We start from the raw sequence: 72089 nt of genomic DNA, 5'->3' as shown, positions 1-72089 counted from the left end.
CCCACCCACAATCCATCATGCATGGTTTTCCACATAAGCAAATTGGTGGACGACCAGGTTGAGCCATTTGTGAACTATTTGCTTATAATAAAAACCTTACTTACTTTTAATGAAATATTTCTTGGGGGAAATTTTTAGCACACAAAATAACTACAATGACCCCATTATTTATAGGCTATACAAGACATATATAGCGCCATATCTAATGGCGCTATATTAGATAGCGCCATATCTAATGGCGCCATATCATGATGTTGACGAGACGACTTTATGTCAGCCGGTCACACATATCTAATGGCGCCACATCATGATGTTTTCAGATTTTTCAGTTCGACAAGACAAGACACACATAGCGCCATATGTATATTTTGTGTATTAAATATCGTCATAGCGATATGACAACACACATAATAAATATACCGATAATTATATTAAATTATTATTTAAATAGGTAAAAAGGGAAAGTACAAATCATAATTAACAAACAAGAAAATATTATTTCATAAATACTTAAATCGTATACATAACAACTAATTATTACAACATGAACTCATGGGTAGTTAGGTACAATAGAAGAACACCCGCCCTGAGCTTGATTATTGTTGCCACCCAAAGGACATTTTCTACGGTCGTGGCCTGTTTGCGAGCATATACCACATTTGCGTGCATATACGATATCACTAACATCCATTTGGTTCCGTATACGCGTTCTCTTCTGCACCTGTCTTTTACGCAAATAGGACTTGTTACACACCATTTTAAATGGTTCTGGGGGCCAGTAATGCTCAGAACCCACTGGTTGCAACTGACCACTATATGTGTTTAGGTATTTGGAAACACTATATTGTTGATCAATATAGTTGGTCTCCGCATAACCAACACGTTGAAAACACTTGATGGCATGTGAACAAGGCATGTGGTAGATTGACCATTTCCCACATGAGCATAACCTTGTGGATTCATTTACAGTATGTACATTATTACCCCGATTATTATGGATAGCGGTGCGAACTTCAAAAATACCTCGTTCGTTATCATATTGCAAAAAGGAATGCCAATGTGCTCGCCGTCTGTATTTCTCTAATCTCTTCATAGGCACTGGCATAAATTCAACACCCCTTTCCATCAATTCCGTTGCAGCTGCAGACCGTTGTACAAACCTCTCCGCCATCTGCTTGAACGACATACGCACCATGGCTGTGACGGGCAATCCTCTTGCCGACTTTAATAACCCGTTGAAGGATTCTGACACGTTTGTAGTAAGAATTCCCCAGCGTCTGCCACCATCTGCATGCAACGTCCACTTTTCAGGATCATGTCGCATTAACCAACGATATGCTGCATCGTCTTCTTGCCTGATAGAATCCATATGCCTCCGGAATTTATGTTGTTGGTGGTCTGTTGCTGCCATCCACATCAAATCATGTAGATCTTTTTTGGGATGTGCCTTCTTGAAATTGGCCTTAAAGTGCCTCACACAGTAACGGTGGTATGCATAAGGTTCTTGCCAGGCAGGAAGGTTCTCCACAGAACTTAATATACCCCCGTGCCGATCAGATATTAGACAAATACCTGAACGATGTTTGACAACGTGCTCTTTCAAGTGGTTCAAAAACATTGTCCATGTCTCTGTGCTTTCATTTGCACAAATAGCAAAGGCTAGAGGAAATATCTGTCCATTAGCATCCACAACCACGGCTATCAATAGCTTGATATCGTACTTTCCATAGACATGAGTTTCGTCTATGGATATTACGGGCCGGCAATACAGAAAATCATCAATTGCTGGCTTAAACACCCAGAACACGTAATTGAATATATATTGTGGTTTACCCGGACTCCGCTCAAGCTTCCATTCAATAACTGTTCCGGGGTTAAAGTGCTGCAGTGCAGCCATGTAGCTAGGCAGATCTGCAAATGACTTATCCCAGTTACCATAGACTATTTCAAACGCTCTTTTGCGCCCAAGATATGCCTTTCTTTTAGTAATTGTGTGGCCATATTCCTGGTAGACTGCTGTAATGCACTCTTTGATTTTATACCTTATGGACGCTTCGATGTGCGGAATAAGTACAAGAGATATCAAGTCAATATCCAAGTTGAAGTGATTCCCGTTGAAAGTGTCCATTTCGCATGTGTGGGTGGGAATGTATTTACCCACTTTCCACATACCTGTTTTCTTCTTCGACGCACGCAACATCCAATTACATGGCCAAAACCACCTGCGGCAAATAGCCTTGTATACCGTCGGACTTGACTCCGATACCTGCATCTCACGACACTCTTTAACATTGTGCATTTTACAAGCCCTGCTTACGCGTGCTTTATCAGGAAAAAGCATCCCCTTTGCAAGCACCGTTGGTCTAGACTCATCCCACATTGCTGTCCGGATTTCATCAAAATCCCTTGTGAGAGCTTCCACATCCGGCACGGCTGGCAAGTTATCAATATAAGGAAAATCCCTTGAATGAAACGGCACTTCAGACTCGTTCACTTTTCGTCTATGGGGGGCTCTCTTCAAATCCGGTCCTTCATCCTCGTCCTCTTCATCACCATCCTCACGAGCAAATGGTGTCTCGTCTCCCGATTCATCGGCATTGTTATCGTAATCGCTGTTCTCTTCCTCACTCTGTTCATCTGCCAGATCCTGATGTAATACGTCGTTTTTGGGCAATTGAGTGAGTACGGGTAGTTCAACTTGCTCGTTTTCACTGCACATTTCAACAAAAATATAAGCTACTAAATTAATAAATGCTTTATATATGGCTGTAGCTTTTCACTTACAAGTTGTAATGTGATGACATTCCATGATGGACGTTTTCAGTTAGGTGATGACTACCGGATGGGTCACTTGTAAAATTCATATCCGGCCGGTACCCCCTATTAAATAAATGAGCGTTAAAATTAATTCAATACGCAAAAATATACATAATTAACACAAATGAAAATTGAAGTTTACCACTCTTCTTGTGAATTATGGAAAGCAGGGTATAAATTATTTTCTCGCTGCTCATTCGCCGACGGTGATAAATTTAAATCAAGAAAAATTCTTTCATCTGGAACATGTACGGCAAAAACTGATCCAGAATAACCACCCGATGACTGGGGGTTATCTCTACTACGCACAACCTCATTTTTTGGAACGTCTTCGACCTTCACGTACATCTCCAACATTGTGATTACAAGAAATTCCCGGCATTCGTCCGGAGTCCTCAAGAAATCACTCAAAGTGTCATCATCGTCGATGTTAAACTCTGAGTAAAAAGCAACCCCTTGCGGCGTAACGGAATACGGATATCTTCCGGTTACTTTGAGTATCACTGAACGTTTTCTCACACTCATTTTTTTGCATAACAACGATATCAATGTTTCGTACTCCATTGAAAGTGGCAATTTAACATTACACTTAGCAGGTAAACTGTAGCCCACAGAGTTATTCTCCATCACAACCTCACCCCCCAATATAATGATACTCTTATTCTACGTTCTTCAGACATAATGAAAAAATGCTGGAGAATTTAACAACAATAGAAACCAACAAGAGTTAAAAAATTTTTTTGAATGAAGTTGTGACGATTCTACGATGTTTATATAGAAAATGGCTAGCCGGGTTTTTTTTTTTTTGTATATAGCGCCACAAAAGTGGCTTTATACGCATTTAAATTACTGAACCCAGACATTATTGGTGGGGTCAGGTAATATACATATAGCGCCACTATTAATGGCGCTATGTAAGTTTGTCAGTATAATGCCACTAATAGTGGCGCTATACAGTAACGGTACAGTTAACGTTACTATATAGTGCCACTATTAGTGGCGTTATATATACTTTGGTAACTTTTTTTTTACACTTATTTGAGTATTTTGAGTAAAAATAAACCATATTTTGGTTCCGCACTCGAACTTCTAGTGGAGCGTGCAGTGACTTCTGTTCTTTTCCCACATAATACTATGATTTTATCTAACGGCCAGCAAATAAGTAGCCGTTGTACAGGTTGAAATGGCCAAGCTACCATTCTCATATTTGCCCTCACAAAAGGTCAAAAGACAATATTGTCCTTTTGTTTGACACATTGTTTTGAGCTTGGGTACGAGGAAACTTCGTGTCCGCTCTGGGTGTGTTTGGGTACGAGGAAAACCACTTATTTTCTCTTGTTTGGTTGATGAGTAAAATTCTTTTTCCGAAAATATTTTTTAGTATTTGATTAGATAGTAGAAAATATTTTTTTATGCTAATCTCTTGCCCTCTTCCCCCAAGTCCCTATGTTAGGGGTGAGCATCGGTCGCATCGGTTCGGTTGCGAATATTATAGGTTTAACATATCGGTTATCGGTTTACAAATATGATAAACCGATAACCGAAGCAATAGGATATCGGTTATCGGCTATCGATTAATCAGTTATCGACCATTATCGCTTCGGTTATCGATTTACCCGATAAGATAACTCAATCTAGAGTTATGTAAAAAAGAGAAGACAATTCATTGGAGATAAACAAAAAATAGAAGAATTCACATATAGTATATGTCACACCTCCTTTTTGCGCGCCCGCCCCGAAGGGTAAATGCGTGAGGGAGTTTTTCCAATATAAGTGACAATATTCGAAATGGGATTATTTATTTAATTCAGAGTCGCCACTTGGGAAAGGTTTGGCTTTTGGTGTCCCAAGTCACCGGTTTATCTTGAATCCAAATCGAGGAAAATATTAGACTTTCCAAATGAAGTCTGCGAACTAGAAATTCTAAGTAAGAAATTCTATTGACCCGAGGGAAGGTGTTAGGCACCCGCGAATCCCGTGGTTCTAGCACGGTCGCTTAAATTATTACAATGGCCAAATATCTGATTTTTAATACATGTTATAGATTGTGTGCTTTTATTAGGTTAAAACCGCTTTATTATTATTATTATTATTATTATTATTATTATTATTATTTATTTATTTATTTATTATGAAATTGCAACGTCGTGAAAATGCATTTCGAACCACGTCACAATCAATGCGCCCGTGGTTGTTAATACATTCCAACTCCGTTGAGATTTGGATTTGGGTCACATAAATGCGCACCCGAATTTAAGAAGGTAATTTAATTAAATCGAAAGAGTCTAACACGTAATTATCTTTAGGGAAAGCAGTGAAGTTCACTAAACAGTCCATCCCAAGAAATCTAAATATTTATTACGACCAATTATTGAGGGCCCCGCAATTTGCATTTTTTTTGTATTTGGCGAGGCTCGTCTCATTTTTTTTAAAGGATAAACTTACAGTGACTACATTTTCTATTATGTTTGTCTCTAAAAATGAAAGAAAGAAAATATACGCTAATTAAATTACATGCTTGGCCAGCTGCAACCTCTTATTAATTATGAGATTAATTATTTGTGAGACGGAGAATTATTTCATGCCTTATTCCATGAGCGAACATGCTTTTAATTTAATTAAAAAATTGCATACAAGATTGATAAAATGCTAAACTAACGCTAAACGTTCTCCAAGTTGAATTTAAACTAACTTATTTTTTATGAGATTAATGGAATTAACTACTAGAGGATGTTATTAATGGGATTCGAACACTGTCCTATAAACTGCCTAATGGAATCCAATTTTTTGATAGAGTTAACTCAAATGATTGAAAGATATATTGCATTTGGCAAGGTTGGAAACATTCTGCCTTATATGCGCAAAATACGACTAAAGGTGAAGCCTAGTTATCGATATACTAACTACTAGTGCATTCCACAGGTTACATAATCATATCATATATATAACTAAATAACTATAGATCACAATATTGAACAAATTAAGTTTCAGTAAGTTCAATCTACCTAATGTATTTTCCTATTGAGTTACAACCTAAAGAATTACACAAATCTACTAACACTTTATAAGACTATAGGTACAACACCAAATGATTGAAAATTCTTCGCGTCTTTCATTTCATACTCATTGATACTGTTACATCAGTAAGAAATTTAAGTGTGTACCTGGATATTGGACACAAGAAGGAAAAGAGGAGGATCAACAGATGAAGTATGCAACAACAACAACAACACAAACAGCCACTGCAGTAACCACCAACAGAATACAACCAGCAAATGGAAACAACATAAAACTCAATGCAAATAGCACTCAAAATCCGAGCCAAAACAGACTCCGGAGACTCAGTTGAGGCAGACAGAAATAGGTGTATCCGCAATGACAGTGGAACAACTGTTTCTGGTTTTTGGATACTTAAAGCAAGAAACCCAAGTTTCGAATAGAAAGAGGCAGTTAATGTTGATTTCAAAACAAAAGGCAAGAAAAGAAAAGCTTTCAACTTCTTTCTTTGTTCCCAAATCTCTTTTTGGTCCTAAACCTGCTCTCTCTTTCTGGTTTTTAGTTCTTTTTCTTCAGTTCTTGGGTTCTGTCTTTTTCTGGTTTTTTAAAGCTCTTGGTGTCCCAAAATGTTATGTCAAAAACTCTCTCTCTGTTTTGGTGTCTCCCCTTAGTTCTGAAAACCCTTCCCTTTTTATAGCCAAAAATGACTTCATTCCACAGCCTATTCAAGCCCATTAAAACTGACCCCCCATGTTCTCTTTTCTGTTTTTCCACTCACAATTCAAAAGAAAAGTATTCGCCATGAGATTCCCCCTGACAGCCCTCTTTTCCTTATTATAAAGGTTTATCCTTTATTAATTAAAGCAAGTATGGACAACATGAGTATGTCCTGACAGCACATGCTGTCCATTCTACTTTAATTCATTATAAACTACAATGCACATGTTGTCCAAGATCTAAAATGAGTAAACATGCCAGCAATCAATTCAAACTAAACTCTAGAATCTATATTAAAACTGCATCTATAACCAATCCTTAGATGATTTTGATTCAACTAACAAACTACAAATAGTTATAATCAATTCTCAGCTAATTCAAACAATGCCTCAGTAAACAAAATTAAACAGCACGAGTCAGATTACTACCATTCCAAACTGAAACTAATCGACGACATATATCAAATCGACTACGCAAATTACAACACATACACTCAGTAGCAAATGATCAGAATCGAACAGTATTAACAGGTGATTCAAGTTGTACTGTCAAAAACAAAGAGTTGCCCTGGAAACTAATTAATCGATCAAAACTCATTTCAATCGATTATATAGTTAAACACATACACTCATCAATGAATAGAGGAAAAAATTCGACCAAATAAAAGGTCCGGGCAAGGTGGACAGAATAGTCGACACAAAATGAAAATAACTCAACTGACATTTAAACACATAAACAAACATCAACAGAAAACAACATGGAACTGACAAGGAAAAGAAAAAAAATACCTTAAGAAATTGAAGATCAGACGAACCCGTCTTGGATTCTGACTCGGACTTCTTTTGGGGTTGAACAGACTTTAATCGAAGTGTTCTCAACTGAGAACACCTCGATTAAGGTCTATTAGACCCCAACCCTTTCGTATAATTGGACAAAACCCTCAGGTTCTGGATTTCCTAGGGTTCTTGGGGCTGATTTGGGACTTGGAGTTTTCTGGTTAGATTCGAACCAAACCAAGCTTGGTTTGGTCACGAGGAGGTCGGGAGTAACTGGTATGGATTTGGGGTGGTTTGGCATAGGTTGGGGTTTGGCTCGAATCTTCAAATGAAGATTCGAGACGATGGGGAAAGATTCGAGACCAACGGTTTGCAGATCCGTGTCCAGGGGGTCGAGGTGCACTAGGGGTGTTAGTCTGGTGGTCGCCGGCATCGTTGCCGCCGGGTTTACGGTGAGGGGGTGGAAGGGCGGCTCTAGGGTTCTTGGGGGTGTTTGGGTTCAGTCTCTGAAAGAGACGAAGATGAGGGAGGAGGGGTCTGGCTTAGGGCGCGGGGGTGAGAGGGGAAAGTTCATATACGGGACGGGGGTTGAATATTGACCGTTGGATCATTGATGATCAACGACCTTGATCTCTCAACTTAAAGAGACAACATCGTTTGGTTTAATGTTGGGAATGGGTCAATCCGGGTATCAGTGGGTCGGGTATCTGGGGAAAGCCTGGAGCCGTTGGATTGGATGGGATGAACGGCTCTGATTGGTCATGCCTAAACGACGTCGTTTGGATTAATGAGGGACCTGAACTGGACCGTTGGATCTGTTTGACTAACGGTTCAGATGGAGGGTGCCAAAATGGTGTCGTTCTTTATGGTGTCTGAGGGATGGACTGGGTCAGTGTGTTTTGGGCCTGATTTGTGGGTTTAAAACGAGCCCAGGTCCGAATCCTTTCCTCAATTTTGCACTCTTTTCTTTTTGCTTTTTTTTTTAATTTCTAATCTAAATACTAAATCTACCAAATATCCTAAAATAAGTTGCAAAATTACAATTATATTAAAAAGACATTAATTGATTTTTAGTAATAATTAACCACAATATCATATAACAAAAATCAACCTTTAAATGATAAAAATGACAAAATTACCAAAGGTAATATTTTTGTGATTTTTTATTCATTCAAAACCAAATACGATTTAATTAATTCCTAATAGTAGAACGAGATCCTAAACTTACATGCGACATATATTTTTGTATTTTTAATTGATAAAACTAAACAAATCACAGACAAAAACTACAAATAACTACCAAAAATGCCACGCAAATTCTAAAATTGTACAACAAGACGATTTGTTTTATTTTTCGATTTCTTTTGGAGTAATTGTCGTGTAAACAAAAATCACGTGCTCACAGTATACTACTCATTTCTGCGTTCTGGCCACAACTAATATTTGAAGCATGCTTCATTTTGACAAATACAAGACATGTGCAATCTCAAAAATTGATACTACAACTCCACAAGCATTCCATCTCCAATTCGCTAGAAATAGCAGTTAACAAGAACATAAATAACAATTTTTTGGTTTTCTGCCAAACCATAATCAAGAGATCAATGTCTTTTTTCAGAGTCCAATTCTAGCAAGAGCAACAAGAGTACTAGTAATTCAACAGTTGTCCAAACACAACTGACATAGTACTAATTCTTATTGGGTTATCGGTTAAACCGTTAAGAAATTGGGCAAATCCTGTCCCAAACCGATAACCCAATAGTGAAAAAAATACTAAACTATTACCGAATCGTTAACCCAATAATCCAATATCGATACCCCAATAAGCTTTTTTCGGTTCGAGCTATCGGTTATACCCGATATATGCCCAGCCCTACCCTATGTTTCCTGTACTCTCCCCCCCTCTCCTTCCAAATACCCAATATTTTCTTTACTCTGTTTTCTTCAAGAATTAATTATTCTTCTAAAAATTTCCACAAACTCAAAGTAACTAATGTGTTGCTTTACTTTTTTACGCAAAAACAACGTTAAAGTTAGTGCTCCATAACTTAAAAAAATATTTTTTTATTGAAAAATAAAGTAATATTTTTATAACATGAAAATAAAGTACTCATTTTGTTGAAATGAAAGAAAATATTTTTCTATATCATGAAAAGAAAGTACTTTTTTTGTTAAAATGAAAAAAAAACTTTTTTTATATCATGAAAAGAAAATACTCATTTGTTGAAATGAAAAGATTCTATCTATAACTTGAAAAGAAAGCACTATTAATAATATTTTTATTTAGGGTGGGGGAGAGGGTGGGGAGGGGTGTGGGGTGTGGGGGTGAGTTGGTGGGGATGGGGAATGGGAGGAAGGTTGGAAAAGAATTTTGAAAAATATTTTTCCTTCCCTTGATAGGGAAAATATTTTCCTCCAATTAGAGAAAAACGAGTTCATGAGAAAAATATTTTTCTCAAAACATTTAAGCCAACCAAATGTGAAAAAATTAAAAAATATTTTTCGAAAATATTTTCCTTCATACCAAATACACCCTCTATCTTTTCTTAGTTTTCCAATTGTTTCTCGACTTGCTTATACAAGGAGAAGAGAAAAAGCAAAACACATTGCAAGTAGAGCTGTCATAGCCCATAGGTTGAGGGTCATGACACAATTTGCTCAAATTTGTTTGATTGATTGGATAAAGATTAGTTACACTCACTGTTTGAGCAAATAAATACTAAATCAATTAATAAAAATTAATGGGGTGAATCCTAGTTGAACTTAATAAATTTCAGACCAAATAGAACGAGATTCTTGTGTAGAGGGATGAATGTAAAAGCACTAATTAGTGCGTTCAGTATACTATGATAGAAGAAAAATGCAATATCATAAATGTTCAAAGACTGCAAGAAATGATAATGGTTATAGCGTAAAGGAATTGTTACCCAACGATTGTGCGATTGGGTGTCTTTTCCTTCTGATGACGTGAAAAGGTATACCGATGATATGAATATGGAATCTCTGAGGTTTATGGATGAAGATCGAATAACATACGCTTGAATAAAGCGAATAAGATAATTCCTTCGTATCTCTCTCTCTTGACTTTACAATGTGTATTTTAGTTCTCAAAAGGCAGATCCCCCAATTATTCATTGTCTCTTCCTATTTATAAGGGACATTCCCCAAAAAACCCTAAAAAGTACAACACAGGAATATCCAAAGGAATATTCTTCATGTCTCTCTCTAAGTTCAAGTTACCGTTATTATTTCATCTCAGCTTCCCGCTTTTGGTCGTCGGCCTTTATCACAATGACCGCCGGTCGCTGTGTCGTGGTCGACCCTGTCCTATGTCTTGCTTGTCCATTACCAGGGTTGCCAAATTTGGACCTATACAATTAGTCCCTCCGCTTGTTGAGGTCGTAGCCCTGCACGTCCTTGATAAGCAGACAATGTTCATTTCCGTCGTGGGAGAATTGGCTACTAAATTACATGGGGTTGACCAGGATCGAGAGAGTGACGCATCCGGCAAAATCCTGATTAATGTGGTTATCAAGATGTGACGTCACTCCCACACGCGTCATCATTATGCATCTTCCCGAGATAACGTCTGAATGCTTGTCGCTTTGGTTTTAACGCTATTGGTGGTCTTCCGCTTTTATTCTCGCGCCATTTAGCCCTATAAATAGGTGAGGGTTTCATTTTTTTAGAAATTTTTTGCCATTTCCTTCCTTGTGTATACATTACTCTCCTTTGACCATCTTTCTCAATTCCCAGCTCTGTTCCTCTGATTGTTTTTCTTGTCCTCTCGTTCAGTCATCGTTCCTCCTTCCAAGTTTTACTAGTACACCCTCTATTATCAAGATGCCTCGAACCTCTCGTGCACAGGATGAAGTTTCCGACGTCACTCCGTTATCAGTGGCCCCTCCTTCCGGTGGCGAGGATATCGCGGCTGAGGAGGGTGACAGCTTCCCTACTGTAGAAGAAAAACTTCTCAGAAACCCTATGTCTCGAAACGATTTCCACAAGGAACCTGCTCCTTCTCCCATTTTGGTGATCTCTGAAACCGGGTCATCTCAGATAAATGAACTCCAGTCTACGTAAAATATTCCTCTTCATGTCGAGATGGTTTCGGCTGGGAGGGACATTGTGGAAGTCCACAGACTAGGGTATTGTGCTTTTTATGTGTATCCTTTCGTGATTGGTCATAACCTCCCTCTTCTTCCGCTGGCGGAGGAGTTATGTGGGTTTTACAAAGTTTGCCCGGCACAATTGTCTCCCTACTTGCATAAAATCTTTCTAGTACTGACGAAGTATGCGGAGTTGGCTGGGTGTGAGGTCAGCATTCACCACCTTTTACATTTATTTTCCCCGAGCTTTCTAGGGGTACCATAATACATTTGTGACATCATAGGACCAGGGGATTGGTGGTTGGAACGGATGACAGGGCGAGTCGGAATTATTTGCACAAGTAATTTTTTCATCAAAATCGAGCACATGGTGTCGGACCCCGTTGGATTTCCAGAGCAATGGAATCATAACCGTACGTGTTGGTGGTGTACGCTTGTTATCTACTTTTGCTCTCTCTGATTTTTATTCACCTGTGACTTTTCTGTACATCTGAGAGACATGCACCTTTTCTCGTCGTCGGTATTGAGGATTGGGTAGCTCGCTTACTACCTCACATAGTGAGGATTCGAGATTGGGCTGCTTTCCTCAAATGCTTTGGACCGAAGGTTCCTTCCGGTAAGTGTTTCTTTTGCCCCGGCCTTCGGCTGTATGTCATCGTTTATTGATATGATCTCTTTGTGGTGACAGGCCGACGGATTTCTAAAAAGAAGGCTCTAATCCCGGCATTTTGCTAGGACGTTGCATCGGTGGGGATGCAATTTACTTTAGTTGAGTCCGTCCGCGGAGGTCATACTCATACTAGACCAACAAGAGACCCTCCTCGGACGAGATCTCTTCTCGACATCCCTACCATCTCCTAGATGAATCTTCCAACGGGGATGAATCGCCGTCAAGAAAGAGGAGGAGGGTGGAGCTCGAGAAGGTCGTCGCCACCGATATTGAAAAGAGAAAAATTGTTGCTTCGAGAGTGGTATCCTTTCCTAGGTCATGCATGGGGGCCGTTTTTATGGCGGACACCATTTTGGCGGGGAGGTCCCCTAGGGCGGAAGAGGTATATCAAGGCAGGGGACCTGTACGATCTACTGAAGGTAGCGTGTCATCTACTACTGAAGGAGACGGAGCGTTGCACACGGAAGATGATTGTTCGGGCTCGAACATCGATCCCAAAGATGTGCGAGCTTTCTTTGAGCGACATACCTACGTGGAAGTGAGGAGGAAGGGTCTTAATAGACATGTGGTCATTCCTGTGGATTACGACCTTTTGGAAAACTCTGAGCAGGCAGCGTCGGCATTTTCCCCTTTGTGCGCTGCTTTCGAGAGCACGGCGTTTCAGACTATGAGTGACGTGGAGCTATCGTGAAGTATTTCCGGCATGGCTTTGCGGGTAAGCACATGCAGCCCGTGAGGCCTGCAGTTATGATCCTGGTACGCCCAGCGGGGATGACGTCGATGATGATGATGATGATGATGTGGACAGGCTCGCCTCCGATTCTTAGTATAACGAGGAGTATACTGTGGGGGATGACGCGGCGTAGGGCTGTTGTACTTACTTTGTTCTGCTTTGCTGTTTCTGTGAACTAACGCCATGATACCTATTGAGGTCGGAGAACCTAGCCTGAGATACTCCAACGAAAGCGGACCAAACAACGACGAGAACAGAAGACAAGACCTCGACGAGGTAGAAGAACGAAGAGACATGGCTTACGTAAGGATGGTAGTCCAATAACAACAAGCAGAAAGGTACTACAACAAGAAGGCCAAAATACAACCACTCAAAGTCGGAGACTATGTTCTCAAGGCCAAAACACAAGCAACCAAAGACCCAAAAGAAGGCAAACCGGGAACCAATTGGGACGGACCGTACAAAATCACAGCGGCAGCAAGAAAATGAGCATTCCAACTAGAAACAATGGAAGGAAAACTACTACAAAATAACTAGAATGTTGCCCACCTCAAATACTTCAACTTCTGAAAAAGGACGTCCCTCAAGTCGTACTCTTTTTCCCTCACTCAGATTTTGTCCCAATTGGGTTTTCCCGGGGAGGTTTTTAACGAGGCGACGGGGGGGACGTCTCAAAGTTCAAAGTATAATTCAGCGCCCCACCTACCGACGACCTCTCCAGGCCGAACGATGAAGGGACTAGATACATGGAAACTTCTCTAACATATGTATGAAATAGACATGTATAGTACTCCAACAAATGGAATAAAGCAGCATTTTGTACTCCATCAAGATATTCTCCAACAAAGTGAAATAAAGCAACATTTTATCCTCCATCGTTTTCTTTTGCATCTTAACATTTGACCTCGCTCGAATTACAACAAGTTAACTTTTCGATCCTAACTCGAAATAACACCTCTACGGTCAAAGGCCATCACAAAAAGAAAGCATTTGACCTTGCTCGAATTACAACAAGTTAACATTTTAACCCTACTCGAGATAACACATCTACGGACAAAGGACATTGCCAAAAGAAAACATTCAACCTCGCTCGAATTGCTTAACATTCGACCTCGCTCGAATGGCTTAACATTCAGCCTCGCTCGAATTGCTTAACATTCGACCTCGCTCGAATGGCTTAACATTTGACCTTGCTCGAATGGCTTGACATTCGACCTCACTCGAATTACTTAAACACTCGATCTCACCCGGATTATCAAGGACTACAATCGACCATGCCAAACCGACCATACACAAGCGGCGATAAAGCCAGCAACGAGCACGACCGAAGGGAAAGGCTAAGGGCGACTGTTTTTGGGAAGGTGGCCTCTAAGTACAAAGGGTACCGCACCAAGCATCACACATTGGCTTATGTCCTCACTCAAGACAACCGTTTTCAGCTATTTTGTGACAGGCTTAAGCAGAAGGAGAAAGAGTTAGCGTAGAAGGTTGAAGAGCTGAAAGAGCGGGATGAAGAGCTGATGACGTCTATTGGATGATGTAGTGAACTTGAGGCAGCCCTTAAGGCCAAAGAGGACAAGTTTGAAGTGAGCAAGGGGGTGATGGCCGAGAATGTCGACCTTCAGGCGTGGGTTGCCACCTTGACTGCTGAGCTTGGTCGAAGAGAGGTGGAGGTTGTCGATCTGAGGGGTGAACTGGGAGTTAAGGCTGATGAATTGGCTCGTGCTGAGAAGGGCAGGGTGACTGTTGTTTCTGAGGTAGTAGCTTTGGAAGATGCCCTTCGTGTTTGTAGGTCTAAGCATGACAATGAGGTAGAGACATCTGCGCTCAAGGTAGCAAGGTTGGAGGAACGGATCCAAGATCTAGAGGCAGAGTTGTCAGCGTTGAACAAACAGGTTGTTTCGCCGGTGCTTGTTTTTTGGAGTGGTGTGGTAGGCCCGTAATACATCTGGTAGCAACTCCGGCTATAGCCCTTTGGCTTCCTCAAGCTTTTTATTTAAGATATTCAATATGGTTTTGTTGGAGGATTCAACTTGACCGTTTACAGTGGGGTGATATGGCATGGAGAGCATTTGCTTGATGCACCATTTGTCGAAGAACTCAGTTGTATTTTTCCAGGTGAACTGGGGTCTGTTATCGCAACTGATCACTTTGGGGATGCCGAGGCGGCATATGATGTTCCTTCATATTAATGTGATGACTTCCTGTTCGCGTATTTGGGGAACGCACCTGCTTCCACCCATTTGGAAAAGTAGTCAGTTAAAACTAAAAGGAAATGTGTCTTACCTCACCCCACTGAGAGGGGTCCGACGATATCCATTCCCATTTGATGAACGGCCAAGGCGAGATGACAGAGTGGAGGTTTTCTCTCGCTTGATGTATCATAGGCACTTACTTTTGGCCCTGCGCATCTCTTGACATAATCTGCGGCTTCCTTTTTCATAGTGGGCCAGTAATATCCTGCCTGAATGAGGAATATGATAAGGGCTCGATTGCCTGCATAGGCACCACAGTGGCCTTCATGTACTTCTTCGAGCACACGCTTGGTCTGACTCGGCCCTAGACATTTGGCCAAGAGGCCCCTGAACGTTCTCTTGTATAGGTCGTGATTTATGATGTTGTACCTGACCGCTTGTATTCGAAGCTTTTTGGATTCCTTTTTGTCTTGCGGGAGTATTCCCTCCTGCAAATATGTCATGATGCTGTTGCGCTAGTCCCAAGTCAAATTTATGGAATGTACCTCGAGTTGGTCTATTGATGAGTGGAGGAGGGTGACCACATTTTCTTTAGTGATATTTTTGGTGGCAGCTGCTAGTTTGGTGAGACCGTCCGCCTCGATGTTTTGAGCTCGAGGTATCTGGTCGAGTCGGCATTCATCGAATTCCAGCAGTAGTTTGTGAATTTCTACCTGGTACTTTTGTAGGTTTTATTCTTTGATTTGGAAAGTCCTTGTGACTTGGTTGACGACGAGTTGTGAGTCACATCTGAGGACGTCGTGCTGCATACTTGAGAGCTAGCTTTAACCCTACAATTACGGCCTCATACTCGGCCTCAGTGTTAGTCATATCGGGGCATCGTATGGACTGGAGGATAACTTCCCCTATTGGGACCTCGAGTATGAGTCCCAGTCATGATCCTGACGCGTTGGATGCACCATCAATGTAAAGGAACCAGAGGTTGGATTGCCCAGGGGATGTACGAGAAGCTTCCTGCTCGACCTCGGGCATTATTTTGGCACTGAAATTGGTGACAAAGTCGGTGAGTACCTGCGATTTTATCGCTGTTCACGGCTGATATGTTATATCATGCTCACTTAGTTCGATGGCTCACTTGGCCAGTCTTCCCGACAATTCGGGTTTATGTAGGATGCTCCTTAGAGGGAAGGCCGTCACTACCGATATGGGGTGACATTGAAAATAGGTCTAAGCTTTCGTAAAGCTATAACCAATGCTAAGACCAACTTCTCGAGGTGGGGGTACCTCGTTTAGGCGTCGATCAATGTTTTGCTAATATAATAAATTGGAGATTGCATACCTTTGTTCTCGCAAACCAGCACCGCGCTTACCGTGACTTTCGAGATGGCCAAATATACTAGGAGGTGCTCGTCGGGCTCTGCTTTAGCGAGTAGTGGGGGCGAGGACAGGTACGTCTTTATTTCTCTCAAGGCATTGACACATTTTGAATTCCACTGGAGCCCGTTATCTATTTTTAGCATGTTGAAGAATTTGTGGCATCTGTCGAATGGCCGTGAGATGAATCTTGACAGAGCGGCTATGTGGCCAGCCAATTTTTGCACTTGTTTATTGCTGATCAATGTGAGCACGTGATTTTTGCTTCACGAAAACTACTCCCAAAGAAATCGAAAAATAAAACAAATTGCCTTTGGGTACAATTTTGAGAACTTTGCGTGATATTTTGGATAATTATTTTTGTCTGTGAATATTTAGTTTGTTTTAATTAATTAAAAATACAAAAATATATGTTGCATGCACATTTAAGATTTAATTGTGCACTTAGGAATTAATTGAACCATGTTTTGTTTTTAAGAGAAAGAAAATCACAAAATAATGTATTTTTTGCATTTTTAGCATTTCTTGTCCAAGTTATGTGATTTTATTTGATTGTGTGTGTTAATTGTTATTAAAAGTTAGTAGTACTTTTGTAAATTAATCTAGTCCTATAAGTTAATTTAGGATTTTTGGAATTTTAGTTTTATATTTAAGAAAAGAAAGGCAAAATAAAAGAGTGTTAAGTCATATTTGGGCCAAATCAATTTAAAGTCCAAACAATTTTTCTTCCCCTTTGAAATTGAAATCCGGCTACCCAGCCTATACCCCATCCCCGACCCGGCCTGTCCCATAGCCCAAACAACCACCCCCTTTCTTCATTTCATTTCCAAACCCCTAACAAAAAACCCTAAACCACCCCCCCCTCTTCTTCTTCTTCTCCAAACGACCCCTCCAGATCCCACGACCACGTCCATGGCTGCCCTCCTCCTCCTTCTTCGAACCAACGACCACCCCACTGCCACACGACCACCTCCCGTCGATAACCTATAGCCCAACAACCCTCCAGTCACGAGCTCCAGCCTTCTCCATCGACGTCCAAATATACCCAACGTCGTCACTCGTCAACCAGTCACCAACAGTCTGCCCTTCCAGCTCCACAGTCGTCGACCAGCGGCCTTCACAGAAACGACCAAACACTCCGTCAGTCATCATGCTTGAGCAGCCATGAAACTCTAGTTCAAAACCTTTAAAACCCTCCATTAAAAAAATGACTCATTTTTCAGTCCGCGAGTTCGAGTTTTCCGATAGGGTCTTGGTTCCAGATTTGCTCGAGTTTCTTGGAACATTAGCTTGAAGATTTTGTTCGTTATTTGCCTTTGCTGTACAGCTCTGCTCAAAGAGTTTTCTGTATTCAATCACTTGGGAAATCCATTTTTGGCAACAATGAAGGTCCATCTCCTTTTTCTTTTCATCTTGTCTTTTGGTTAAATTGATATCAATGAGCTGCGTGTTTCCATGATCGAACGTAGTGAGCAGCAGTACAAGTTCATGAATCTGTCGTTCTTCTTGCTTGTTTTAATTATCTTACCTCGTTCTAGTTTATATCTTTTCTTAGTTATGTTATGTTGTTTCTTTTCTTGTCGTTGTTCATCATTTCTTGCATATGAAGTCAGTTTGTTTTCATTCAGTATGTTGACAGTGTTCATTTGTTCTTGTTTAGGTTTAATCTAGAAGTGTGTTAGTTTAATCACTGAATCTTTATTTTGATGATATTTGGTCTGAATTGAGTTTCAGGCTTAAATTGTGATTTGAGTTTGATGAATCTTAATGTCATTGATTGGGAGTTAGTTTCATGTGTTTAATTAGTCAATTGTTAGGATTTCTTACTTAGGATTGGATATAGCTGATAGGGTAGAATGGTAATTTCAATAGTTTCAGGGGTATTTTGGGATTTAAAGTTTTAAAAATGATTAATTTGAGTGCTCTGTCTACTAAGCACTAATAATATTATAATAAGACATTGTATAATACATAGTGGGGGAATAGACATTTGCTAGTGGGGAACAAGACATTGGCTAGTGGGGAACAAGGCATGCAAGTGTGGGTAACAAGGCATGCAAATGTGGGGAGCAAAACATAATGGTATGAAAAGCTTAAAAATGATTGATTAAAATATGTTGCCCATACCTCTTCTTGAGTTATAAATAGGGTCATTTCAAGAGAGAAAAGAGGGCTGGTTTTTGGAGGAGAAAGAAAATCGGTTCTCTTTCAGTTTTTTTAGAGAGTCTAGGCTGGATTTTTAACATTTAAAAGTTAAGTAATTTGAGAGTAAAAAACAGGCTGGTTTTTAATCCAAAAGGTTCAGTGTTTGGAGAGCTAAGAAACTGAAAAGTGGGTCTTTTCTTTTACTATTGAATATCAGAACTAGTACTGTTGCTGTTTCATTGGTGTTGCTGTTTGGTATTTCTGGGGTTTCAATTGGTTCTTCCTGAGTTTGCTATTGGTTATTGGCTATTGTTTTCATTGGGTGTTGCTGGAACTCTGCTGGTTCCTTCCTTTTTAATCTTTCACTGGGTTGTTCTGTCACTGCATTGCTGTGTTATTACTGTTGCTGACTGCTCCTTCATCTTCTTGTATTTCCATTATCCAGGTACACGTTCTAAAGCTCTCAAATTTAATGGAAAGCAAATAAAGAGTTGTTGGAATGGATTTATGAATTTCCCCTATTTCTTTGTGTTTAATTTGATGTATAAGCAGTAGTTCACTTGATATTGCATAGTATGTATTGGAATGACTTTGGAATGCATAAGCTGGACTGATTAAATCTATTTCTACAAACATGGAATATCAATTGTACTTAATCTAAGTTGGTGATTACTAGTTATGAAATATACTATATTTAATTCTTTTTTTCAGTAGTCGTGAAATAGTTTCAAATAGTTTATGTCACAAAACGGGTTCAAATAGTTTATGGAAATTAACATGTTGGTTTAATAGGTCTAATTCTTAAATTGTGAGTTCACTTGAGTAAATAACATCATTTTAAATAACAATATAAATAATGTTAGTGATTAATGTCAGCTTGATGTCAGTTTTTAAGCATTGATGCATTTTTCAACAAATCGTAAAAAGAGCTCTAAAATGGCTTTGTATTCCACTTAGTTAATTCCAATAATCCAATTCATATAATAAAGCTAAAGTTGAACTGGATCGAAATGGTAGCTGGTTTGTTAATATTTACAATGACAGGCGGCGGATCTTAAGTTAGGCAGCGGGTTCAAACTAGAAGGTGTTTCCTTTTGTTTGAACCCGAACTTGAACTTGAAGCCCGAATTTTTAATGCTAATTGATTAAGATTTTTCTTTATTCTTAGAGACAAATAAATAGAAAATCATAGTCGCTTTAGGATATCCTTGAATAAAAATGAGATGAGCCTCGTCAAATAAAAAATACAAAAATTGCGGGGCCTTCAATAAATATTTGTTTTAAAATACTTAGACTTAGGGATGGGCCGTTTAGCGAATTTTACGGCCTTCTCCAAAAGATAATAACACGCAAGTCACTTCCGGTGCGCTTTAAATAATTTACTCTCTTAAATTCGGGTGCACATTTATGTGACCCAAATCCAAATCTCCACGAAGTCGAAATGTGTCGCTAATCACGGATATATTGATTGTGACGTGGTTCGAGATGCATTTCCACGACGTTGCAAATTCATTTTAAAAATAATGAATGATACGAGCCTCGACAAACAAAAAATACACAAGTTGCGGGGCCCTCTATATGTGTTAGTAAAATTACTTAGACTTCGGGATGGGCCGTTTAGCAAATTTCACGACCCTACCCAAAATAATGATACGCTAGTCGCTTTAAGCGCGTATTTAATAATATTATCTTCTTAAACTCGGGTGCACATTTATGTGACCCAAATCCAAATATCAACAGAGTTGAAATGTGTCAATAACCACGGGTGCATTGATGTGATGTGGTTCGAGATGTATTTTCACGATGTTGCAATTCTCGGTAAAAATAATAATAATAAAAGCGGTAAACAGTTAAAAATTTGCACATAGGTTCAATATGTATTAAAATCAGATAAATAAGCCGAATATGACAGTTGAGCGACCATGCTAGAACCACAGAACTCGGGAATGCCTAACACCTTCTCCCTGGTTAACAGAATTCCTTACTCGGATTTCTGGTTCGCGAACTGTAATACAGAGTCAATCTTTTCCTCGATTCGGGATTCAACCGGTGACTTGGGACACCATAAATCTCCCAAGTGGCAACTCTGAATCTTTAAATAAAATCCCGTTTCGATTGTCCTTTAATTGGAAAAACTCCCCCTGCGCCTTTGCGGGTGCGGGTGAAAAAGGAGGTGTGACATCTCTGGCGACTCTGCTGGGGAACGAACCCAGAATCTCTGGTTCAGGGTTCAGAATTCGAGATTAGATAAATTGTTATATTTGGCTTTGTTTATTATCAGATTTTTACATGTTTGGGCCAAATGTGCTAAATGCTGCTTTTACCGCTTTGATATTATCTGAACTATATATAAACTGTGCTAAAACCCTTCTCTTCTTACCTCCGGGGATGTGCTTACTGGTTAAGACTCCCTATTCTGTTAGTGTCATACCTTGAAATAAGAAAGAGGCCGGACAAGTTACAAAGCCGGACGATCTCGCGGGTCCCCGGTACGTAGCCCCCTCCTCGACTCAAGTTGTCCGCTCGGGTACACAGTCTAGAACAAATACCCAGGTTATGAACCTAGAATAACTCAGCTTCATGCCGGATCCCTAGTAGGAACGTTTGTTTGCATCATGTGCATTTAACTTTGGAGGCTCAACACAGGGGTTGGGTCTGTCTAGGACAAGTGTACCAAAATGACAAAAGACCATCCTGATGCATCCAACTTGCTACCTGTGCATTTGTTTGCTTCGGACTTGCATATTGACCGGCTTTTGAATACTTTGAGGAAAGAGAGATAGAGGTAGTTAATCGCCTGTTTCGAAAAAAATTAATGTCCAAATAGCGTCGAAACTCTGTCGAATTTTTGAAAAAAAAAGTCTTGTTTATGAAAAATGGTTTCATTTGCCATCGAAAAGAGTCTTGTTTTCAAAAGAAGTTTGTTTTATCTACCCGAATTACGCCTGTTTGATTCTCACAGGGTGCGGGATACATAGGCAACCCTCATCGGTTCCAACCTCCCCTTTTGCAAAAATAGCCAAAAATGTCAAATTTTAATTGTCAACATAAATAAGTTGGGTGATGCCGTTTTTGGCACGAATAGCCGAATGTTCCCGAAAGGGATGCCGCAAGGCTGACTTTGCATAAACGGCCACATTTAGTCATTTTTGGATTTTTGACCGGTTGACTCACCCAGCTTTAAAATCTTCGTTCCCGAAGTGCTGAAAAGTCGTGTGCGAAACCGGATCTTCCTTCTAATCTGTGAAAAATTAAAAAATAGTCAATTTGTTGAGTCAAATAAATTTTATGTCTTAATCACCTTAATAAATGTGCAGGATAAGCATGATGCAAAATGAACCTTTTTCAATAATGACTAAAATCTCTTTCAAGTTACGGCTATGGTGGGATGATTTAGGTGGTAAAGGGAAGATGAGGTCAAGAAATATCTAAAAGGTCTTACGGGTTTATTGGAAATCCAGCCTCGAGGGGATATCATAAGAGCTTTGGTCACCTGCTGGGACCCGACACACAATGTCTTCCACTTCTCTGATTTTGAACTCACACCGACTTTGGAGGAAATAGCAGGGTACATCGGAAATGTTGAGGTTCCGTTAAGGCAAAAATACCTGGTTGCTCCAAGAGCTATCACTGTGCATCGATTTTTAGATTCATTAAAGATACCCAGGACGGTCCATAACCCAGATTTAGCCGCAGGTTTTTGTAATCTGCGCTTCATATACGACAGATACGGTCATGTCGGAGGATTCAACAACCCGGGTAACAAGTTATGCAGCAAAAGTAACCGTCAGAAATGGGACGAGCATAGACGAGTGGCTTTTATGATAACCTTTTTGGGCCTTTTGGTATTTCCAAGGAAAGACGGAAACATTGATCTGAAAATAGCCGGGGTCGTCAGTACCTTGCTCACTCAAGATAAAAGCACTCTTGCGCCTATGATAGTATCTGATATCTTCCGAGCTCTCACAGCCTGCAAAGCCAGAGGGAACTTTTTCGAGGGGTGTAACTTGTTGCTACAAATATGGATGACTGAGCATCTCTGCCACCGTTCCCAGCTCTTGAGTTATGGATCCTCGAAGAAAACTTGCATAGAAGAGTTCTACACAAGAATCAAGGGGGTCAGTCTACCCGAGGGAGTTACGGCGTGGACATCATTCTTTCGGGCCCTCAACGCCAGCCAAATACAGTGGACACTAGGATGGTTGCCCGTTGACGAGGTCATCCATATGCTGGCAGCTAGGACCCACTTCCTATTGATGGGGCTCAAGAGCATTCAGCCTTACGCGCCATATCGAGTTTTGAGACAACTTGAGAGATGCCAAACAGTGCCACAGGAGGAAGATCTTAGTACTCAAGTAATTGAGATTAACCCTGACGGACAGTTCCCTGAAGCAAGAGTCTGTCAGACCTAGAGTGAATACAAATATTTAAAAGCAGATACATGCGTGTAGGATCGGGCCAAAGGCGAAGTGGCGCCAGGATACCTTGCTTGGTACAAGAGAGAACTTGAGCATGAAAGGCCGGCTAAAAGACCCCATATCCAGGAATTCGTCAAGGCGTCGCAAGAACAGTGGGATTGGTTGGCTAAAGAGCACGAGTACAGGGTTACTATAGGCAAGTTGGAGAGGCAAGTTATAGATTTGAAATTTAAGAAAGATTTGCATATCGCTGCAGATGAGGAAGAAAAGAGAAAACTAGCTCAAGAAAATGAGGCACTGAAAGCCCAAATCCAACAAATGAGGAGAGATGCTGACAAACAACAAAGGAGTCGGTCGGATGAGCGGTTAATAAAAGGGTTGAAAAAGGAAATCGGTGAGTGCCGAGATGATTTGAAGAAATCTAAGGATACCATAGCACGACTCCAGGCACAATGGGCAAAGAGAACGAAAGAGCGCACTCAGTACTTACAGCAGGCAAGGAAAGATCATGAAAAGACCATTGTCAGTCTAAAAAGGAAGGTGATCAACCTTGAGAGCGAGACGGCTAAACAAGCCAAGGCTTTTGAAACCGAGAGTAAACACTGCTATAATCTGATGGCCTCAATGGAAGATGAAATACAGCAGTTACGAAAACAACATCTGCATGATTCTCGGGTTTTGAAGGCTAGAGGGGATCAGATAGAACGCCTACTCCTAGAGAAAGACCGAACCAGGAACAAGATTCTGACTATCGCACGTGCTGTCACCAGGAAATGTTGGGAATGTGAAAACATGACCCGTACTACCTTCTTCTCGGCGGTGATGATATTTGTGAAGCAAATCATGTATGAATTGGAACAGCTGGAAAGGAACCTTACACCTAAACCCTCGGCGAGGCCGAACGACGCCCCGCGGGTGCCGAAATTCAAAACTCTGAAACATTCATAGTTTTATTCTGTATTTTCCTTGTCTTCAGAGTCTGTTGTCCGTCGGAGTTTGTATTTCCCTTTTTGGCATAAAGTCTGTAGTCTGTATCAAGTCTGTCAATTTCCTTTCAAAAATGTTTTGCCTTGTAATAAAACGTTTTGCTAGTAAAGGTTGAAAAATCCAAAAATGGTGTCTTTATTTTCCGCACTTGTGGCAGAACTACGCACGGTTGATTCATGCTGGGACATGATACGTAGGCAATCCACATAAGATTCGACCACTGTAAGCACATGATTTTTTGCCCTATATGAGAATTACTCCCAAAAAATTCAAAAATAAAATGATTTTTCTTTGGTGTGCAATTTTGTGATATTTTGAATAATTATTTGTATTTGTCTGTGCGTGTTTATTTGCTAAATTAATAAAAAATACAAAAATATGTCGCATTTTGCATGTAGGATTTAATTCTACAATTGTTAGTAATTAAATTTGTTTTACAAAAATTAAAAATTACAAAAATAGGCATCGTTTGCATTTTTAGCATTTAATGTCCAAATATACAATTTTATGCTTAATTAATACTTAATTGTGCGTTAATTGTTATTGGGAGTTAATTTGCGCTTTTATAACTTAATTTAGTTCTTAATAATAGTTTAAGTATTTTTATAATTTAGTTTTAGAAAAAATAAAAGAAGAAAAGAGAGCGAAAATATAAAGAAAGTCGGAATTAGGCCTCTTCTTCAATTTCAAGCCATAGGCCCAAAAAATGGCCCAATCTTCCCTACGACCCAGTCCATTTCGAACTGGGTCGACCCAGTCCATAACCCAACTCCCCCTCTTCATTTTCATTTTTTCATTTTTACAAAACAAAAACAAAACAAAACAAAAGACAAAAACCAAAAACCCTAAAAAACCTAAAAAACACATCCGCCCCCCTCCCTTTGCTTCTTCTTCTCCAAGCTTTCCTCACACCCATCCATGGCTACCTCCCATAGCTTCGCCTGTCGTCCACCACCCATCACGAGACCACCGCGAAACCACCAGTCCGACTCCCTCCCGGACACTCCCTCCATGGCTGCCCCTCTCCCAAACCTTCATCCCAAGCCTTGGCCAACCATGGATGCCTCCCCATACACAACACGCACACACGTAGCAGCCCATCCATGGCTGCTGCTTCTTCGTCCTCCTCGTCGCACAACTCTCAATGGCCAGTCGACGCTCGTCGAGGCTCGTCGACGCTGCTCCTCCTCCTAGCTCCATAAACCAGTCGTAAAATCATCTACAGTTGCACGAAAATGTTGGCTCAAACTCGTCGCTTCATTTTCCTCACCCTCGTCGGAACTCGAGCAGCCGCTGCTGCGTTGTCCAAACTCAGTCACGTCCAAACAACCCCGTCGCGGCCAGCTGCTCCTGTTCTGCGAGCTTCATTTTCTCCGAGCTTCATCTGCTCCGAGCTGCTGCTTCGTTCCGTCGAGTTCGTCGTCATTTGGTCGAAGCTTCATCTTCTCCGAGCTGCTGCCTCACTTCATCTTTTTCATGCAAACAAACCAAACGCACCCAGCTGCTTTTGTTCTGCTCGCTGCTACCCGCACCCTTAAGTCGGCGTTGCTTCTTAGATGTGTTCGTCGTCGTTTGGTCGAGTTTTGGTCGAGGCTCGTCGAAACAGTCCGTACATATTTCGTGTCGATCCGGTTAGTAGATTTTGAGTTTTATTTTGTCCGTATTTTGTTTTGATATTTTCGAATCTAAAATCGGCAAATATTTGTTTTGTTCATGTCTATGGTTAGATATTTGATGTTTTGTTTTGTTCATGTTCATGTGTTGTTGTTAAATTAATTATCAGATTAATTCGTTGGTTTTCATGTTTGAATTATTGTTTAAGTGAACATGTGTTAGTTTAATGTTTGTTAGATTCAAATTGAAATTTAATTAATTATCTCTTCAATTTGTCTCATGTTGTTATGTATTTTCCAGAAATTAGTAATGTTGTTTGAATCATTGAATCTGTCATGTTTTGTTGCTTAAAATAGATTCATTCATGTTCATACTTTGTTTGGATGATCTTGAATCCGAATTTTGTATAGTTTGATTTCTTGTTTACCATTTATGATTATTTCTTGAATTGTTCTCATAATCTTGTTTAAAGTTTAATATAAGAATTGTTTGTTGTAATGTTGTTAGAATTGATTTTAAGTTCAATATGATTGAATTTAGAAATCTTCATACTTTGTTTGTTGTTGTTGTTGAATCCGAAAATAGGATTGTTTGTTGCTAAAATATTGTTCAATCAAATTTTAGTTGTTCTTTGTTGTTCAATTTGTGTTCATGTGATTTGTTGTTGAAATGTTGTTAAAATCGTGTTCATGTGATATTGTTGTTATGATGTTCATCCGTGTTCATATTGTTGTTAGAACATTGTTAGAAATTGATCATATTGTCTATATTTTGGTTAAGTTTGATTAATTGATGTGTTATAGCTGATGGGTAGTTTGGTAATTTGTAGTACGTTCAGGGGTAGTTTGGTAATTTCAGTAAGGTCGTGAGGGGTAGTTTAGGAATTGTACATTTTGTAAATTGTTTATTTGAAGCATGGGGGACAAAATGAAATGAGGTGGGTTGTGATATGATTATTTAATATAAAGGGGGGACAAGATTTAATTTAAAGGGGAATCTTGCATTATTTTAAATGAAGCATGGGGGACAAAATATAATGGGGTGGTGTGATATGTTTATTTAATGTAATGGGGATGAGTGGAAAGATAATGGGTTGGGTAGAGAAAAAGTATGGATTTTAATTAATTGAAAGGTTTATGGGATGAGTTATAAGATAAAGTCTTAAACACAAGACAAAAATACAGAGAGAACAGAAAAGATACGAGAAAAAATACAGACACAGATAGAGAAAAAAACGGACAGAGAATAGAAGAGAGAAAAATTCCGAAAAATATTTAAGCTTTCAAAATAAAAATAAAAGCTAAAAAATCTACTGCTTTCTTTCTTTGTTTGAAATTAGTATTAATGGTTGTTGTTTCATTTAAAGCTTAAAGCTTTTGTTTTTGGGATTACTACTCCACCGGTTTGTACTGGGTTGTTACTGTTGCTGGGCAGTTGTTGATGTTGTACTGTTATTACTGCCGCTGATTCTCATCTTCATTTTCTTGCTTCCAATATCAGGTACATATCTGTAAATTCATGTCATGAAAAGCTTCAACATGACATATTAATGAAGTTCGGGAATTATAATTCTGTTTTCCATTCGTTCAAGTTCATTAGTTTAAAATTTGGTTTTGTTTCAGTTGATTAATATAGTAGTATGTTTGTCGTGATGAATATAAGATAATTGTTACCTCTTAAAGTTCGTATAAGTGTTGTAATAATATCACCTATTTCGGAATTTTCATTAAGTGAAGTCATGATTGAATTATCAAGGTAGGGAACATGACATAAAATGGGTCATTAATTACATCCCGTAATATTGTTAGCTAAATGTAAAGTAGAATGGAAGTATCAAGAAATTACATTATTAGTATATCTTGTAAAAAATCTGATTTTGGTTTAGATTGATATAAGTTGTATGTTCATATATGGCATGATGATGAGTATATATATAATCATATATGGAAGGTGATTTGATATAGCTCGTTACGATGTTAGAGTGTTATGAATGTTTTAGACGGACAATTGTGTTGCATGTAAGGCAATTTTATTCAATCGATTTGTATAATAATTCCCTTTCTTATCAACTTGATGCCTATCTACCATCATAAACAAATTAATCAAACGATTATAACTTTGGATTAAAAAACAATTAATGTAGAAGGTGATTAGGTTTATAGATTATAACATTTTTTTTAGCATTCGCTTCAAATAGAACAATGAAAATTCTTCAAAAATATCACTTCCTTACATCCATTCTTTCCCAATTTTTATACGTAATTTGCATGTTGTCTATTTGGGTAGGCAAATATTGTATTCACTAAATGGTAGTATTAATCACACATTTATTTTTACTCCACAAATTCGAATGGTTTGAGGAATATAATTCATACGCGAAAAACATAAATTGCGACCAACGTCCAATAAATTGTAAATTCTTTTTAAGGAATTTAGAGACTAAAAGAATATTTATTTCTCATGATGTTCACATAAAAATACGTGGATATAATAAACAATTTGTAAACAAATTTATACTACCATCAAGAATATTTTTGTGATTAGGGATACGTTCGCGTAACCTAATTATATTTCTAAAGGCAATTCGGATTATGCGTTCGCGCAACTTCGATCGAATATTTAATAAAAGGGATTTCTCGGAGAATATCATTATTAATTTCATAAAAACCCGAGATGTGAGGTTCACTACTTAATTATACAAAAAGGGCGAATATTCTTGATTTTATTTAAAGCATAATTTCGAAAATAATTATTTTAATAAAAATATTATCTATATTATTGTGTACACGTGCGCGTGACACAACTCCGCATGTTTTAAAAAATATAATTTATAACACGAATATACGTACGCGTGATTCGATTCAAAGAAGGGACTTTAAATCTAAATAGAAGCGGTAACAATAAAATCATGCAATAAAAAATGTATTTAGCAAATCAAAATAATCAAGCCGAATATAACAGTTGAGCGACCGTGCTAGAACCACGGAACTCGGGAATGCCTAACACCTTCTCCCGGGTTAACAGAATTCCTTATCCGGATTTCTGGTGCGCAGACTGTTAAATAGACAGAGTCATATTCTTTTCCTCGATTCGGGATTAAAATAGGTGACTTGGGACACCCTAAATCTCCCAAGTGGCGACTCTGAAATAAAGAAATAAATCCCGTTTCGACTGTCCTTTAATTGGAAAAAACTCCCTTGCACCCTCTCGCGGGGCGGAAAAAGGAGGTGCGACAGCTCTGGCGACTATGCTGGGGATAAAACCCAGAACCACTGGTTCAGGGTTCAAGAATTCGAGCTTAAAATAATTGTTATAGTTGGCTTTATTTATTATCTGATTTTTTTACATGATATATGCCCAATGTGCTAAATGACACTTTTACCGCTTTAATATTATTTGAATTATGAATATATACAACTGCTACGAAACCCCCTTCTTTCTGAGTCTTCTAAATTTATGGTGCACACGTGCGCGTGACCCACCTTTCTGTTAAAGTCATACCAAATAAGACGAAGTTGGGACAAGTAACTAGGCCGGGTAGACTTTCGTGCTCCCGGTACGTTGCCCCCGCTTCGGCTCAAACTGTCCGTTTGGGTAAGCCAGGGCTAGATCAATATGCCTCAGGTTTTTTCACTTAGAATAACTCAGCTTCATGCCGGATCCCTAGTAGGAGCGATTGTTTGCATCACGTGCATTTGACTTTGGAGACTCAACACAGGGGTTGGGTCTGTCTAGGACAGGTGTACCAAAAAAAATGACCATCCTGATGCATCTTACTTGCTGCTACTTGCGCATTTATTTGATCCGGATTTGTGTGTTGACTGACTTTTGAATATCATGAATAATATTTTAAAATTGAAAAAAAAATATAGCGGTTAGGGAATTGACTGTTTATTTTTGAAAAAAAAAACCCAATGCCCAAATAACTTTCAAAACTCTGCCGAAATTTTGAGAAAATGAAAAAAAAATGTTTTATTAGTTTGTTTTATTAAAAGCAAAGGAAAAATAGAAAATGAAAATAAAAAAAGAGTCTTTATTTTAAAATGGTTTATTTTATTTTATTTGCTTATGAAAATGCAAAAAAAAAAAAAAAGGTCTTTCATTATTTGTCGCAAATATATATATATATATATATATATATATATATATATATATATATATAAATCCGAAAAGTTTTTTTTATTTCCAAAAGATATATATATCTTTATTTGTTGCAAAGAGTATTTGTCTTGCCGAGAAAATTCAAAATAAAATTCCAAAAAAATATGTCTTGCAAAAAATAATATAAATATCTTTATTTTCCATTGTTGATAAAACAAAAATAATAAAAATATTTTCTTTTAAAAAAAAAAATCCTAAAATATTTTGATTCCTCTTTCAAAATTGAATAGAAAATTCAAAATTCAAAAAATATTTTTAGAAGCATTTCTTTTATAAAAAGTAAAATTCCAAAAATATTTTTTTTTCTTTAGAATAAAAAAAAAGACAAATGGAAATTCGAAAAAAAAACTTCCTTTTACTTTTGAAATTCTCAAAGTTCAAATCAAAAGAAAAGGAATTTTTACGAGTTTTTCTTTCAAAAAGAAATCAATCAAAAAAAAATATATATATACTTCCTTTGAGCAGTTCTTTCACAGTTCCAATAAAAAAAAAATTAGTTCATTTACTTTATTCACGACTTGCCCGAACTACGCGAGTTTGATTCTCACCGGATGTGAGATACGTTGGCAACCCTCATCGGGTCCAACCCCCCTTTTTGCTAAAATAGCCAAAAATATAAATAAATAAAAAAAAACGTGTCAAAATTTTAATTAATTTTGTCATAAATAAGACGGGCAGTGTCCAGCTTCCCCTCTTGCTAAAATAGCCAAAAAATATAAATAAATAAAAAAACGTGTCAAAATTTTAATTAATTTTGTCATAAATAAGTCGGGAAGTGTCCAGCTTCCCCTTTTGCTAAAATAGCCAAAAACCAATAAATAAATAAAAAACGTGTCAAAATTTTAATTTTGTCATAAATAAGTCGGGAGGTGTCCAACCCCCCCCCCCTTTTGCTAAAAAATAGCAAAAAAAAAAAATGTCAAAATTTTAATTTTGTCATAAAGAAGTCGGGTGATGCTGTTTTATCAAGACATAGCCGAATGTTCCCGAAAGGGACGCCGGAAGGCTGACTTTGCATAAACAGCCACCTTTTGGGTCATGTTTAGGATTTTTGGTCCATTTGACCTACACAGCCTTAAAAAAAATCTTCGTCCCCGAGGCGCTGAAGGGCCGTGTTTGCAACACCCGGTTTTTATTATAACTTGAAAAAAAGAGAGTCAACGGTCAGGTGAATACCGTTTAGATTTTTGGTCAAAATAAGCCGAGCCAGCTTCGGCCGCGTCTTAAACCGTTCTTGCCGAAATAGCCCTAGAGTATCTTTCAATTGTTGAAAGGCTATTTTTGTAAAAGAATGAACAAGTTTGTAAAGTGTCGTAAAATAATCCTCTCCGGCCTCAAAATTTGGAAGGGGCCACATTTGAAAAATAACCGTTTGGTTGTCTTTGTCAAACGTGAAAAGAAGCTGGTCGTTTGTTTTTGGAGTTTGTAAATCTTTTAATTAGAATATGTGGGTTGTTTGATTTTCGAGTTTGTAGGTCATCTTCAAACCTTTGAAACCCAGTTTTGTTTAATATGAAAATTGAAAAAAATAGTATTGTTTATCTTTTATTGGTCCGAACTACGCAAGGTCTGATTCATGCGGGGTCATGATACGTAGGCAATCTCCATAAGATTCGACCACAACAAAAAATGAAAAAGAAAATGAAAAAAAGGGAAAAAGATGTTGCTAGTAATAAGAACCGACTGAGTCCATTCTAACATGTTTTGTTTTGAATTGTGAAGAAAGTTGAGTTGGTCGGTTTGTTCAGAGGGTTCAACAAGAGTCTATTGTGCCGGAAAATAGAATACTGAAACAGCAAATGACCAGAGTGTGTCAAGCATGGGCCAGTGGGCAAGGACAGCCTTATCATGAGTCACAATTTGCGACACAACAAGAGCAGTACCACTCTCCTAAGTACCACCCGTACTCGTTTGATCTTCCTGCAAAGATTGAAGAGCCTGCCCGAAAGATGGTACAAGAAGAAATGACCCAAAGAGTGAAAAACTTAGAACAATGGTTGAAAAACAGGCAAGGGTTGTCTGGTCAAAAGAGTGTTGCCTTCAAAGATCTATGTATGTTCCCCGATGTCCACTTGCCGCCTGGTTTCAAGACTCCCAAATTTGAAAAGTACGATGGACATGGAGATCCCATTGCCCACCTGAAAAGGTATTGCAATCAAATGAGAGGTGCGGGAAGAAATGAAGAATTGTTGATGGCTTATTTTGTGGAAAGCCTTACGGGAGTAGCTTCCGAATGGTTTATGGATCAAGACACGTCTCGCTGGTATGTCTGGGACGACATGGCACAAGCATTTGTCAAACAGTTCCAATACAGCGTCGACATTGCCCCAGACCGCATTTCCCTTTCAAACCTGAAAAAGAAACCAAGTGAAAGTTTCAGGGAATATGCCATTAAATGGAGAGAGCAAGCAGCTCGAGTTAAGCCACCCATGGATGACCACGAGCTAATAACTGTCTTCCTTCAAGCGCAAGAGCCAGATTACTTTCAGAACATGATGTCCGCAGTTGGCAAATCCTTCTCGGAAGCAATCAAAATGGGAGAAATAATAGAGAATGGTCTTAAGACAGGAAAAATTATGAGTCAAGCAGTTTTTAAAGCTGCAACTCACGCTGTCCGGGTTGAGTCTGATAATTTTTGCGACACAAATGAGAAGATTGAAGAAATCATGATGACATCAGGGTCAAGAAGAGGTCCTAGGAGAACATCTCGAAGGTATGAGCAGCCTCCTAAAGTTATCTATGAATCCCCTGAGCAATATTATCCCCCTCAGAACCCACAACACTCTATTGTTCCACCTCAGTATGTTGCCCGACCACCAAAATGCCCCAGAAGGTGAGCACGAGCATCACAAAATCTCCAGAAGGCTCCACATAACTTTCAGGTGCCCTATAACCCACATCCAAGCCAGAAGTATAAAGGGGAACGAAGGTTGAAAGATAATTTTACACCAATAGGAGAGTCCTATGAAAGCTTATTTGAGAGGTTAAAGCATCACGACATGATTGCATCTATTCCTCCAAATCATCTGGACACACGTGCAAGAAGCTTTGACCCTTCTAAAAGGTGTGAATACCATTCCAATGCCCAGGGGCACAATGTTGAAAGTTGTCGGGATTTGAAAAAAGAAATAGAAAGGATGATCCAGGAAAATCTGATTGTAATCCAAGGTAATGACACCCAGAATATTGCGCAGAATCCTTTACCTGCACATCATGATGCACACTTTATAGGGAGGATGCCTGGTAACATGGGATTTTAGAGTCATCCCGGAAAGCCGCTAACCGATGATAATGATATCGAAGTTGGAAATGGTCTGGACAATACTGCAAAGCTCAGTGGCTAAAGATGCCAACTTTGATAAAATGGGAGGACGCTCTGTTCCTTGGTTAGCAAGAGAGAAGCTTGTGGTGGCTTATTTTGTTGTCATTTCTGTTGTCCGGATTATTCTTAGGGTTGTAATCCGAATATTGTCTTGAGTCAAACCTTCTTATTTTTCCATTTTGTCATATCAGTTTGTTTAAGTTTTGTCAAGGCTGTGTTAGGATTTTATTCTGCTTGTTTTGTTTGTTTTATTATTCAAACCATTTCGCCAGTAGTCTAATACAAAAGCCGGTCTTTTATTATTTCCAGTTTTCTTTTGACTAGTCCTTTTATCATTTTTATTCAAGCGCTGATTCTAGTGACATGACATGCGCACACAGTTTGGGCCTAGTCCTTAAAGATAATCATAAAACCCTGGAGAGGTGATCAAAGCATTTAAGGGAAATAAGAACAGTTTGAAATTATTTGAAGCCCGAGTCATGTGGAACTGGGGCAAGTAAAACTTAAAGAAAAACGTTAAATGCAAGATTCGCCAAATTGGCATGAGGGTCGTTCATGAGAATGAGAGTGTCGCCCAACAGTACTTTAGAAATGACAAATGAAAAAGCAAGTGTTTAACATAATTGTCAAATCCAGCACCATCGGAAGAGACTATAAATCTATGATCAATTGTGTTGTTTGCATTTGGCATGTTTTGAAGACTGGAATGACGAAGGCATTTTGTTCTGCTATCTAAACACTTTATCCTTCTTTACCCCTTTTGAGCCTTATTTATTTTCTTTCATACCCCTCGTTCGGAATCAATAGCAACGACTAGGAAATACGAGACTGGAAGGTAAAGAAAAAAATCAAAAAAAAAGAAAAAAAAACGAAAAAGAAAAAGAAAAATGAAAAAAACAAAAGAAAGTCAAATGAAAAAAGAGGAATTGGGAACTACGTTTGACCTGATTCCTCAAAGAGGATACGTAGGCGCTTCACAGCTTGGTCATAGGGTCCATAGTGCGCATAATGTGCGTAATATGCATAGTGTAACAAAAAAATTTAAAAAATATATATAATAAATAAATAATACCCAAGCAAGAAACTGGGGCAAGGGTTGCGCTTGTTATAAACAAATATGATTTCGAAGGTTGTAATTTTGAACCCCAAATTGATTTGTTTTTGAGCCTTTAATACTCTTTCTTTCTAAGCCTATCCAAAAAACCCACATTACGGTCCAAAGAAAGACCTTCTGATCAGTCTGCAAAAGATGCCAAGTCAGACAAATGAGAATCTTACCGACGAACATAACATTCTGTTCCACAGCAGAAAGGACTCTAATCTCCAGCAGAGAGAGTCATACCGGCAACACTCCAAATCCCCAGCTGGAAAGTGATATAAATGAGAGAGTCTTATCGGTGAAAATCTTCACGGACACCATAAGGCGATGAAAGCTGAGAGAAAAACCAAAATGAGAGAGACTTGATGGTGAAAACCTTTTGGGCACTACAAGTCGAATAAGATTGGGAATCAGATGGAGGATAATCAAGGGAAGATCTTGAAAGACGATTGACGACGGAGGATAGGCCACATATTCATGTCATGACCATTAGAGTCGGTGTCTGCGTTTGATAGGTTTTTATTTATAGTTTCTTTTGTTAAAGAGTCATCTTTTTCCGTTGTCTTTTATTCTGTTCCCTTTTATCTTTTCCTTTCATAGAAATTTCCCCAGTAGAGTCTGTTTGGTCAGAACCAGTGGGAAATGACTTCAAAATAGGCCATCAGCTTTCCAAGATAAGATCTGACTAATACATCCAAGTGATATAGTCAGGAAGGAACAAGCACGAGGCCAATGTCAAGAAAGATATCCCCAGCAAAAGGGAATTGACAAAAGGATCAACGAGTGTCAAGAGGGATATCCTTGCCAAAATCAGAGGTTATTAAAACCTCAAGGCCAAGGCCCGTGGACAAAACAAGGAGAGCAATAAGCATGACTTGGAAAATTCATGCGAGACTAAAAGGTCGGGAAAATGCAAGTCTCCGAGCCATGCCACGAAAGAAGAGGGATATCCCCAGCAGAAAAGGATTATCCCCAGCAAATAATATCATCCCTTGTGGAATGCAGAGCAAGGAAGGAAAAAGGGAAAAGCCGTCCCAGTGGAGTATCACAACCAACTACCACGCTTTAAGCTAACAAATTTTGTTTTGAAACAGGTAAAAGAAATGGCATTGATGACAGAAATGCATGCCATAAGGGAGACTGTAAAACTGGGGCAGAAAATTTTCCTTTCATTTGGAAAATTTTCTGGAAGTCAGGTACCCATTTGAGGAAGAATAAAAAATAACACCAGTCTCAAGAGAAGTGGTCTTTTGAACCAGTGTTGCCCCATTATAATAAGTTTTCAATGGAGGAAATTGATACCCAGCAGACAGAACAAAGGGATTACATTTGTGCTCAGAAAAACAAAAGCCATTATCATCCCCAGGAGCTTCCAGAAGAATGAAGCATCGATTTGAAGGGATAAAATTCCCCAGCAACGTTATCCTCAACGACGTTATCCCAAGAAGATAACACTTTTATCCCCAGCAGTGTTGAGAGAAAATAAATTCTGAAAAAAAATGAATTTGAAGGAGGGGAAGAAAGAAAACTACCGCAGTGGTATTATCCCCAGCAAGCAAGAACAAAGCAGCGCGAAGGAAGGAGAAAAGAAAAGAAGGAATTACGAAGGTAAGTTTCTCAAATCATTGAACTTTACATTTTTTTTTCCTAGGATAAAAAGTCCTAGTATGATGAATTTCCCTCCCGATACAATCTTGGTCTGATGAAATTTTTCTCCCAAGATAAAATCTTAGTCGGATGAATCTTTCTCCTAAGATCACAACAAATGGACCTAGTCTGACGATTTATCTCCTAGAGTCAAAATCTTGGTCTGATGAAATTGTTCTCCCAAGATAAAATCTTAGTCGGATGAATCTTTCTCCTAAGATCACAACAAAATGGACCTAGTCTGACGATTTATCTCCTAGAGTCAAAATCTTGGTCTGATGAAATTGTTCTCCCAAGATAAAATCTTAGTCGGATGAATCTTTCTCCTAAGATCACAACAAAATGGACCTAGTCTGACGATTTATCTCCTAGAGTCAAAATCTTGGTCTGATGAAATTGTTCTCCCAAGATAAAATCTTAGTCGGATGAATCTTTCTCCTAAGATCACAACAAAATGGACCTAGTCTGACGATTTATCTCCTAGAGTCAAAATCTTGGTCTGATGAAATTGTTCTCCCAAGATAAAATCTTAGTCGGATGAATCTTTCTCCTAAGATCACAACAAATGGACCTAGTCTGACGATTTATCTCCTAGAGTCAAAATCTTGGTCTGATGAAATTGTTCTCCCAAGATAAAATCTTAGTCGGATGAATCTTTCTCCTAAGATCACAACAAATGGACCTAGTCTGACGATTTATCTCCTAGAGTCAAAATCTTGGTCTGATGAAATTGTTCTCCCAAGATAAAATCTTAGTCGGATGAATCTTTCTCCTAAGATCACAACAAATGGACCTAGTCTGACGATTTATCTCCTAGAGTCAAAATCTTGGTCTGATGAAATTTTTCTCCCAAGATAAGATATCAAATCTTAGTCGGATGAATCTTTCTCCTAAGATCACAACAAAATGGACCTAGTCTGACGATTTATCTCCTAGAGTCAAAATCTTGGTCTGATGAAATTTTTCTCCCAAGATAAGATATCAAATCTTAGTCCGATGAATCTTTCTCCTAAGATAAGATATCAAATCCTAGTCTGATGAATTTTTCTCCTAGGATAATTTTTTTTTTTTTAAAAAAAAGAAGAAGTTTGAATTTGAAAAAAGAAGAAGTTGTTGAAGTCAGGAGCCCCCTGAAGAATAGAATGGCGATTTAGTGTTTGAAATCTTGCCAACCTAAAGAAAGGAATGGCGATGTATGGTTTGAAGTCAGGAGCCCGCCTGAAGAGAGGAATGACGATTATTTTCAAAGTTGTTGTTGAAGTCAGGAGCCCGCCTGAAGAGAGGAATGACGTTTACATTTCAAGTGTTGAAGTTGAGAGCCCGCCCATAATAACAGAGGAATACATTCAGTCTTTACTTTTCAAGTATTGAAGTTGGGAGCCCGCCCAGATAACAGAGGCATACATTTCAAGTCTTTAATTTTCAAGTATTGAAGTTGGGAGCCCGCCCAGATAACAGAGGCATACATTTCAAGATCAAGTCAGAGGACAATAAAACAGAGGGTTACAATAGGAATCCCCAGCAGGAAACAATAAAATTCCCCGGCACCGGGAAACAGAAGGTTGCAACAAGAGGTCACAGCACAAACTCAAGTGCATGTGTCAAAAAGAAGAAAAGCACCGGAAAAAAATGCAAGCAGACAAGAAAGCAAGGCAACAAGAAAAATTGTACTCTAGCCTAGCTTCTTGTTTTCTTTTAAGCATGGTGTAACAAGGAGATCGGTAAGCAGTGGTAATAGCATGCAACAACAGTAACAATGCAGTCCCACGGTAGTCCCAGCTACCAAAATTTCCCGAACTACATTGACCTGATTCCTGTTTAGCCCAGGATATGTAGGAAACCTTTGAAGCAAAGGTTCGGTCAAATCTTTTTCAAAAAAAAATGCTTCAACGGAGTACTCGGATGGGCAAAAATCGCTCGCTTTATCTTTGCACGAAAACCCTTCGTGTCTCCGGGCAAAGAGGGGCAGCTGTAAGCACGTGATTTTTGCCCTATATGAGAATTACTCCCAAAAAATTCAAAAATAAAATGATTTTTCTTTGGTGTGCAATTTTGTGATATTTTGAAGAATTATTTGTATTTGTCTGTGCGTGTTTATTCGCTAAATTAATAAAAAATACAAAAATATGTCGCATTTTGCATATAGGATTTAATTCTACAATTGTTAGTAATTAAATTTGTTTTACAAAAATTAAAAATTACAAAAATAGGCATCGTTTGCATTTTTAGCATTTAATGTCCAAATATACAATTTTATGCTTAATTAATACTTAATTGTGCGTTAATTGTTATTGGGAGTTAATTTGCGCTTTTATAACTTAATTTAGTTCTTAATAATAGTTTAAGTATTTTTATAATTTAGTTTTAGAAAAAATAAAAGAAGAAAAGAGAGCGAAAATATAAAGAAAGTCGGAATTAGGCCTCTTCTTCAATTTCAAGTCATAGGCCCAAAAAATGGCCCAATCTTCCCAACGACCCAGTCCATTTCGAACTGGGTCGACCCAGTCCATAACCCAACTCCCCCTCTTCATTTTCATTTTTTCATTTTTACAAAATAAAAACAAAACAAAACAAAAGACAAAAACCAAAAACCCTAAAAAACCTAAAAAACACATCCGCCCCCCTCCCTTTGCTTCTTCTTCTCCAAGCTTTCCTCACACCCCATCCATGGCTACCTCCCATAGCTTCGCCTGTTGTCCACCACCCATCACGAGACCACCGCGAAACCACCAGTCCGACTCCCTCCCGGACACTCCCTCCATGGCTGCCCCTCTCCCAAACCTTCATCCCAAGCCTTGGCCAACCATAGATGCCTCCCCATACACAACACGCACACACGCAGCAGCCCATCCATGGCTGCTTCTTCTTCGTCCTCCTCGTCGCACAACTCGCCATGGCCAGTCGACGCTCGTCGAGGCTCGTCGACGCTGCTCCTCATCCTAGCTCCATAAACCAGTCGTAAAACCAGCTCCAGTTGCACGAAAATGTTGGCTCAAACCCGTCGCTTCATTTTCCTCACCCTCGTCGGAACTCGAGCAGCCGCTGCTGCGTTGTCCAAACTCAGTCACGTCCAAAAAACCCCGTCGCGGCTAGCTGCTCCTGTTCTGCGAGCTTCATTTTCTCCGAGCTTCATCTGCTCCGAGCTGCTGCTCCGTTCCGTCGAGTTCGTCGTCATTTGGTCGAAGCTTCATCTTCTCCGAGCTGCTGCCTCACTTCATCTTTTTCATGCAAACAAACCAAACGCACCCAGCTGCTTTTGTTCTGCTCGCTGCTGCCCGCACCCTTAAGTCGGCGTTGCTTCTTAGATGTGTTCGTCGTCGTTTGGTCGAGTTTTGGTCGAGGCTCATCGAAACAGTCCGTACATATTTTGTGTCGATCCAGTTAGTAGATTTTGAGTTTTATTTTATCCGTATTTTGTTTTGATATTTTCAAATCTAAAATCGGCAAATGTTTGTTTTGTTCATGTCTATGGTTAGATATTTGATGTTTTATTTTGTTCATGTTCATGTGTTGTTGTTAAATTAATTTTCAGATTAATTCGTTGGTTTTCATGTTTGGATTATTGTTTAAGTGAACATGTGTTAGTTTAATGTTTGTTAGATTCAAATTGAAATTTAATTAATTATCTCTTCAATTTGTCTCATGTTGTTATGTATTTTCCAGAAATTAGTAATGTTGTTTGAATCATTGAATCTGTCATGTTTTGTTGCTTAAAATAGATTCATTCATGTTCATACTTTGTTTGGATGATCTTGAATCCGAATTTTGTATAGTTTGATTTCTTGTTTACCATTTATGATTATTTCTTGAATTGTTCTCATAATCTTGTTTAAAGTTTAATATAAGAATTGTTTGTTGTAATGTTGTTAGAATTGATTTTAAGTTCAATATGATTGAATTTAGAAATCTTCATACTTTGTTTGTTGTTGTTGTTGAATCCGAAAATAGGATTGTTTGTTGCTAAAATATTGTTCAATCAAATTTTAGTTGTTCTTTGTTGTTCAATTTGTGTTCATGTGATTTGTTGTTGAAATATTGTTAAAATCGTGTTCATGTGATATTGTTGTTATGATGTTCATCCGTGTTCATATTGTTGTTAGAACATTGTTAGAAATTGATCATATTGTCTATATTTTGGTTAAGTTTGATTAATTGATGTGTTATAGCTGATGGGTAGTTTGGTAATTTGTAGTACGTTCAGGGGTAGTTTGGTAATTTCAGTAAGGTCGTGAGGGGTAGTTTAGGAATTGTACATTTTGTAAATTGTTTATTTGAAGCATGGGGGACAAAATGAAATGGGGTGGGTTGTGATATGATTATTTAATATAAAGGGGGGACAAGATTTAATTTAAAGGGGAATCTTGCATTATTTTAAATGAAGCATGGGGGACAAAATATAATGGGGTGGTGTGATATGTTTATTTAATGTAATGGGGATGAGTGGAAAGATAATGGGTTGGGTAGAGAAAAAGTATGGATTTTAATTAATTGAAAGGTTTATGAGATGGGTTATAAGATGAAGTCTTAAACACAAGAAAAAAATACAGAGAGAACAGAAAAGATACGAGAAAAAATACAGACACAGATAGAGAAAAAAACGGACAGAGAATAGAAGAGAGAAAAATTCCGAAAAATATTTAAGCTTTCAAAATAAAAATAAAAGCTAAAAAATCTACTGCTTTCTTTCTTTGTTTGAAATTAGTATTAATGGTTGTTGTTTCATTTAAAGCTTAAAGCTTTTGTTTTTGGGATTACTACTCCACCGGTTTGTACTGGGTTGTTACTGTTGCTGGGCAGTTGTTGATGTTGTACTGTTATTACTGCCGCTGATTCTCATCTTCATTTTCTTGCTTCCAATATCAGGTACATATCTGTAAATTCATGTCATGAAAAGCTTCAACATGACATATTAATGAAGTTCGGGAATTATAATTCTGTTTTCCATTCGTTCAAGTTCATTAGTTTAAAATTTGGTTTTGTTTCAGTTGATTAATATAGTAGTATGTTTGTCGTGATGAATATAAGATAATTGTTACCTCTTAAAGTTCGTATAAGTGTTGTAATAATATCACCTATTTCGGAATTTTCATTAAGTGAAGTCATGATTGAATTATCAAGGTAGGGAACATGACATAAAATGGGCCATTAATTACATCCCGTAATATTGTTAGCTAAATGTAAAGTAGAATGGAAGTATCAAGAAATTACATTATTAGTATATCTTGTAAAAAATCTGATTTTGGTTTAGATTGATATAAGTTGTATGTTCATATATGGCATGATGATGAGTATATATATAATCATATATGGAAGGTGATTTGATATAGCTCGTTACGATGTTAGAGTGTTATGAATGTTTTAGACGGACAATTGTGTTGCATGTAAGGCAATTTTATTCAATCGATTTGTATAATAATTCCCTTTCTTATCAACTTGATGCCTATCTACCATCATAAACAAATTAATCAAACGATTATAACTTTGGATTAAAAAACAATTAATGTAGAAGGTGATTAGGTTTATAGATTATAACATTTTTTTTAGCATTCGCTTCAAATAGAACAATGAAAATTCTTCAAAAATATCACTTCCTTACATCCATTCTTTCCCAATTTTTATACGTAATTTGCATGTTGTCTATTTGGGTAGGCAAATATTGTATTCACTAAATGGTAGTATTAATCACACATTTATTTTTACTCCACAAATTCGAATGGTTTGAGGAATATAATTCATACGCGAAAAACATAAATTGCGACCAACGTCCAATAAATTGTAAATTCTTTTTAAGGAATTTAGAGACTAAAAGAATATTTATTTCTCATGATGTTCACATAAAAATACGTGGATATAATAAACAATTTGTAAACAAATTTATACTACCATCAAGAATATTTTTGTGATTAGGGATACGTTCGCGTAACCTAATTATATTTCTAAAGGCAATTCGGATTATGCGTTCGCGCAACTTCGATCGAATATTTAATAAAAGGGATTTCTCGGAGAATATCATTATTAATTTCATAAAAACCCGAGATGTGAGGTTCACTACTTAATTATACAAAAAGGGCGAATATTCTTGATTTTATTTAAAGCATAATTTCGAAAATAATTATTTTAATAAAAATATTATCTATATTATTGTGTACACGTGCGCGTGACACAACTCCGCATGTTTTAAAAAATATAATTTATAACACGAATATACGTACGCGTGATTCGATTCAAAGAAGGGACTTTAAATCTAAATAGAAGCGGTAACAATAAAATCATGCAATAAAAAATGTATTTAGCAAATCAAAATAATCAAGCCGAATATAACAGTTGAGCGACCGTGCTAGAACCACGGAACTCGGGAATGCCTAACACCTTCTCCCGGGTTAACAGAATTCCTTATCCGGATTTCTGGTGCGCAGACTGTTAAATAGACAGAGTCATATTCTTTTCCTCGATTCGGGATTAAAATAGGTGACTTGGGACACCCTAAATCTCCCAAGTGGCGACTCTGAAATAAAGAAATAAATCCCGTTTCGATTGTCCTTTAATTGGAAAAAACTCCCTTCACCCCTCGCGGGGCGGAAAAAGGAGGTGCGACAACCACCACTAAAAAGAAAAAGAGAAAAGGCAAAGTGAATAAAAGAAAGGAAAAATAAAAAATAAAAATAGAGATAAAGAAAGTTTCAGAAACACTTAAACGAGGCACAAACAAAGTAAGTCGGAATGACGCATGCAGTCGAAGCAAAGACATGTTAGAAATGGTTAAACTGCCTAGGAACATTGCATCCCCCAACGTGAAATTGCAATATGTGTTAAACTCTAACGTTAACAAGTTTGTTGTTTTTCTAAGAGATTTCGAACCAGTTAGTTAGAACGTTCTGGCATATTACCATTACCAAACAAGATCTAAATGGCCCATACTAAAAGGCATGACTAGTTCAGACCAAAGTGTCGAGGATGAAAGGACAGAGAATCAAATGCTGAAGGCGAGGACCTCCCACTTCCCAGAATAGCAGCTGCAACTGTCATGGTAGCCTCGGAGATGTTGAAGAACGGGTTTGTGCCAGAAAAAGGTTTAGGGGCTGATCTTCAGGGTATTGTTCAGCCGGTTTCTTTGCCCAAAAATCTGGACACCTTTGGGTTGGGGTTCAAGCCTACAACGGCTGATGTGAGATGGGCTCGCAAGTTGAAAAAAAGAGTCGTGGTCCTTCCTAAGCCAATACCGCACCTATCTAGATCATTTGTCAGAGCATGTATCAGAAAGTTGTCGGTCCCGAAAGTTCTCGGATCACTGATTGGGATAGATGGAGATTTGAATGAGGGCTTTGAAAGGCTGTTCACCGATGTCAACATGATAGAAGCTGGAGAAGGGTCCAGTAGGTTAGATGTACAGTTTGTGGGGCCTATGGCAAATATCAACAATTGGATAGCTACTCCCCTTCCTACCCGGAGGGAGTCTTGGTAGTGGGCTCTGATTTTTCTTTCTCGTTTTTGGATTATTCCAGGGTTGTAATCTAGTTTTGTTTTGTATTCGGCAAGGTGTGAAGCTCTGTTATCCCGTATTTTAATAAAGTGAAAGCTTTTTCTTCTTATTTTCTTCTAATTTTGTTTTCTTCTTTTCTCTTTTTGAACAGTTCTCTTTATATTGGTTCTAATGATATGGCATTCACAACGGATCTTTAACCCAGTCTAAAAAATCAATCTGATTCCGAACTAATTGTACAAGAGGTCGATTATGATGATGAATCGGAATACGATGAGGATGAAGCCTTCGAAGAGATAAACAGAGAGTTAAGCCAGTTTGAAGAGAAATCTAATCCCAACTTAAATGACACAGAAGCCATCAATTTAGGGGATGTAGATGATATCAGAGAAACTAAAATAAGCATCCACATTGCATCGAATATCAGGGAAGAACTAATCAAAGCACTTATTGAGTTCAAAGACGTTTTTGCATGGTCGTATGATGACTACCGGGGTTAAGCACGGATTTAGTGGTTCACAAATTGCCCATTAACCCGATATGCCCTCCCGTCAAGCAGAAATTGAGGAAGTTCAAAACGGACATGATGTGAAGATTAAAGAGGAAGTAACAAAGCAGCTGCAAGCAAAGGTTATTCGGGTCACTCGATATCCTGATTGGTTGGCTAATGTGGTGCTAGTGCCGAAGAAAGATGGGAAGATCAGGGTGTGTGTCGATTACCACAATCTGAACAGGGCAAGCCCAAAGGATAACTTTCCATTACCCAATATCCATATCTTGATCGATAATTGTCCCGAACGTGAGATCGGATCTTTTGTGGATTGCTATGCTGGGTATCATCAGATTCTGATGGATAAAGAAGATGCATAAAAGACGGCTTTCATTATGCCGTGAGGGACTTATTGTTACTGGGTAATGCCATTTGGTTTGAAGAATGTTGGGGAAACATACATGATAGCAATGACTACTGTGTTTCATGACATGATACACAAAGAGATTGAGGTATACGTGGACAATGTGATCATAAAATCCAAGCATCAGGAAGACCACGTAGCAGACCTAAGGAAGTTTTTCTAAAGACTTCGAAGGTACGATATTAAGCTCAACCCGGCCAAATGTTCATTTGGTGTTCCATCTGGAAAGATGTTGGGATTCATCGTTAGTAGATGAGGCGTTGAGTTGGACCCAACAAAAATCAAATCCATCCAAGATTTTCCACCGCCAAAGAACAAGACAGAAGTAATAAGTGTGTTGGGAAGGTTGAATTATATCAGCATGTTTGTTGCTCAACTCACAGCAACTTGTGAACCTATTTTTTGGTTATTGAAGAAAGATGCTGCGGTAGAATGGACGGCAAAATGTCAGGAAGCATTTGACCAAATCAAAGGATATTTATCAAATCCACCTGTGTTGGTTCCACCTGAGCCGGGAAGACCGTTAATTCTTTATCTAACGGTCCTGGAGAATTCGTTTGGCTGCGTACTGGGGCAACACGACATTACAGGAAGGAAGGAGCAAGCCATTTATTATCTCAGCAAGAAGTTTACAGGCTACGAGATTAAGTACACTCAACTCGAGAAGACATGTTGCGCCCTAACTTGGGTGGCCCAAAAATTGAAGCATTATTTGTCATCATATACTACTTACCTCATTTCACACTTGGATCCATTGAAGTATATTTTCTAAAAGCCTATGCCCACAGGGAGATTGGCGAAATGGCAAATATTGCTCACGGAGTTTGACATCGTCTATGTAACGAGGACGACCATGAAAGCCCAAGAATTGGCTGATCACTTGGCTGAGAATCCTGTTGATGAAGAATACGAGCCCTTGAGGACATATTTTCCTGATGAAGAAGTGATGCATATAGATGAGTTGGAAATGACCAAGGAACCAGGATAGAAGCTTTTTTTTCGATGGAGCCGCAAATGCGAAGGGAGTTGGAATAGGAGCGGTACTTATTTCTAAAACAGGACATCATTATCCTGTTACGGCTCAGCTGCGTTTCTATTGTACCAACAACATTACTGAGTATGAGGCATGCATTTTGGGTCTACGGCTAGCTGCAGACATGGATGTACAGGACGTCTTGGTCTTGGGAGACTCAGAACTCCTGGTGCATCAGATTTAGGGTGAATGGGAATCAAGGGATTTGAAGCTCATACCATATCGACAATGCTTGCTTTATCTGAGTAAATGATTTCGATCGGTGGAGTTCAGACACATCCTAAAAGTTCATAATGAGGTCGCCGATGCTTTGGCCACTTTAGCATTGATGTTGCACCACCCAGACAAAATTTATGTTGACCCATTGCATATCCAGGTTCGTGATCAGCATGCTTATTGCATCATGTTAGAGAAAGAACTGGATGACGAACCATGGTTCTATGATATTAAGGAATACCTCAGGATGGGGATATACCCGGGGCAGGCCACCGGAGATCAAAATAGAGCCATTCGTCAACTGAAAAATGGATTTTTCCTTAGTGGAGGAGTGTTGTACAAAAGAACACCAGATTTGGGATTGCTGAGATGTATAGATGCTAGTCTAGCCGCGACAGTTATGACAGAGGTACATGCTAGAGTTTGTAGGCCACATATGAGCAGATATGTATTGACAAAGAAGATTCTTCGAGCATGGTACTATTGGCTCACTATGGAGCGTGATCGTATCAGTTTCGTGCGGAAATGCCATCAGTGTCAGATACACGAAGATCTAATTCATTCTCCGCCGACAGAATTGCATACAATATTAGCGCCATGGCCATTTGTACTGGGGCATAGATGTCATTGGACCTATTGAGCCGGCAGCTACCAACGGTTATAGGTTCATTCTGGTGACCATCGATTATTTCACTAAGTGGGTTGAAGCTAAAACTTTCAAGTCGGTAACCAAGAAAGCAGTGGTAGATTTTGTTCATTCCCACATCATCTGTAGATTTAGGATCCCAAAAGTGATCATCACGGACAATGGTGCTAATCTTAACAGCAGTTTGATGAAAGAAGTATGTCAACAGTTCAAGATCACACACCGTAATTCCACCCCATATCATCCCAAGGCGAATGGAGCAGTTGAGGCAGCCAACAAAAACATAAAGAAGATATTAAGGAAGATGGTAGAAGGGTCCAGACAATGGCATGAAAAGCTACCATTTGCATTGTTGGGATATCGCACTACTATGCGTACTTCAGTAGGTGCAACTCCTTATTCGTTGGTATACGGAACTGAAGTAATAATACCGGCAGAAGTCGAAATTCTATCCCTTCGGATTGTCGCTGAGGCTGAGATTGATGATGACGAGTGGGTCAAAACCCGTTTGGAGCAGTTGAACTTGATTGATAAAAAGAGATTGACAGCTGTGTATCATGGCCAGTTATATCAAAAAAGAATGGCAAGAGCATACAACAAAAAGGTGCATCCCCGGAAGTTTGAAGTGGGCCAGCAGGTGTTAAAACGAATCCTGCCACATCAGGCCGAAGCAAAAGGCAAGTTCGCCCCGAATTGGCAAGGGCCATTCATTGTAACCAGAGTGTTGTCCAATGACACTCTGTGTTTAACAGATATCGAAGGGAAATGCGTTGACACGGCTATCAATTCTAACGCAATTAAGAGATATTATGTATGATTTCTTTTAATTGTAATTGTTGTTTGTTTGTACTTGGCATTTATCGGAGAATGAAATGACAGAGGCAATTCTTTCTTTTATCCAAACACTTTAACCTTTGCTTCCCCTTTTGAGTCTTATTTATTCTTTCATACCCCTATTTTGGAATCAGTAATGAAAATGAAAGAAAAAGAGAAGAGAAAAATAATGATAATAAAGACAAAAGAAAAGTCACAAGAAAAACAAAGGAATTGAGAACTACGTTTGACCTGATTCCTTAAAGAGGATACGTAGGTGCCTCACGGCTCGGTCATAGTGTAACAAAAAAACAAAAAAATCCCCAAGCAAGAAAAACTGGGGCAGAAGTTGTGTTTATAATTTTGGGAAAGAAAGTTGATTCCAAGAGTTGTAATGTTTTACCCATCAAAATTATTTTGAACCTTTTACCCTTTTTCTTTTAGCCATACACAAAAACCCATATTGAATGTCCAAAAAAGACCTCCCGATCAGTATCCGAGAAGTGCCAAGTCATGCAAATGGAAGTCGGGAATAACACTCTGATCCCCAGCAGAGAAGAGGATCATAAGCTGGAAATGAATTGATAGCCGAAAGAATCCCCAGCAGAGAGAGTCATATCGGTAACACTCCGATCCCTATCTGGAAAAATAAAATAAAATAAAATGAGAGAGTCTTATCGGTGAAAACCTCCACAGGCACCATAAGGCGACGTAAGTTGAGAGAAATAAAATGAGAGAGTCTTATCGGTGAAAAACTTCATAGGCACCATAAGGCGACGGGAGTTGAAAGAAATGAGAGAGTCTTATTAGTGAAAACCCCTCGAAGGACACTATGAGGCGACAAGACAAGATTGGCGGAAAGGATCCGCAGTTGGCAAAGAGTTGAGTGCCTGTTTATCCCCAGCAAGATGAGGCCGTCCGAAAGATTGATTGATACAAATAGACTAGGTTGATTAATCCAGAATGCATGACATGATCGTTGGGATTGGTTATATCATTCAGATAAGTTCTTTTCTTTCCTTTTCCCCAGCATTTGTTCAGAAAGATTTCTTCTTTTTCTATCTTTTGAAATCATCACTTTTTCATTTCTTGGTTTAAAGACTTTACCTCCCCAGCAACTTGTTTTTGAAAAGGATTTTCAGAGCTTATTACTAGTTGCCAAGATGGTGCAAAAACACAATGTGGATAGGACGGGCCAAAGATAAGGCGCCAAAACGAAAAGGAGTTTGTCTCAAGACCAAATGATGAATGGGTCTAGATTCCAAGAGGACCGAATTTTCAGGGGAAGTTGGAGAAAAATAGAAAAAAACAACAGTTGAAAAGTTATGGATCAAATTCCAAGAGGATCCCCAGCAGATTTGCGATATACAGGAACAACTCCGACAGATTATCGACCAAGTTCCGCGATGGTCGGACAACACAGAGCGGGGAAGGAAGAGAAAAGAAAAACCATCCCCAGCAGGAATATCATCCCCAACAAATAATATCATCCCCGACAAGTTTTATAATAAAACACAAAGTCGGGAAAGGAGAAAGAGAAAACCATCCTCAGCAGGAGTGACACGACCATTCGCCACATTTTAAACTAACAAATTTTTTTTGGATTTGAAGTAGGGACAGGAAATGTTATAGATGATGAAAAGACATCATGATAACAAGAATGATTGTCAAACTGAGGCAGAAAGTTTTCTTTCATTTTGAAAATTTTATGGAAGTCCGGTACCCACTTGGGGGAAGAAGCAAGATAACACAAGTTTGGGGAAAGATGGTATCCCCAGCAGTTTTCAGAAGAAGGCCAAACAAGCTTTAAGGGAAGTAATCTTTGAAGGAGGAAAATAACATATTTTTGAATAAAACACCGGTGTTATCCCCAACAGTTTTCAGAGGAATGAAACACCAGTTTAGAGGGAAGCAGTTCTAAAAAATATAATTTCAAGTTAGAAGAAAAATGGTTTAGAACGCAGGAAGGAGAAACAACAATAAAATGCATTTTTGCGAAATAGTTAAAGTCAGGAGCCTGCCTGAAGAACGGAGGTGTTACATTTTAAAGATTATTGAAGTCAGGAGCCCGCCTGGAGAATGGAGGTATTATATTTTACGAAATAGTGGAAGTCAGGAGCCCGCCTGGAGAATGGAGGTGTTATATTTTAAAGTTTATTGAAGTCAGGAACCTGCCTGGAGAATGGAGGTGTTATAATTTTAGAAGTTGTTGAAGTCAAGAGTCCGCCTGGAGAATGGAGGTGATATATTTTAAGGTTTATTGAAGTCAGGAGCCCGCCTGAAAAATAGAGGTATTATATTTTGAGTTATAGTTGAAGTCAGGGGCCCGCCTGGAGAATGGAGGTGTTATATTTTAAAGTTTATTGAAGTCAGGAACCCGCCTGGAGAATGGAGGTTGTTATATTTTCAAGTTGCGGTTGAAGTCAGGAGCCCGCCTGAAAAATAGAGGTGTTATATTTTCAAGAAGTTGATGAAGTCAGGAGCCCGCCTGGAGAATGGAGGTGTTATATTTTAGGAAGTTATCACAGTCAGGAGCCCGCCTGGAGAACAGAGGTATTATATCTTTAAGTTGCAGTCGAAGTCAGGAACCCGCCTGGAGAATGAAGGTATTATCTTTCTAAGTCATAACAGAAGTCAGGAGCCCGCTTGGAGAATGGAGGTATTATATTTTTAAGAAGTTGATGCAGTCAGGAGCCCGCCTGTAGAACGGAGGTTATTATATTTTAAGTTAAAGGAGTCAGGAGCCCGCCTGTAGAATGGAGGTTGTCATATTTTTAAGAAGTTGATGCAGTCAGGAGCCCGCCTGGAGAACGGAGGTGTTATAATTTTAAGAAGTTGTTAAAGTCAAGAGCCCGCCTGTAGAACGGAGGTGTTACATTTTAAGTTAAAGGAGTCAGGAGCCCGCCTGTAGAATAGAGGTTGTCATATTTTTAAGAAGTTGATGTAGTCAGGAGCCCTCTTGGAGAATGGAGGTGTTATAATTTTAAGAAGTTGTTAAAGTCAGGAGCCCGCCTGAAGAACGGAGGTGTTACATTTTAAGAAGTTGTTGAAGTCAGGAGCCCGCCTGTTAGAACGGAGGTTATTGTCATTTCAAGTTGAAGTTGAAGTCAGGAACCCGCCTGAAAAATAGTGGTTGTTATATTTTCAAGTTGTAGTTGAAGTCAGGAGCCCGCTTGTAGAATGGAGGTATTATATTTTAAGAAATAGTTGAAGCCAGGAGCCCGCCTGAAGAATGGAGGTGTTGTATTTTTAAGTCGTGTTGGAAGTCAGGAGCTCGCCTGGAGAATGGAGGCATTATCTTTTAAGTTGTTAAAGTCAGGAACCCGCCTGGAGAATGGAGACATTAACTTTTAAATTATTAAAGTCAGGAACCCGCCTGGAGAATGGAGGCTGTATTATCTTTTAAAGTTAAGTTGGAGTCAGGAGCCCGCCTGAAGAACGGAGGTGTTACATTTTAAGAAGTTGTTGAAGTCAGGAGCCCTCCTGTAGAACGGAGGTTATTATATTTGAAGTTGATGAAGTCAGGAGCTCGCCTGAAGAACATAGGTGTTACATTTTAAGAAGTTGTTGAAGTCAGGAGCCCGCCTGTAGAACAGAGGTTGTTATATTTGAAGTTGATGAAGTCAGGAGCCCGCCTGTAGAATGGAGGTTGTTATATTTTCAAGTTGTGGTTGAAGTCAGGAGCCCGCCTGTTAGAACGGAGGTTGTTACAATTTCAAGTCGAAGTCAGGAGCCCGCTTGTAGAACGGAGGTTGTTATATTTTAAGTTGACGAAGTCAGGAGCCCGCCTGTTAGAACAGAGGTTGTCATATTTGAAGTTGAAGAAGTCAGGAGCCTTCCTGGAGAATGGAGGCCGTATTATCTTTTAAAGTCAAGTTGGAGTCAGGAGTCCGCCTATAGAACAAAGGAGTACACATTCAAGTTGAAGTCAGGAGCCCGCCTGCAGAATAGAGGAATACATTTCAAGATCAAGCCAGAAGTTAGTAATGCGGAGGGTTACAACAAAAAATACCCAGCAGGAATCCCATTTCACAAATCAGAAAGAAGACTACAAGAGCAAGTCAGAGATAGATAAGATTCTGTAATCATTAGTCTAAGTCTAGCTTCTTGTTTTCTTTTGGCAAGGTGTAATAAGGAGATCGAAAAGTAGTAGCAACGGCATGTAGCAGCAGTAACAACAGTAACATTGCAGTCCCATGGTAGTCTCAGCTACCAAAATTTCCCGAACTACATTAACCTGATTCCCTTTTAGCCAGGGATATGTAGGAAACCTGTGAAGCAAAGGTTCGGTTAAATCTTTTCAAAAATGCTTCACACGGAGTATTCCAACAGGCAAAAATCGCTCGTATCCGCTCACTTTATCTTTGCACGAAAACTCTTTGTGTTTTCGAACAAAGAGGGGCAGCTGTGAGCACGTGATTTTTGCTTCACGAACACTACTCCCAAAGAAATCAAAAAATAAAACAAATTGCCTTTGGGTACAATTTTGAGAACTTTGCGAGACATTTTGGATAATTATTTTTGTCTGTGAATGTTTAGTTTGTTTTAATTAATTAAAAATATAAAAATATATGTTGCATGCACATTTAAGATTTAATTGTGTACTTAGGAATTAATTGAACCATGTTTTGTTTTTAAGAGAAAGAAAATCACAAAATAATGTATTGTTTTGCATTTTTAGCATTTCATGTCCAAGTTATGTGGTTTTATTTGATTGTGTGTGTTAATTGTTATTAAAAGTTAGTAGTACTTTTGTAAATTAATCTAGTCCTATAAGTTAATTTAGGATTTTTGGATTTTTTAGTTTTATTAGTTTAAGAAAAGAAAGGCAAAATAAAAGAGTGTTAAGTCATATTTGGGCCAAATCAATTTAAAGTCCAAACAATTTTTCTTCCCCTTTGAAATTGAAACCCGGTTACCCAGCCCATACCCTATCCCCGACCCGGTCTGCCCCATAGCCCAAACAACCACCCCCTTTCTTCATTTCATTTCCAAACCCCTAACAAAAAACCCTAAACCACCCGCCCCCTCTTCTTGTTCTTCTTCTCCAAACGACCCCTCCAGATCCCACGACCATGTCCATGGCTTCCCTCCTCCTTCTTCTTCGAACCAACGACCACCCCACTGCCACACGGACCACCTCCCGTCGACAACCTATAGCCCAACGACCCTCCAGTCGCGAGATCTATCCTTCTCCATCGACGTCCAAACAAACCCAACGTCGTCACTCATCAACCAGTCACCAACAGTCCGCCCCTCCAGCTCCACAATCGTCGACTAGCAACCTTCACAGAAATGACCAAACACTCCGCCAGTCATCATGCTTGAGCAGCCATGAAACTCTGGTTCAAAACCTTCAAAACCCTCCATTAAAAAAATGACTCATTTTTCAGTCCGCGAGTTCGAGTTTTCCGACGGGGTCTTGGTTCCAGATTTGCTCGAGTTTCTTGGAACATTAGCTTGAAACTTTTGTTCGTTGTTTGACTTTGCTATACAGCTCTGCTCAAAGAGTTTTCTGTATTCAATCACTTGGGAAATTCATTTTTGGCAACAATGAAGGTCCATCTCCTTTTTCTTTTCATCTTGTCTTTTGGTTAAACTGATATCAATGAGCTGCGTGTTTCCATGATCGAATGTAGTGAGCAACAGTACAAGTTCATGAATCTGTTGTTCTTCTTGCTTGTTTTAATTATCTTGCCTCGTTCTAGTTTCTATCTTTTCTTAGTTATGTTATGTTGTTTCTTTTCTTGTCGTTGTTCATCATTTCTTGCATATGAAGTCAGTTTGTTTTCATTCAGTATGTTGACAGTGTTCATTTGTTCTTATTTAGGTTTAATCTAGAAGTGTGTTGTTTAATCACTGAGTCTTTATTTTGATGATATTTGGTCTGAATTGAGTTTCAAGCTTAAATTTTGAGTTTGATGAATCTTAATGTCGTTGATTGGGAGTTAGTTTCATGTGTTTAATTAGTCAATTGTTAGGATTTCTCACTTAGGATTGGATATAGCTGATAGGGTAGAATGGTAATTTCAATAGTTTCAGGGGTATTTTGGGATTTAATGTTTTAAAAATGATTAATTTGAGTGCTCTGTCTACTAAGCACTAATAATATTATAATAAGGCATTGTATAATACATAGTGGGGGACAAGACATTTGCTAGTAGGGAACAAGACATTGGCTAGTGGGGAACAAGACATTGGCTAGTGGGGAACAAAGCATACAAGTGTGGGGAACAAGGCATGAAAATGTGGGGAACAAAACATAATGGTATGAAAAGCTTAAAAAGGATTGATTAAAATATGTTGTCCATACCTGTTCTTGGGTTATAAATAGGGTCATTTCAAGAGAGAAAAAGGGGCTGGTTTTTGGAGGAGAAAGAAAATCGGTTCTCTTTCAGTTTTTTTAGAGAGTCTAGGCTGGATTTTAACATTTAAAAGTTCAGTAATTTGAGAGTAAAAAACAGGCTGGTTTTTAATCCAAAAGGTTCAGTGTTTGGAGAGCTAAGAAACTTAAAAGTGGGTCTTTTCTTTTACTGCTGAATATCAGAACTAGTACTGTTGCTGTTTTATTGGTGTTGCTGTTTAGTATTTCTGGGGTTTCAATTGGTTCTTCCTGAGTTTGCTATTGGTTATTGGCTACTGTTTTCATTGGGTGTTGCTGGAACTCTGCTGGTTCCTTCCTTTTTAATCTGTCACTGGGTTGTTCTGTCACTGCGTTGCTGTGTTATTACTGTTGCTGACTGCTCCTTCATCTTCTTGTATTTCCATTATCCAGGTACACGTTCTAAAGCTCTCAAATTTAATGGAAAGGAAGTAAAGAGTTGTTGGAATGGATTTCTGAATTTCCCCTGTTTCTTTGTGTAGAATTTGATGTATAAGCAGTAGTTCACTTGATATTTCATAGTATGTACTGGAATGACTTTGGAATGCATAAGCTGGACTAATTGAATCTATTTCTACAAACATGTAATATCAATTGTACTTAATCTTAGTTGGTGATTACTAGTTATGAAATATACTGTATTTAATTCTTTTTTCAGTAGTCGTGAAATAGTTTCAAATAGTTTATGTCACAAAACGGGTTCAAATAGTTTATGGAAATCAGCATGTTGGTTTAATAGGTCTAATTCTAAAATTGCGAGTTCACTTGAGTAAATAACATCATTTTAAATAGCAATGTAAATAATGTTAGTGACTAATGTTAGTTCTCAAATTTTAGTGATTAATGTCAGCTTGATGTCAGTTTTTAAGCATTGATGCATTTTTCAACAAATCGTAAAAAGAGCTCAAAAATGGCTTTGTATTCCACATAGTTAATTCCAATAATCCAATTCATATAATAAAGGTAAAGTTGAACTGGATCGAAATGGTAGCTGGTTTGTTAATATTTACAACGGCAGGCGGCGGATCTTAATTTAGGTAGTGGGTTCAAACTAGAAGGTATTTCCTTTTGTTTGGACCCGGACTTGAACTTGAAGCCCGAACTTTTAATGCTAATTGATTAGGATTTTTCTTTATTCTTAGAGACAAATAAATAGAAAATCATAGTCGCTTTAGGATATCCTTGAATAAAAATGAGATGAGCCTCGCCGAATAAAAAATACAAAAATTACGGGGCCCTCAATAAATATTTGTTTTAAAATACTTAGATTTAGGGACGAGCCGTTTAGCGAATTTTACGGCCTTCTCCAAAAGATAATAATGCGCAAGTCACTTCCGGCGCGCTTTAAATAATTTACTCTCTTAAATTCGGGTGTACATTTATGTGACCCAAATCCAAATCTCCACGAAGTCGAAATGTGTCGCTAATCACGGATACATTGATTGTGACGTGGTTCGAGATGCATTTCCACGACAATGCAAATTCCTTTTAAAAATAATGAATGAGACGAGCCTCGACAAACAAAAAATACACAAGCTGCGGGGCCCTCTATACATGTTGGTAAAATTACTTAGATTTCGGGATGGGCCGTTTAGCAAAATTTCACGGCCCTACCCAAAATAATGATACGCTAGTCGCTTTAGGCGCGTATTTAATAATGTTATCTTCTTAAACTCGGGTGCACATTTATGTGACCCAAATCCAAATCTCAACAGAGTTGAAATGTGTTAATAACCACGGGTGCATTGATGTGACGTGGTTCGAGATGTATTTTCACGATGTTGCAATTCTCGATAAAAAAATAATAATAAAAGCGGTAAACAGTTAAAAATTTGCACATAGGTTAAACATGTATTAAAATCAGATAAATAAGCCGAATATGACAGTTGAGCGACCATGCTAGAACCACAGAACTCGGGAATGCCTAACACCTTTTCCCGGGTTAACAGAATTCCTTACTCGGATTTCTGGTTCGCGGATTGTAATACAGTGTCAATCTTTTCCTCGATTCGGGATTAAACCGGTGACTTGGGACACCATAAATCTCCCAAGTGGCGACTCTGAATCTTTAAATAAAATCCCATTTCGATTGTCTTTTAATTGGAAAAACTCCCTCTACGCCTTTGCGGGTGCGGGTGAAAAAGGAGGTGTGACAGTCAATACCCCAAATATCCCTTCAATGGCTTTTATTTGATCTGGATTGACCTCGATGCCTCTTTGTGACACTAAGAAACCGAGAAATTTGCCTAAGGTTATGCTAAAAAGGGGCGCATTTTTTGGGGTTCAGTTTCATACCGTACCGCCGTAGTATACCGAAGGCTTCCTTTAGGTGATCGATGTGGTCTTCTTTTCTTTTTGATTTAACCAGCATGTCATCGATGTAGACTTTGATCTTTAAACATCTAGGTGACCAACCTTTGGTACGTTGCCCCCGCATTCTTCAACCCAAATGGCATGACCATGTAGCTGTACATTCCCTGATGAGTGATGAAGGTAGTTTTCTCTTGGTCCTCTTCCTCCATGAGGATTTGGTTGTAGCTTGAGTAGGCGTCCAAGAAGCTTAGAAACTCGTGTCTTGCTGTGGCGTGGATGAGCTGGTCAATATGCGGCAGTGGGAGGGAGTCTTTCGGACACGCCTTGTTTAGGTCTGTGAAATCTATGCACATCTGCCATTTTCCATTTTTCTTTTTTACCATGACCACATTAGCGACCCACTGAGGGTATTTTGATTCTCGAATAGAACCATTAGTGAGGAGCTTCTCCACTTCGTCACTTACGACCTCGTTGATTGTGGCGTTGAATTTCCTTTTTATTTGTCGTACTAGCAAATAAAGTGGGTCGATGTTCAACTTGTGTGTGGTCACGTCTTTCGAGATGCCTAGCATATCTACATGGGAGAAAGCAAACAGATCGGTGTTGTCAATTAAAAACTTGTGAAATTTACCTGGTTCTGAGAGTTTATGCCCGATGTAAGCCTTTTTGCTGTTGTCGTTGTTATTTAGTTGGACGAGATCGAGATCTTCTACTATTGATTCGGCTGCTTCCACGATGTCAGGGTCCTTGATGACGTCTATTTGTAGGTCGAGTTTAGTCCACGACTTCGGTAATCGCTATGCCTCTACGTCTGCTCCCTTTATCTGTTGGGTGTACATGCAATCCTGGGTGATGTAATAACATTCTTGGGCGGTGCGTTGTTCGCCCCTGATACTGAATATTCCCCATGCAGTAGGGAACTTGATTACCTGGTAGAGGCTAGACGGGATAACCCTTATGACATGTATCCAGGGCCTCCTTATAATGGAATTGTAAGTTGTGTCTTGGTTCATGACATGTAATGTTGTTTCCAAGGTGACGCCCCCAACCAAAACAGGTAGCGTTATCTCCCCGGAGGTTTGCTCAACTGCATTGTTAAAACCTATTAGTGTTATGCAACGCGATATTATCTTGTCTTCAAGTCTCATTTGTGCAAGGACTCGAGGGTGGATAATACACATGCCACTTCTGTCATCTATCATTATTCTTCTTACACCAGTGTCTAAAATACGTAAAGTAATAACAAGAGCATCGAAATAAGGGAAAGTCAAACCGTCAATATCTGACTTATCGAAGATGATAGTGTCTCCGAAATCGTCGTACCATTCGTGGGTGATCGACCGTTTCAATATATGTATGGTGGTGAACTTCACATGGTTGATCGTTGCTTAGTTGCCTCCACCGATGATCATTTGGATAGTGCGAGCTGGAGAGGGCGGCTTTGGAGGTCCTTAGGGTAATTCACGTCCGCGGGCAAAGTTGGCTCGTCCTCGATCGCTCTTCAGCTCTTTCAAGTTCCATTGGTTTAACATTCTCACTACCTCTTGTTGCAGACCTATGCAATCCTCGGTTTTGTGACCTCGTTCCTGGTGAAATTCACAAAGGGCATTCAACTTTCGAGTATTTGGGTCGGACTTCATCTTTTGCGGCGATTTCACCTTCGTATCGAGCTTCTCTAGTACGTACACTATTTCTGAAGGGGAAACGCAAATATTGTGAGCGGATAAGAGTGGAGGCATACCTTTTTTGTTTCGCTGAGTCCTTGTGTGCGGCCTGGGCGACCCTTCCATATATCGAGGAGATGGTAGCATGGCTGTCCTGACGTAGGGTTAACGTCTTTCTCGGCTGAGAGGGGGCCCGACTGATCTCTTCGACCGTCATCACAATGATCCCTTCTCGATTTTGCTTGAACCGATGTCAGTTGTTGGATTGGACTGTTTAGGTCATCATCGTTGGCTCTCAACTCGGCGCAATAGGCATTGTGGATTTATTCCAAGGTGGTGGGAGGGTATTTTATGAGCCTGCTTAACAGTTTTCTGGTTGCTCTCGACCCATTCCTGCTCAGCCCGTTCTGGAAGGCCGCTACTGCCATCCCTTCTGATACATTCAGTAGGCTCATTCTTACCCTATTAAATCGGGTGAGGAAATCCCTGAGTCCCTTGCCAGGGGATTTCCTAACGACGAATATGTAATTCACCCTGGCTTCCGCATTCTTAGCCCCTACATGGGTGGTGACAAACTTGTCGGCCATTTTCTTGAACATTTCTATTGACAGCGCCGACAGTTGTGAATACCAGGTTAGGTCTCCTCTTGTTAGGGTATCACCAAACTTTTTCAGTAGCATCGATGGTGCTTGCTCTTTCGCAAGATCGTTGCCCTTCACCACTGTAGCGTAGTGGACGATATAATCTTCTAGATTTGTAGTACCATCGCATATCTTCAGGGACGATGGCATTTTGAAGGTTTTGGGAATACGTACGGGGCCGCTTCTTCGCTGTATGGTTGCTCGATGAATCGGCCAACGTCTCATTTTGGTAGTAACTTTGGGGCACCTGGTATCTTGTCGACCTTTTCTTGGTATTCTCTCATCTGGTCGCGGAGCACTTTGTTTTCGTTTTCCAATTCTTCCATTTTCTTTAGTAAGGCTGCGAGCGCATCGTTACCTGCATCCACAGTGGGGTAAGTGTTACCTGTTTGAGGAAGGGGCTGCTCATCAATAGTTGTTATGGTATTTGCTTACGTGGTGTTGTCGTTTTCCCTTTGGGCAGGTCAGTCGAGTATATTGTTTAGAGTGCTTATTAGCCACTCTTCTAATAGTTTTTTCAGTGCTGGTGGTGCTTCCTCAGCTGTGAATGTGAAGGCTCCCTTTTCGCGTGAAATCGTCACGCTTTCATGAGGGGGAGGTGAAATACTTTACCTGGGAGTACCGTTTGGTGTCACATTCTCGTTGTCTCCCCTGCCACCTTCGTTGATGATGTTCTGAATGTTCGTAGTGACGGCTGCTATCGCTTTTAGTCTTGCATCTCCTTTTCCTACCATGGTTAGTTTGTGCAAAACGTGGAAGAAATGTGCTTTTTTTTGTGATCTAAAAAGAACTATAGTTTCAACTAAAAACTTCACACAGACGGACCCAAATTGTTTGAGCAAATAAATGCTAAATCAGTTAATCACAAATTGATAGGGTGAATCCTAGTTGAGCTTAATAAATTTCAAACTAAATAGAACGAGATTCTTGTGTAGTGGGATGAATGTAAAAGCATTAATTAGTGCATTTAGTATATTGTGATAGACGAAAAATGCAATATCATAAATGTGCAATGATTGCAAGAAACGACAATGGTTATAGTGTAAAGGAACTATCACCCAATGATTGTGTGATTGGGTGTCTCTTCCTTCTGATGACATGAAAATGTATACCGTTGATATGAATGTGGAATCTCTGAGGTTTATGTATAAAGATCGAATAGCATACGCTTGAATAAAATGAATAAGACAATTCCTTAGTATCTCTCTCTCTTGACTTTACAATGTGTATTTTAGTTCTCAAAAGGCAGATCCCCCAATCGTTCTTTATCTCCTTTTATTTATAAGAGACATTCCCCAAAAATCCCTAAAAAGTACAATACAGAGAATATCAAAAGGAATATTCTTCCTGTCTCTCTCTAAGTTCAAGTTACCGTTATTATTTCATCTTAGCTGCCCGCTTTTGATCGTCGGCCTTTATCACAACGACCGTCGGTCGCTGTGTCGTGGTCAACCCTGTCCTATGTCTTGCTTGTCCGTTACCGTGGTTGCCAAATTTGGACCTATACACTCACCAAACCTAAAGCCACATTGTTAATGTTGTTTACTTGGAATTTGACAGATTAATGAGTTTGGAATGCTTATAAATGAACTAATTAATATTGGGTATCCGTGCTGAGTTTTTACGTACCCTTATCAAATATGAGTAGGTACCGAATATCTGTGCTGATGTTTCAAGTATTCGTGTTGAGCACAGATAGGTACCGAATACACATGGTAAAGCAATGAGGTTTCGAAAACTTGTGTAGAGGTTCCAAGTACCTCTGCTGATATCGAGTACTCGTACATTCACGAATATGACTGAATACGACATGTAAACCTCAGTTGAGATCCTATATTAAATTGGACTTGTAAACCCTATTTACTGAATACGACCTTAAAATTAGAATTTATTGAATGTGACTTGTGAATCACATTTAGTAATTGATAAAATGGGACTTACAAATCGTGTTTAATGAATACGAAGCGTATGCAATATCAACTGTTGAATGCGACTTATGAATCGCCAAATTGGATCTTGATTATGACTTGTAAATTACAATTAGTGTATGGGTCAAAATCTGACTAAGGAAATTCAACACTAAAAGGTGATTATCTAGAGTTATTCATAATTATCATGAGCAATTTGGCCGAGGACGACCAGTGATCGACAGAACACGTCGCTGAGTAGTCAGTCACGGCCGAGATCGAGTATCAAGAAGTAGTAGTAGCGGCTAGTTATGTATTGGGATCCTAGAGGGAATGTTCCATTGAATATTCTCTGTATTTGTACTTTTAGGGTTCTTTGGGGGATGTCCCATATAAAAAGGAATGAGAGATAAGACAAAGGGCATGTAATATTCTAGGTGATAAGAACTCTTTTAAAAAGCAATCTCTCTAGAGAAATACAAAGAACATATTTCTAAATAGATTCATCCTTTTGGATTATTCCATGTCATTTCCACCAGATCCTCAAAAGTCTTCAATATTCTTATAGTTACTTGTCACTCATCATTGTCAGAGGAAGGAATCATCCACCTTATTCAATATTGGGTGAATCTTCCTCTTTATTTATATTGAGTTTCATTTATTGCTATTTAATATTTAACACTTCTAGCACGTTATTGCATCCGTAGCATTCAATACATAGTGCATTAAATCTGCCTCATCCATTTCTATATCTCCCACATCGCTTATCTTAGACCTAAAGTTATTATATTTAACTAGAATTAACCCCTTGAATATCGATTAATTAGTTTAGCCAAAGATAATCATTTTTTGGTCAAACAATTTGGTGCCGTCTGTGTGGATTTTCTAGTTAAACTTTAGTCTTTTCTAGATCTATAATCAACCAAAAAAATGCAAAACCCTACACTTTCTTGTACACATAGATCTAACATGGCAGGTAATGGAGAAGAAAGAAGGAAGGCAGTAGCCGACCTCACCGCCAAGCTCCTTAACACCATCAACGAGGTCTCCAAAATGGAGGGTGAGGATATGACACCAAATACCTCTCCCAGGAGGAACGGATCACCCCCTCCCCATGGTAGCATAACAACATCCCATAGTAAAGGAGCCTCCATGTCCACAACGGAAGAAGTGCCACTGGCGGTGAAAAAATTACTTGAGGCTTGGCTAATGAATGCACTGACCGACATCCTTGACAAACCCACTCAAAAGACAATCGAAAAGGGCACAAGAACTTGCGTTGCACCAACAGCAGTCGAATAGCATGGCCCCCTCCGCTCGCAGTAGGTATCACTCACAATGTTAATGATACATGTACCGATGCCCTCGTAGCCATCATGAAAAAAATGGAAGATATGGAAAACAAAAACAAAACGCTCCGAGATCAAATGAAAGAGCACGAATAAAGGGTAGAAAAAATAGCGGGCGCCCCAAAACTCTTCCTAAAAAGAGACGTTAGCCGGTTCATCGAGTAACCGTACAATGATGAAGCCGCACCGTATACCATACCTAAAACCTTCAAAATGACTCCGTACCTAACAATATACAATGACACGATAGACTCTGAGGATCATGTGACTCACTCTGTCACTGCAGTAAAAGGCAACGACCTTGCCAAGGAGAAAGTACCCTCCATCTTATTGAAAAAGTTTGGCGAAACCCTTACTGGGGGCGTGTTAACTTGGTATTCACAACTATCTGTATGCTCAATTGAAACATTCGAGGAAATGGATGACAAGTTTGTAACGGCTCATGCCAGAGCCAAGAAGGAGGAGGTAAGAGTAAATGATATATTCGCCATCAAACAATCACCCGGAGAGGGGTTGAGGAACTTCCTTGTTCGATTTAACTGCATAAGGATAACCTTACAAAATGTATCGGAAGGAATGGTTGTGGTAGCCTTCCAGAACGGGCTGAACATAAGCCGTTCAAGGGCGAGCAGAAAGCTACTAAGTCGGCTTATGAAATATCCTCAACCATTTGGGACGAAATATACAATGCCTATTGCGTCGAAGTTCGAGCTGACAAAGACAATCTAAATGGACATACCCAACGGATGACCTCAGTACAAGCCGAGTCTTGAAAGTATTGAATAAACGACAACAGAAGAGATCTAGCAAGCCCCTGACCCAACCGAGAAAGACATCAACCTTACATCAGAGGCGCCCTCATGGCGCCTTCTCGTCACGACGAAGGCCCATCTAGGGACTCACCGAAATGAGAGAGGTATGCCTCCCTTACTATCTGCTCACAATTTCTATGTTTCTCCCTCAGAAATAGTCTACGCACTGGAGAAGCTCGGCCCAAAAGTGAAGTGGCCGCGGAAGATGGGGTCTGATCCGAGCACCAGAAAGTCAAACACCCTCTGCGAATTCCATTAGGAATGGGTTCACAAAACCGAGGATTGTATCGCCCTGAGGCAAGAGGTCGTGAACATGCTTCACCAATCCCACTTGAAAGAGCTGATGAGAGACCGAGGAATAGCGAACTTTGCTCGAGGAAGTGAACAATACCATGTCCCACCAAAACCACCTTCTCCAACTCGAACCATTCAAATGATCATCGGAGGGGGTGATGACGCTTCGATTAATAGCGTGAAGTTCTCCACCACCCACAAACTCAATTGATCGATCACTCACGAACAATACGATGAACTCGAAGAAAGTATCATCTTCGATAAGTGTGATACCAAGGATTTGGTTTTTCCTCACTATAATGCTCTTGTTATCACTTTATGCATATTAGATACAGATGTGAGACGAATTATGGTAGACAGGGAGCGACACATGCATTATCCACCCTCGAGTACTTTCACATATGAGACTCGAGGATAAGATAGTGCCACACTGCATCACACTAACCAGTTTTAACAATGCAATTGAGCGAACCTCCGTAGAAATCACACTCTCCATCCTGGAAGGTAGCGTCACCCTGGAAACCACATTCCACATTATGGACCAGGACACAATGTACAACATATAATAAGTCAGCCTTGGATACACGCCATATAGGCCATTCATTCCAGATTGTACCAAATCACCAAATTTTCCACCCCATGGGGAGTACACAACATTCGAGGAAAACAACGCACTTCCCAAGAATGTTATCGCATCGCCTAGGATTGCACATACACCGAATAGACGAAGGATAAAGCTAACGAAACATAACATTCAACGGGGTTGAGGTCGAGCAGTGATGAGAAGAAGGACGTGGTCAAAGATCCAAAAATCGTAGAAGCCACAGGATCAACTGTAGAAGATATCGACCCCGTCTAACTTGATGATAATGACCACAACAGGAAAGATTACATCGACCACAAGCTTCAAGAACTAGGTAAATCCCGTCAATTCTTAAACAGTAATGTAGACTTGTTTGCTTTTTCCCATGCAGACATGCCAAGTATCCCAAAGGAGATAGAGACACACAAGCTGAACATCGACCCATTCTACCCTCCGATTAGAAAAATTAGGCGGATGTTTAATTCAGTCATAAATGTGCAGTCTACAAAGAGGTTGAAAAGTTGTTGGAAAACGGCTCCATCAGAGAGTCAAAATACCCCCAATGGGTTGACAATGTGGTCATGTTGAAAAAGAAGAAAGGAAAATGGCGGATGTGCGTGGACTTCACAGATCTAAACAAAGCCTACCAAAAGATTCATTTTCACTTCCTCACATCGACCAACTCATTGATGCAACGGTCGGGCATGAGTTGCTAAGCTTCTTAGATGCATACTCGGGATATAACTATATCCTCATGGTGGAGGAAGATTTGGAGAAGACCACCTTCATCACCCACTAAGGAAATATTGCTACAGGGTAATGCCTTTCGGACTAAAAAATATGGGGGCGACGTATCAAAAGTTGGTGACAAAGATGTTCAAAGATAAACTCGGCAAAACTATGAAAGTCTATATAGACGATATATTGGTCAAGTCCAAAAGGAAAGAGGATCACATCGGCCACCTAAAAGAAGATTTTGACATACTCAGGCAATACAAAATAAAATTGAATCCTGAGAAATGCGCATTCGGCATGAACTCGGGGAAATACTTGGGTTTCTTAGTGTCACAATGAGGTATCGAGGTCAACCCCGACCAAATCAAAGTTATATAAAGGATACTAGATAACTTAAGCAACAAAAAGCAGGTTCAATAGTTGACCGGCCGTACAACCGCCATGTCGAGATTCATCTCGCGGTACTCCGATAGGTGCCATAAGTGCTTTAGCGTACTAAAAAAAGACAACGGCCTCCAATGGACCGCCAAATGCGTCGACGCCCTGAAAGAACTAAAGGTCTACCTATCGTCGCCCCAACTACTCTCCAAAGCTGAACCTGGAGAGCGCATTCTCGTCCATCTGGCAGTATCAAAAGTGGCGGTGAGTGCATTCCTGGTCCAAGAAAATAAAGGTACGCAATCTCCCATCTATTACATTAGAAAAACTTTAGTCGACATCAAAAAGAGGTACCCCCACCTCGAAAAATTGGCTCTGGTCTTGGTCATAGCTTCACAGAAGCTTAGACCTTACTTTAAATGCCACCCCATCTCGGTAGTCATGACTTTCCCCTTAAGAAGTATTTTGCATAAGCCCAAACTGTCTTTAGCAGACTGGCCAAATGGAACATAGAGTTAAGCGAACATGATATCACATATCAATCGCGAGCCACGATAAAGTTATAGTACTAGCCGACTTCAGCGCAAAAATAATGTCTGAAGTCCAAATAAAAGTTGCCAACACCTCTCATCTAATACAAGATATATGGATTTTGTACTCCTATGGCGCCTCTAATGCATCAAGGTCCGGATTGGGACTCGTTCCCAAGGTCCCGATGGGAAAAGTAATTTGCCAGTCCATTAGATATCCGGACATGACTAACAATGAGGCCGGGTACGAGGCCGTGATTGTATGATTAAGACTAGCATTCATGTACGAAGCAAGATGGTTCATCTTACACTATGACTCTCAACTCGTGGCCAACCAAGTCACATGGACTTTCCAAATCAAAGAGCAAAGGTTATAGAAGTATCAAGACGAGATCTGCAGGCTGCTACCTAAATTCGACGAGTACCAGCTCGACCAGAACCATCGAGCACAAAATATCAAAGCAGATGGCCTTGCCAAACTAGCGCAGCCACCGAAAGCATAACCAGAGAAGGAAACATGGTCACTCTCCTCTACTCATCGATCGATCAAATCTAGGTAAGAACTATAAGCATAACTTGGGACTGGTGCAATCATATTGTTGCATACTTGATGGACGACATGCTCCATGATGATAAAAAAAGAAGCCAAGAAGCTTCAAATGCAAGCGGACAGGTACAACATCATTGACAACAACCTTCATGAAAGGACGTATGGCGGCCCCCTAGAAAAATGCTAGGGCTCGGACCAGACACGACGTGTTCTAGAAAAAGTCCATGAAGGTTACTATGGAGCACATTTAGGCAATCGGGCTCTGGTTAGATGTCTCATATGAGCAGGCTATTACTGGCCCACCATGAAAAAAGGGCATTGACTTCATTAGAAATTGCAAGCAATGCCAAAAATATGCCCCTATGATCCACCAAGCGGGCAAGCACTTCCACTCAATCACCTCGCCATGGCCTTTCATCAAATGGGGGATGGACATCATCGGCCCCTTCCAACAAGGTGAGGTTACATACAATTTTTTTTTTGGTTTTAACTGACTACTTCTCTAAGTAGGTAGAAGTAGGAGCATTCACCCAGATACGCGAGCAAGAAGTGATCGCCTTCATATGGAAGAATATTGTATGCCGCTTTGGCCTCCCCAAAGAAATCAGTTCACACAAGGAGAATGCTAACTAAATCAAACAATCAGTGATGGATGCTCTCATTTGGAATATAAGGTCAGTCAACACACAGCAGGCCTTTGAAAGATTGACAAAAATGCACAGGAAAAATCACTATGAATTTGTAGGATTAATGGAGCCAAAGCAACAAGCAAAAAAACTGGAAAGGTACAGAAACAAGATAGGACTTGCACAAGCAATTTCAAATGTTTCCAACAAGATCTGGGCTTTCATAGATGAGGTATTTGAGGTAACTGTTATGTACAATATGGTACAACAATTAACACTACGATTGTTTCATACTGAAAAGCATGTGGAGTTTGTCCTAATATTGATATATGCTAAATGTGATGCAATTGAGAGGATAGAATTATGGGATTCATTATATGCAATGGCAAGGGATATGGATGCACCATGGCTTGTAGGAGGAGATTTCAATGTAATATGGGACGAAGAAGAGAAGTTTGGTGGGTTACTTGTGTCTTTGAATGAAATTGATGATTTTCGACACTGCGTCAACACGTGCAATCTCTTCGACCTTGGATTTAAAGGTAGCATATTTACATGGTTGGATGGGAGAGCAGAGGAAGACTGTATATTCAAAAGGCTAGACAGATGCTTGGCCAATGTTCAGTTCCAACAAACATTTTCAGGAATAGAGGTGCAACATTTGTCAAAGACTGGTTCCGATCATAGTCCAATGTATCTGAAGTGTGATATTGAGACTCCACCAATAAAAAAGCCTTTTAAGTTCTTGAATTTTTGGGTGGAACATGCGACTTTTAAAGATGTGGTGAAAGAGAATTGGACAGCTGATTTCAGTGCAAATCCTTATATTCTTTTTAATCACAAGTTAAAAAAATTAAAGAAGGCCCTTTCATTGTGGAGCAAGGCTACATCTGGAGATATTTTCCAAAAGATAGCAAGCATGGAGGAGGTAGTGATGGTTCATGAAGCAGAATTTGAAGCAAATCCTATAGGGATGAACAGGGAAAGGCTACAAAAGGTTCAGGCAGAATTGATCAAATGTCTTGCACTAGAGGAGAAATATTGGCAACAAAAGGCAGGCATGACTTGGTTCAAGGAAGGGTATAGGAATACTAAGTTCTTCCACGCACAAGTGAGAGGTAGGAGGAAGAGACTTCAGCTTAATAGAATTCAAAATAGTGGAGGAGCCTGGATTGAAGAAGGACAAGAAATTGCAGAAGAGGCTATCAAATTCTACGAGGAACAGTTCATAGAAGCATCTACTCCTTCATCATTTGATATCATAGAGCATGTTCCTAATCTGGTTAACACTGAGCAGAATGCAGAATTGATTAAGCAGCCAATAAAAGAGGAGGTTAAAGTGCAGTACTCGGACTTAATGGTGATAGTGCTGGGGGCCAGATGGTATGATAGGCAAATTCTATCATTCTTGTTGGGACATAATAAGGGATGACCTGTACGACATGGTGAGGGCCTTTTTCAATGGTCATGAGCTACCCAAGTGTGTAACACACACCAACCTAGTTCTGCTACCAAAGAAAAAAGAAGTTACCACTTTTTCTGATTTAAGACCAATAAGCCTCAGTAATTTTTCAAATAAGGTTATATCGAGGGTGGTACATGAAAGGCTAGTGAAATTTCTCCCAATTCTGATATCGGAGGAACAGTCAGGTTTTGTTAAGGGCATGAATATTGTAGTAAACATCCTTCTAACTCAGGAGATAGTGACTGACATTAGGCTTAGAACTAAGGCTGGACCTAATGTCATCCTGAAGCTATATATGACCAAAGTTTATGATAGATTATCTTGGCTATTCCTAACCAAGGTACTGAGAAAGATGGGATTCACAGAAAGGTTGATAGGGATTGTCTTTGGATTAGTTTCAAACAATTGGTATTCTATTCTAATCAATGGTCAAGCTCATGGGTTCTTTAAGTCATCAAGGGGAGTAAAACAAGGTAATCCTGTATCTCCAACTTTGTTTATCTTGGCAGCAGAAGCATTATCTAGGGGTCTCAATGCACTACATACTAACCTGTTTTTTTGTGGATTTGGGATGCCAAAGTGGTGTCTAAAGATCAATTATTTGGCGTATGCATATGACATGATTATTTTCTCATCCTCAGATGAAACATCTCTGATGTTGATTATGCCAGTGTTGAATGCATATGAAGCTGCATCTGGGCAGCTTGTGAACAAAACCAAATTAGTTGTGTACCTACATCATTTAACAGACATGGAAGTGGTCAGCAAGGTGGAAAGGATCACAAACATTCATATGAATGATTTTCCTATCATATATCTAGGTTGTCCTATATTTTATGCAAGGAGAAAGCTAGAATACTATCAGCCCCTAATTACTAAGGTAATGGACAAACTGCAATCATGGCAGGGTAAGTTATTATCAGTAGGGGCAGGATAGTTCTCATATCCCATGTACTGCAAAGCATGCCTATGCATCTATTATCAGTTGTAAACCCTCCAAATTATGTGATAAATAGGTTGCACAAATTGTTTGCTTAGTTTTTCTGGAGCAGCTCTGTAGGAGGAACTAGTAGGAATTGTGCTTCATGGAATACCTTATGCATGCCAGTTGAGGAAGGATGAATAGGTTTCAGGTCACTGCATGATGTAGCAAAGGCATTATTCAGCAAGTTGTGGTGGAATTTTAGAACAAAACCAAGCCTATGGAGCTCTTTCGTATGTCAAAAATACTGTAAAAAATTGAATTCTGTAATTTTTCCATGGAAAAAGGGGTCTCACATTTGGAGAAAAATGTTGGAATGCAGAGATCTTATTGAACATCAAATCTTTTGGCAAACAAAAAGGGGATCCTCACTATTTTGGTTTGAAAACTGGACAGCTCTTGGGGCACTATATTTTTTAGTTCCTTAGGACTTTGGCATTGATAAAACTGTACATAATGTACATGATGTTACCTTAGATGGTGAGTGGGATGTGGACAGGCTATTTGAAATACTTCCTGAAGATTTAACAGTACACATTCTGGAGAAAATCAAACCACCTTCACCTCAGCAGGTTCTTGACATGCCTTGTTGGATGCTGGAAACAAGAGGATATTTCAGTGTTAAGTCAGCATGGGATTATACGAGAAGAAGAGACAAATCAAGAACAACTTATAGGATGATTTGGGTAAAGGGACTGCCTTTTAAAATAGCATTTTTCATGTGGAAAGTGTGGAAAGCAAAGCTACCTTTAGATGATTTCTGAAAAGGGTAGGCTACTGCATGCCATCAAAATGTTGGTGTTGTGTACAGTCTGATGAGGAATCTCTTCAGCACTTGTTTTTTAGATCAGAAACTGCAAGGACAACTTGGAAGTATTTTCTATCGAGGGCAGGAATAGCTGTGGAGGGACTTACTTTGCACCAAGCAATCATAAAATGTTGCACTACAAATGTGTGCTTAAGGCTCAAACCAGTAATGCAAGCACTCCCCTCGTGTGTAGTCTGGGAACTCTGGAAAAGAAGAAATTGTATGAAGTATAGTGACGTTGTGATAACTAGCAAGGTGATTTATCAAGTTTCATCAAGTCTACAGGCATTGGTAAAAGTGAGAAAGCCTGGGATGGAAATGGTACCTCACAAACGACAAGATCTATTAGTTATGATGGAAAATTTCACTCCTAAACTTAAGGTTACCAAAGTCATGTGGGAACTTCCAAGTGCAAGATGGCTAAAAGTTAATACGGATGGTGCATCGAGGGGAAATCCAGGCAAGAGCTCAATAGGTTTTTGTATAAGAAATGAAAATGGTGACATAGTCAAGTCAGTAGGGAAGCAGATTAAGGAGACAACAAACACAGTAGCTGAAGCGAAGGACATGGTAGAAGTACTAAGGTTCTGCAGATTTCAACAATACTCTCATGTATGGCTTCAAACTAACTCAATGTTATTAAAAACGATAATGGATGGGATCTGGAAACCACCATGGATCATATCTGAGCAGGTAGAGGAAATGATGCAACTAATGAATAGGGGCAGTTACCCAGTTACTCATATTCATAGGGAGGGGAACAAGCTGGCAGATCACTTGGCTAATTATGCTTGAGATCATAGAGAAATAGAATGCCAACAATTCTGGAATCTAGATGCACATGGAAGGAGGTTAGTTAATGAAGATAAGATGCAATGTCCAAGGCTAAGGGTGAAGGTGGATATGAGATAAGAATCAAAGAGAAAAGGAAGAGCAGGAGGTGCCACTACATTTGCTTATGGCACTCAATGCAACAACTTTTCGAGATAACCTTTGCTAAAGAACAAAAATACATCAATAATCGAGCAAAACAACAAAGACTAATGGCATTGGAAACCCAACCAGCATGGGGTGATCGCATGCTTTCAATTCCTTGGATATATAACCAGCATGGTGCAGAAGTGCTTAATTTCGAGGAGAATATGTCATTTAAACAAAAGCAAACGCAGCTTTTAATAGCTTGGACAATTGCCGAGATTCACTACTTTACATGCATTTGTACAGAAGCAGGAAATGCAATTTTAAAGGGGCAAAACACACGCATGGTTCAGTTCGAGACATGATCTAGGAATATAAAAATGATTGATCATCATTTCGAGCACAACAAGAACCAAAACGCATTGGAAACACAACTAGCATGTGCAGAAAGAATGTCTTCGAGAAAAGGTGGCAACAAAGGCCAATGCAGTTTTTTGATTTTTATATTAAAGCATGCTTCGTCCAACAGCTAGTTTGCACGCTTGTTTATGGATTTTTTAATGGAAGCATGATTCTACATGGGATTTCGTCAATCAAGGTAGGCATAGAGGCACAACAACAGTAAAAAACATACAAAAGCTTGGCAATGTCACGCATAAAAAGAGAGCTACTGGAAAAGATGTCTTGACAAAGAGTCAATGGTAACGCTGGATCGAGGTGATGCTTACACCATCACATGAGTTTGCAAGCTTGGAATCTGCAAATTGTTGATGATCAAGAAGGAAGCATGCTACATGTGGAGTTGGCGGGATTTCGAGGAGTCAAATGAGCATTAAATAAATTCCATACTAGTATTAATTTGCACGCCTATGATAAAATATGGGAAGGAGGATTGGAGTCCACTGGAAATCAGCTGAATGGTCTGGACAAACAAGGCCCTATTGGAATTTTAAAAAAGCTAACATTGGGTGGAGGAGTTGGTACAATTTTTAATACATGGATCATCTCCCAATGTTGGTATACACAAGCCTCAAAACATGATCCTTGGAGAAAGAATGGGCACATGCAAGAGGAAGGCATGTGCTTTGGGAAGCAAGCCTGAAGTCTTCAAAAGCTAACGTCTGCTACAGTGTCGTATGCTACAGTGCCGTATGCTACAGTACCAAACTACCAAATTGGTGGGTCGACGTGAAGTTTTTGAAAGGCGGCTATTCACGCAAATCAAATTTAACTCTACAAATGGGACGCTTTGAACTGTAGATACAACGTCGACATGGACTCACTTGGGTTGTTTTGACAACTACAAAGTTTTAGTAGGCATAATGTGATATCAATTTGAGTATTATGCTCAATTTTGATAGTACGTTACATTAGAGTGCAAAGTCTATTTCCTTTCATTGAAGGAAGACAATGTTTTTTTCAATCCGCTAGGCAAGTGCCTAGGGCTAGTTTTTTATTAAAATAGAAAAGAAAATACAATAATTAGGAAATTGTCAAGAAATTAGTTGTGATAACAGACCCTAATTCACCGGGGAGAAGATCGTTGAGTTCTTCGAAAAATGGCATATCAAAAGAATACTCTCTAGTCCGCACCATCCCACATGCAATGGACAAGCAGAATCCTCCAACAAATCAATACTGAACATCATGAAGAAAAATATCGAGAAAGCCAAGGGGCTATGGCCGTAACTACTGCCAGAAGTGCTATGAGCATACTGTACAATGCCAAAAACAAGGACATGATAAACACACTACTCGTTAGTCTATGGGACTGATGCAGTAATACCAGTTGAGGTCGGAGAACCAAGCCTGAGATACTCCCAGGAGAGTGGGTCAAGAAACGACGAAAGTAGAAGGCAAGACCTTGACGAAGCTGAAGAACGAAGAGATATGGCTTACATAAGGATGATTGCCCGAAAATAACAAGAAGAACACTACTACAACAAAAAACAAAGTCAGACCACTCAAAGTTGGGGACTACGTACTCAAGGCCAAAACATAGGCAAGCAAGGACCCTCGAGAAGGCAAACTGGGAACAAATTGCAACGACCTTTACAAAATCACGGCGATAGCAAACAAATGTTCATTTCAGCTAGAAACGATAGAAGGAAAATCACTACCAAACAACTTGAAAATCGCCCACCTCAAGTACTTTAACTTTTAAGAAAAAATATTCTCCGAGCCGTACTCGTTTCCCCTCACCCGGGTTTTATCCCAATTGAGTTTTCTCGGGAATGTTTTAACAAGGCGACAAGTAGGACATTTCAAG

The 72089-nt window shown here is 39.3% G+C and overlaps 3 protein-coding genes across 3 annotated transcripts; all 3 read left to right on the top strand.

Annotated features, from left to right (window-relative positions):
* Window positions 1-14093: 14093 nt before the first annotated feature.
* Window positions 14094-53747, top strand: LOC138884944 (uncharacterized). The gene is made up of 4 exons (XM_070165822.1): window positions 14094-14293; window positions 14363-14745; window positions 23208-23546; window positions 53659-53747. The coding sequence occupies exons 1-4, from the start codon at window positions 14094-14096 to the stop codon at window positions 53745-53747; spliced, it is 1011 nt and encodes a 336-aa protein (XP_070021923.1).
* Window positions 53748-65669: 11922 nt separating this feature from the next.
* LOC104229860 (uncharacterized) lies at window positions 65670-67079 on the top strand. Its single transcript, XM_070165820.1, has one exon. The coding sequence runs from the start codon at window positions 65670-65672 to the stop codon at window positions 67077-67079; it is 1410 nt and encodes a 469-aa protein (XP_070021921.1).
* Window positions 67080-67089: 10 nt separating this feature from the next.
* LOC104243208 (uncharacterized) lies at window positions 67090-69697 on the top strand. Its single transcript, XM_070165819.1, has 3 exons — window positions 67090-68020; window positions 68572-68780; window positions 68906-69697. Exons 1-3 carry the CDS (start codon window positions 67090-67092, stop codon window positions 69695-69697), a joined length of 1932 nt encoding a protein of 643 aa, XP_070021920.1.
* The last annotated feature ends 2392 nt before the right edge of the window (window positions 69698-72089 follow it).

The sequence above is a fragment of the Nicotiana sylvestris genome, chromosome 2 (assembly GCF_000393655.2).
Source record: "Nicotiana sylvestris chromosome 2, ASM39365v2, whole genome shotgun sequence".
In the NCBI taxonomy this organism is placed as follows: Eukaryota; Viridiplantae; Streptophyta; class Magnoliopsida; order Solanales; family Solanaceae; genus Nicotiana; species Nicotiana sylvestris.
Note: the sequence above shows the minus strand (reverse complement) of the source record. Positions and strands in the feature narration are given on the sequence as shown.

Bases quoted from the DNA above. Each gene is read 5' to 3' on its own strand.
- LOC138884944 (XM_070165822.1), top strand. From the start codon at position 14,094: ATGCCAAACCGACCATACACAAGCGGCGATAAAGCCAGCAACGAGCAC. The intron at 14,294-14,362 runs GTTAGCGTAGAA...TGGATGATGTAG, and splicing joins CTTAAGCAGAAGGAGAAAGA to TGAACTTGAGGCAGCCCTTA. The intron at 23,547-53,658 runs GTAAACACTGCT...TCCATTATCCAG, and splicing joins CAAGGCTTTTGAAACCGAGA to GTACACGTTCTAAAGCTCTC.
- LOC104229860 (XM_070165820.1), top strand. From the start codon at position 65,670: ATGGATGCTCTCATTTGGAATATAAGGTCAGTCAACACACAGCAGGCC.
- LOC104243208 (XM_070165819.1), top strand. From the start codon at position 67,090: ATGGTGAGGGCCTTTTTCAATGGTCATGAGCTACCCAAGTGTGTAACA. The intron at 68,021-68,571 runs GTAAGTTATTAT...ATGTTACCTTAG, and splicing joins CAAACTGCAATCATGGCAGG to ATGGTGAGTGGGATGTGGAC. The intron at 68,781-68,905 runs GTAAAGGGACTG...TGTTGTGTACAG, and splicing joins CAACTTATAGGATGATTTGG to TCTGATGAGGAATCTCTTCA.